This window comes from Lathyrus oleraceus, chromosome 3, assembly GCF_024323335.1.
Source record: "Lathyrus oleraceus cultivar Zhongwan6 chromosome 3, CAAS_Psat_ZW6_1.0, whole genome shotgun sequence".
Taxonomy (NCBI): Eukaryota; Viridiplantae; Streptophyta; class Magnoliopsida; order Fabales; family Fabaceae; genus Lathyrus; species Lathyrus oleraceus.
The window spans coordinates 427780412-427852500 of NC_066581.1; the positions used below are offsets into that span (position 1 = coordinate 427780412).

At 35.6% G+C, this 72089-nt stretch overlaps 1 protein-coding gene and 1 pseudogene across 1 annotated transcript in view; both read left to right on the forward strand.

Moving 5' to 3' along the window:
- The window catches only part of LOC127128036 (peptidyl serine alpha-galactosyltransferase), a 4688-nt gene extending 1841 nt beyond the window's left edge, over window positions 1-2847 (forward strand). Inside the window, exons 2-7 of the mRNA XM_051057295.1 lie at window positions 40-210; window positions 334-577; window positions 751-1427; window positions 1508-1672; window positions 1816-2059; window positions 2137-2847. Of these exons, the coding sequence (XP_050913252.1) occupies window positions 40-210; window positions 334-577; window positions 751-1427; window positions 1508-1672; window positions 1816-2059; window positions 2137-2715 (2080 nt within the window). The 3' untranslated portion in view covers window positions 2716-2847. The remainder of the gene's footprint in view (window positions 1-39; window positions 211-333; window positions 578-750; window positions 1428-1507; window positions 1673-1815; window positions 2060-2136) is intronic.
- Window positions 2848-18438: 15591 nt separating this feature from the next.
- LOC127131553 (ras-related protein RAB1BV-like) lies at window positions 18439-19108 on the forward strand (annotated as a pseudogene).
- Window positions 19109-72089: the final 52981 nt, after the last annotated feature.

Genomic DNA, 72089 nt, shown 5'->3' on the forward strand with positions numbered 1-72089 from the left:
GGTTGGGTGCATAAGATGCAAATTCTGTCCACTATGCAGGTACCCTGCAATAAACAAACCTGCCGGGGTTGTATATTGGCTCAAACATAGTAAAGATGCCGAAAATGTTGATTGGATTCTCATTCTCGATGCAGACATGATAATCCGCGGTCCAATTAGACCTTATGAAATTGGTGCAGAGAAAGGAAGACCTGTTGCCGCATATTATGGGTATTATTCATTAAAACCCAAACTAGAGTAGTTTTGATTTTCGGCTTTGGATCATCATGTCATTAAACTTGCTTGTCTTAACATTTAAACATGTCATAAACATGACAAATATTTCTTCGCTAGGTATTTAAGAGGCTGTGACAATATTTTGGCTCAGCTCCACACAAAACATCCGGAACAATGTGACAAAGTTGGCGGGCTTTTAGCTATGCATATAGATGACCTACGAGCTTTGGCGCCTATGTGGCTTTCGAAAACAGAAGAAGTTCGGCTAGATAAGGCTCACTGGGGAGAAAACATAACTGGTGACATATATGAGAAAGGATGGATCAGTGAGATGTATGGATACTCTTTTGGTGCTGCAGAAGTGAGTTTTCACTCTCGCAACGGTTTTTTATTTCAAGAATTACTGCTATACTTAATGACCATATTCATCAAGCACTACATTTCAAGTTCTTGAACTATTTAACTTTTGCTAATTGTTTTTCTTTTTACCTTCGTTTCAATCGTTTCCTTTGTGTGTTCTTCTGTTGTTCGCAGGTTGGGCTCCGACACAAAATCAATGATAATTTAATGATATACCCTGGTTATGCTCCCCGGGAGGGTGTTGAACCAATTCTTCTTCACTATGGGCTGCGATTTAGTGTTGGGAATTGGTCATTTAGTAAGGCTGATCATGATGAGGACGACGTTATTTATAACTGTGGCCGACTCTTTCCTCAACCTCCTTACCCTAGAGAGGTGAATATGTTGGAAACTGACCCGAATCTAAGACGAGGACTATTTTTGAGTATAGAATGCATAAACATTTTAAATGAAGGTCTTCTGTTACATCATGCATCAAATGGTTGCCCTAAACCACCATGGTCTAAATACTTGAACTATTTAAAAAGCGGAACGTTTGCTAAACTAACTCGTCCGAAATATGCGACTCCTGCTACTTTAGAAATGATGGATGATAAAATTCAAGAACAGGTTGATCATGATTCTTCCAGGCCATATCCTAAAATCCATACTATATTTTCAACTGAATGTAGCTCGTACTTTGACTGGCAGACCGTGGGACTTATGCATAGTTTCCATTTAAGTGGACAGCCCGGAAATATCACTAGACTTCTCAGCTGCTCTGATGAAGACTTAAAGCTATACAAAGGCCATAACTTGGCTCCCACACATTATGTTCCTTCTATGAGTCAACATCCATTAACAGGCGATTGGTAATTATGCGTGTTTCAACTGTATTATTATGTTTACGAAACCTTAGATTTTGTCACATAATTTCTGTGTTTTATTTCAGGTATCCAGCAATTAACAAACCTGCTGCAGTCCTCCACTGGCTTAATCATGCAAATATTGATGCTGAATTCATTGTGATTCTTGATGCTGATATGATAATGAGAGGCCCAATTACACCATGGGAATTCAAAGCTGCAAAGGGCAGGCCTGTTTCAACTCCATACGAGTAAGCCTGACGAACTTGATTTACCTTTATTTTTATATTTTTGGTTTCAAAGAGTCTAGTATCGAAACCCACATACATCTAATTTTTAACTTTGATATTATTATGCTGTATGATGTTTCAATAATTTTTTTTTTACATGCTAGCTATCTTATTGGCTGTGACAACGAGCTTGCGAAATTACATACTAGTCATCCTGAGGCTTGTGACAAGGTTGGTGGCGTAATTATTATGCATATAGATGATCTGCGCAAATTTGCTTTACTATGGCTGCATAAAACTGAGGAGGTTCGAGCTGATAGAGCTCATTATGCCAGAAATATAACAGGAGACGTGTACGAATCTGGCTGGATTAGCGAGATGTATGGTTACTCATTTGGCGCAGCAGAGGTATTTTACTTTTAATTTCATCCTCTTTAAACTATGAATGAATTTCACTAATATAACCTCTAATGTTGTTGATGCAGTTGAAATTAAGGCATACTATAAACAGAGAAATAATGATATACCCGGGATATGCTTTCGAACCTAGCATCAAATATAGAGTTTTCCACTACGGATTGCGGTTCAGTATTGGAAACTGGAGTTTTGACAAGGCCAAATGGCGAGAGACCGATATAGTCAACAAATGTTGGGCCAAGTTTCCAGAACCACCAGATCCATCAACTCTTGACCATGATAATGAAAAAAGTTTACAGCAAAACCTTCTCAGTATCGAATGTGTCAAGACACTGAATGAAGCACTGCATCAGCATCATGAGAGAGTGGGGTGTAATCGAGGTAATTCCTTGTTCGCATCAAAAGGAGACAATACAGATGAAGGTGTAATCTCAAAGCATATGTTAGCAAATGATTCAGAGGAATTGGAAAGTGTTCATAATGATAGAATGGGGATACCTAGTTCTTTTAGGTTTTGGGTGTTATTTTTGTGTGTATTTTCTGGATTAGGTTTCTTGGTAGTGATTTTTTGGGTGCATTCAGGTCAGAAAAGAAGAGGAATGAAAATGAAACACCATAGAGTAAGAAGAAGAAGCTTGTATCCTTGATGCATATTTTGTCCTTGATGTACCTTAGTATTTTTTTTTTCTTGATTGATATTGCATAGTATTTTTTCCAACTCTGAAAATAAATTGTTTTGTTGTTTTAGTTCATAATGAAATTTTATTAAATTTTGGTTATTGAATTTTACAGAAATTGTGTATTGGAAATTGGCAGAGGATGGTCTTTCTTTAGAATAGAAATGTTTTAAAATAGAGAGACCTTGGTGGAGAGAACAATTATTAGAGGAAAAGTAACCTCTCTCTCACTTTAGAGTTTTGATAAGGGGATTGTTTGATACACCTTAAGCATGTGTTTCTATTTTAGTAAAAAATCAAAACTATTCTTAAAATTCTGAAATATATATTCAGATGCACTCTGTTCACCTTCATTTTTGCTAAACTTTCTAAGGCTATGTTAAAAAAAATTACGGAAATGCATTTCCGTATAAGTTACGGATATGCATCTCCGAATCCATTTTTAGTCAAATACACGTCAGTCTCTTCTCTTTCCTCACTTCTCAAATAATCTCAAAATTCTTCAAACTCTCTCAACTCGCAAACTCTCAAACTCATTCAACACATTTTCAAGTTTCTACCATCAACATCTAATCGATCAAAAAGCTCAACATCAAATTCACAAGTTTTTGATTTCTCTATACTTTATTTTTATTTTTATATACATTTGTAGAAATTTAGCATTAGGTTGTGTAATAGGTAGTTAGATAGGTTATTTAACTGAACAATGTGTTTGATAGGTAGTTTAAATGATCAATGCATTTTTTTTTCATGTTTGATTCAAAGGCATTTCTATCATTTTCGTTCATTTGAGTTACAGAAAAATCCAGAAGTGCATCTCCGGTTTTTTTCCAACGTTTTGATTTCCTGAATTCGGAGATGCATTTTTGGATTTTTTTTTATCTGTATTGTTTGGGTTCATTTCATTGTGTTTCATCTGTATAGTGTTTGTGTGGTTTAATTATATGCATTATGACGATAATCAAGATAGATTGAGGCATGACATAGTTGCGCAACATGCATCGATTTGGAGGGAAAGAGCTTGATCATCGCAGACACCAGTCGATTCTAGTTCGGTTGGTGCAGAGACATCAATTTCCGGGGCTCATGCATCTTCATTAGTCTTCTCGTATGAGGCAGTTGTCACCTCATGATGCCCCACTGATACATGTTAAGTCACCTGAGGCACCCGATGCACTCGATACACACAAGGCACCCGATGTGGCACCTAAGGGATTTGGAGGAGACTCGTCAGACTTATCGCCGCTTTCTCTTCAATGGATGACTTGATAAATGTATTTTCATCCATTAATTAATTTATCCAACTAATCTAATACTTTATTCCTTCTTTTTGTTGTTTGATGGAGATGTTCATATAAGTTCTTGACAAAGGGTTCACGGTTTGTGGGCCCACTTACCAATTTTCCATGACACGTAGACGTAATATCATATTTACATTTATTTAAAATTATTGTATATTTTTTCAATTGAAAGATGAAATATGTGTTTTAGGTCTCTATCTTTTTAGCAAAGAGAAGATGAAATTGGAGTCTATATTATACGTAGTAAAAGTAATCTTTACTATTAACCTAAAATCCATTTTTCGACAACTTTTGTCCTCGTCAAAGGTGAGGCAAATGATATTTGAATTTTCTCTCTAAAGAATTTGAGAAGGCGTGTTACACCACAATTGAGACTTTGTTTGATTTTGGACATGCATGAATTAATAAACAATGCAAATAGTAATCTTGAAATGGTTGCAAGATCCCACATTGCACAAAACTTCATGAAAGAGATCAAAGACAAATAAATTTATAAAAAAGTTGTAAATATGAGTAATGGTATTTATTTATCCCTACTACTATAACTTCTGCTTATATGTTTTCACATCATTATTTATGTTCACAATACATGATATACGCTAAATGAGCCTAGATTCTATTACTATTACTACTGCGATAAAATTCATTTCACAAATATTCTTATAAGGTAGGTCAACAATATTCTTATAAAATAATGAAATTTAGGCTTGTTTAGCAATGAAATCTCCAATTCAGCGATGGTTCATATATGGTGGGTCAACAATATTCATTTCACATACCACTAAGTTTGAGTTCATTATTCTATAAGAATATTATTGACCTAACTAACTAACTAACCATTTCAGATAAGCTGTTCAATCACGCATCTTTATCGTTGAATGTGCTACAAACGACACCATTGTTCCATTATAGAGGTAGAATTGTTCATCCAGGTTCTTGATGTGGTGGTGCAAAATACTCTAGTTGTGAAATATTAACACTTCAACGCCCAAGTTAGTCTAGAAATAAAGGGGAAGAGCCAATAATGAATAAAATCACCTCCTTTTGATGTTCACGCTCAACAAACTATTTTGAACGAAAAAATAGAAAATTTTCTCTAAACACACAACTATCCAAATCTCCCATACATAAAAAAGGCTACATTTTGTTGTTATATCGAAAAGTAAAACTAATCATCTCTATTTATATTAATACTCAAATCCTATTCTCTTCATACTATCCGATGTGAGACTTAGATGAATATACTATTTGATTCAAGAGATCCTCCTTTCATCCAAAGTCTCGCATATCATCACTTTATCTTCAACTTTATCTTCAAAGCGATCATTATAATTATAATTATTAGCCACATTTGTAAAATTATTACTCTTCAATCTTTTTGTCTTCTTTCTCTCTTGATCAGAATAGTTGTTACTCTTCCTTCCTCCCTTGATCATAACCTTAACTCTAATACCAATTGTTGAGAAAATAACAAAAAAAAAATGAATTTTTACGCACGCGGAAGCATACCCACAGAAAAGAAAAAGAAACAAAAATTCAAAATAAAAAACTCATAAAATCATAATTCAACTTCAAATATTTACAAAACAAAATTACAAACTCTATAATTTAATTACAATTTTTAAAGAGAAAATTGCAAATCCTCGAAACTGCAATTTTTTAACGGAAAAATTGCAAACCCTCTCTCAAATAGAACTTTTGAACGGAAAAATTGTAATCCCTCTTTCAATTACAATTTTTTGGAGAAAAAATTGCAAACTCTCTCTCTCTCAACTATAAGTTTTAGAAGGAAAAATTACAAAATTTTTCAACAAATTATTTTTGAACGCAAAAATAGAAAATCATCTCAACAAACTAATTTTGAACGGAAAAATGGAAAATCATCTCAACAAACTATTTTGAATGAAAAAATAGAAAATCTTTTCTAAAAACACAACTACGCAAATACCAATATACCCAAAAGACTATATTTTATTGTTATATCGAAAAGTAAAGTTAATTATCTCTATTTATATTAATACTTAAATTTTATTCTTTTCATACTACTGTATCTAGGACTTGAATGAATATATTATTTGATCCAATAGAATCTTAAATTATATTTAATAAAATCATAAAAATGGATAAACTTAGAATAAGATAGAACAAAATTTCAAAATTAGAAGAAAATTACTTTTTCACAATCGTGAAAAGGGGATATATATTGTAGAACGATAATGACACCGGTCAAAGTTACCTTCTCACAAATCATATTGTAGGCATGTTGTATATTTAAATCAATGGATGACTTGGAGTTTTTGAAGAAGTAAATATCTACTTTAACAGTATTAGAACATCTATGATTTTCTCGCATTGCAATCAAGCTCAAGAAACTCGCAAATAATTGATGGTGAAAGGTTATGTTTGATGATATAATTGTGATTCATTGGTTAATCAAAGAAAAAAGTTATACCTTTTATAGCTTGTTGATTAAATAAGCAACCAACCCATCTAACTAACCATTTATTAATTAGTTTAAACCTTCAACATAAACACTAACTATACTAACAATCAAGAAATACAATGTTAAAAGAATCATCAAACAGTCCTCCATAATTTTAAACATACATAAAACTTAGAAGTTCTTGTCAATCATAAGTTTTAATGGCTTTTACACTTCATATTGCAGCTATACTCTACCTCACATAATGATAGCGTCGTGATAAATGTGGAACCTTATTTTACAGGTCATAAAATATGATTTTTATGATGACAACTATTAAAGATGATCATGTATTGGATAATGATAATAACTGAAGTCAAGCATAAAACATATAGTAGTTAAATATACAAACTAGGATATTAGAAATGAATGAAATTGACTATCTGATTATGACAACCAAATGATATATAAATAAAGTCTCATCTCAAAGTAAACTTAAAAAATGAAGCATCTGATAAGTTTTGAAGTATAAGAAAGTCTACATTACCACGTCTGAGTGAATACATTATAAAGAATAAGGGTATTCTCGTAAACGTACATGGCTAAATCGCACACATAAACTCTAGATTTTTTTTCTTTCAAAATTGACTTAAAGTCGTGCCAAATGAGTTGGGAGTTATCAGAATAGCTCTGGGAAAAATTTGGTCTCTATCAATCAATTGACACTCTTCCAATCGATAGGACAACATGTTAATGATGAGTAACAACTAAATATATTTCCTTCTATTTTTAACTTGATAATTAATTAGTTTAGGCTAACCAATCGATTGGAGCATATTATTAATCGATTGACAAGTCAGAAAAATCCTTAAAAACTATTCCTTTTTTGTGTCAACCTCTAGCCTACAGATAGAGGTCCCATCCCACTCTTTTTCACATCCAGAAAATGTGATTTCATTTCTCACTTCTCACACTCTCTCTAAAAAATTATTTTGTTTACTTTCTCTCACTAAGAATTTAGCCGAAGTGCTTTTCGAGAAAGTCATTTGCGAGTGAGGAAGTTGTAATTATGGAAGGGTAGCTTTGTAAGTTCACCAAGGAAGTTTTGTTTATACCTTAGTTGAATATTTTATTCACTTAGTGATTATTTGTTTGAGTTCGAAGCTAGATCCATAAAAAGCTTAGGCTTTGGATTTGTGTGATCGAATCTTTGTTTAGGTTAAAGCTCAGCTTGTGACAAAATCTTTCAAAGGTTTGAGATTATACTGTCGTAAAATTTCATAGGTTCTTGGTTAGCCAGAGATAAAACCAAGTTTATGGTAAAGCTCAGTCTGGTGTTAAAAGTTTGTTTAGCTTCGAGATCAGTCCGTTGGTAAAATTTCATAGGTTATTGGTTTGCCCGCTATAAAAACAAAGTTTAGGTTTGTGACCTCAACCCGGTATTAAAAGCTCCCAAAGTTTGTTTCAAGCTTGAAGACTAACTGCTCTAAGATTCTTGTGGTGAGGAGAATAACCGCTTTGATTCACCCTTTCGAAGGAAGACTCACTATTTCTCTTCGGTATTTGTTGTTTGGTTTAAAGTTATCCACAAATCATTAAATAAATGGGTTCAAGAGTTAAACGCACTAAAAGCTATTAAATTTATTGGATACTCTCAAGATCAAGTCTTGGGGACATGACTAAGTCGTTTTTGACAGAACCTGTATAACTCCTAATGTCTTCTCTCTTCCTTTAAATTTTTTATTTCCGCACTTTATATTTTATAAATATATTTTCCGCTAGTGCTAGTGGGAAATATATTTACAAAATATAAAGTGGGAAATATATGTACCTACACTTGACAATATAGCTGACCCACTGACAAAGCCTCTTGCGCAGCAGAAGCATGATGGCCATACTAGATCAATGGGCATACGGGGTATGCCTGATTGGCTCTAGTGCTAGTGGGAGATTGTTGGTGTAAGCCCTAGAGGCCAATACTTTTGGTACTTGTATCGAATTATTTATTAATAAAAGGCATTTTCTTTATTATGGTTGATTAATAAAGTCCCTGGAATAGATAGTCCGTTTAATGTATTAAGTGTGACTTAATCATGAGAACACATTAAACATAAGGACACTATTCTTAAAGTATCCGTAGTCGAGCTTTAGTGTGAAGTGGGATAACATTAAAGCATTAAGACTATTATGTTTGTAGACTGATGATCACATCTCATGGATCATGGATAAAGAGTTATCAAGTCTTAAACATAGGTATGAATATTAGGAGTAATATTTATACCGGATTGACCCGCTATGAGAATACTATATAGAAAGTTATGCAAAGTGTCATAAGTTATTCTCATGGTGATAATAGTGTATACCACTCTTCGACCTGAAACCACTATGGATCCTAGATGTAGAGTCGAGTGCTTTGTTGCTGATCCAACGTTGTCCGTAACTGGATAACCATAAAGACAATTGATGGGTACTCCACAAAGCATGCTGAGGGACATGAGTGTCCTAGATGGAATTTGCCAATCCTGCGTAACAGGATAAATGTCTATGGGCCCAATATTGAACTGGACAAGGGTGACACGGTCTATACCTTGTGTTCAATATAGACATAAGGGCAAAGGGGTAATTATACACATGATTATTATCACATGAGGTTTTGTCAGATCACATGACATTTTCGTGACTTGGGTAGCAGTGATGTGTTGCTAGATACCGCTCACTGTTTATTATGTTAAATGCGTGATTTAATATAATTGCCAACGCCGCGAAAACCTATAGGGTCACACACAAAGCACGGATTGATGAGAGATAGAGTAACTAAGGAACACCGTAAGGTACGGTGCACTTAAATGGGAGACGAAATATGGTAAGGTACCAAATACTTAAGTGATTTTGGGCATATTATAAAATATGGGCCAAAATACACTTAAGTGGGCTTTTTAGCTTGAAGCCCACACAAGTGGTTCTATAAATAGAACCCCTTGGGTAGAAGCATTGTCACTCCAATCCACTCAGACAGAAATTCAAGTAGAGACTTGGAATTTTGTTTCCCTCTTTCTCTCACTCAAAGCCTTCATTCATAACAGCTAGCACTGCGATTGAAGGAATCCGTTCGTGTGGACTGAGTAGAGACGTTGTCATCGTTCAACGCTCGTGATCGCCCCGTGGATCTATATCAAAGGTTTTGATCATTATCAGAGATCTGCACCAAAGGTTTGAATCGCCACAAGAGGTAACGATTCTATCACTGATCATGCCCATTCGTAAGGATCACTAAATGGAGAATTTTTTTAAATTCCGCTGCGCCTTGGATGACAATTCTCCAACAGTATGTGCGTGAAACATAATGATCCAAACACTTGGAGGTGCTTCACACTTGGATTTCTTCCACTCCAAGATTCTTCTGGAACTTTTATCTTCAACTTCTTGGTGGAGATTTTGTTTAGCATATAAGTGGATTTGTTTACTACTTCACCCAAAAAAATATGAGGCATGTTCTTGTGCTTAAGCATACTTCTGGCGATATCAAGTATGGTCCCGTTTTTTCTTTCTGCTAGACCATTATAATGAGAAGTATATGGTGATGTAACTTCATGTATTATTCCTTCACTGATGTAAAATGAATCAAAATCATTTGAGGTATACTCTCTACCACCACGAGTCCTCAAAACCTTTATTGATTTCCCAATCTCATTCTTAATTAAGGTTTTAAACTTCTTGAACACTTCAAAAGCTTCACTTTTGAATTTGATGGTATACAACCATATCATTCTTGTATGTTCATCAACAAAAATAATGAAATAATTTCTCTAACCTAGTGATAATACTTCAAGGGTCACATATATCATAATGCACAACCTCTAACGCATCATTTGATCTCTTAGACATGTCTGATACAAAACCTTGTCTGCTTGATTGCCTCTCAAATAGGTTTTACATGTCATTGTATATGCATTAAATTTATGAAGGCCATACACTGTATTCTTAGATCTCCATTCACTGAAGCTTCTAATATTTAGATGATCATACCTTATATGCCACAACCACTCAGGTTCATGAATGCATGACATGCACATATCCTTTGTAGTTTGAATATTATATTTTAATGTCATAATCTTTACAAATTTTGACTTCGGTATCATCTTCTTAAGTGGATCAAAATGTTGTAATGAAATAAAGTCCATTTTCTACTAGTTTCCCTATAACCAATAAGTTGCACATCATTCCAAGTACATATAGTACCTTTTCAATAAGTGCATTCTTCCCATCTTTTCTTCTGATTACAATGTCACACATGCATTCTGCTGCAAGGTAACAATATTTGAAGTCTAAAACTTGTTTTCTTGCTTCTATCAAAGTTCCTAAGCCATTCCTTCGTTGATTGGTTTGTACCATATTCTCCTCCTCTCATGGAGGATTCAACTTTGTAATAAAAATTTGATTTTCCAGTTTTTGACCATTTACAATCTTGAAGCTTTTTCCTTTATTCTTGAACTTTTTTCATAATCATATTTTTTCATCACCCGAGCTTGCAAAGCTTGTTGAACTGACCTATCAGTTCCTCTATACATCACCATGAGTTCACGAGCCTCCAATGAACTATGGAATTTCTTAAATTTCATGGTCTTCAAATCTTTGGATTGTTGACTTACCACTATGAAATCTTGAAGTTAGGGATCTCATGACTTTTTCAATTACTTACTGATCAATTATTGCCTCACCACAAATCTTCATTTGATCCACTACTGCAGTCAATTTTGGAAAATAAACACTTATATTTTGTTTTTCTTTCATCTACATTAGCTCATACTTCTTTTTGCAAATAGTCTTAACTATAATATACTTAAGATGGAGAGCGTTCCAAGTTCTGGATCCAATTCTTGCAACTTGTACGTCCCGTGAGGGAGCTTTTGGAATATACCATATGACCCCTCCCAGTTGGGCTATAGTTTTTCTTGACGTACGGGCAAAACCACTTGCTTTAATACCATATCACCTTCTCACATCTCACTTTGTTTGACCTTGGAGTTGTAAATTCCGTCGGCTCTTTGCTTGACGAAGAATTCTCAAACATGGACGACTTCTCTCAATTCATGAATCAAGTCCGTCACACATTTCATTCCTACCATGTTTACCTTTTGATAAAGTTAGGAGTGTCGCCATGAGGGCGTGTCAATCTCTACGGGCAGCATAACTTCTGTTCCATATGCGATGGAAAATGGAATTTCCTTGATAGGAAGTGGGAGATGGTATGATATGACCTAATTGTTTTGTGGAGCAGTTCTATCCATGAACCTTTAGAACTCTACGTAGACAATTTAACAATTAATTAACAATCAAGATCATTCTAAAACATAGCTTGGGAGATAGTCAAGTTGGTGAATTTTAATCCAAAGCCAAGATCATTCTAAAACATAGCTCCGGAGATAGTCAAGTTGCATATGTCCAAACCAAGACACTAAAGATTGAAATTCAATAAAATAAAAAGCATGCTCAGTGTAATTAGTGTAAACACTTTGAATTAAGAAGAGATATATAAATGTAATTCAAACAAAGATTTTAGGTGAGTTATTTGTAGGGTAAGTAACTAGGTAGTTAAGTTAGCTATGTTACTTGTTTTACAAGTATTTAACTAACTACGTTGGCTAAGATGTTTTTAGCCTCATTAATAGCTTGTAAGCCTAACTCATGGCATGTATTAATAATCACTTATGTGATCATAAACCAAATATGAGACACAATCTTCAATCTAATCCTTTATCCTTGTTATTTACGTGTGATCATAGTTTTAACAAACTGATCCTTGAAATTGTAGGATTGTACCAACCTATCTCTCTTTTATCAATATTATAAAACGACCTTTGAAATGATAAGATTTAATCAATTTTTTTATATCTTGCTTCGATATTGAATACATTATTTATATTTTCAATTTGTTTCAAATGCATCTCTTACATTAAAAATTTAGGATCATTAGTTATAAACATAAAAAATATCAAGGGGGACAAATCTAATTATTTTTCAAGTTTATGATAATTTTAGAATATTTCTAATATGGGGTACTATGTTTGTGGTTTGATAATTCCTAAACATTGTATTCCTAGGTTGTTAGTATAGTTAATGCTTTGTTAAAGGTTCAAATTGACTAATAGGGTTAGTTAATTTGTTAGGTTGGTTACCTAAACAAACAAGTTATAAAAGCTTTGACTTTATCTTTGATTAATCAATGAATCCAACGCACAACTACCACATCAAAAAAAATATTTCATCTTTTATTATTTGTGAATTTCTTAAGCTTGCTTCCATTGCAAGAAAATCGTAATTAGTTATGCTAATTATTGGACTGAAAATAATTGACGTTAGATTGAAAATAATCTACAAAAGATTGTGTTAATCTCTACAATTTAATTTAGTAGTGAGAGAGTAACGACGATGAGGTGTGCAAAGCACAATTGATTAGTTGTGTGTTAATAGTAAGTTAGAGAATAGCAACTACAATAGACAAATATAACTAAAAGCGATTAAGTTTTCATTTAGAATCATATACCCTTAGATGTGAGAATTCCCATGACTAATCCTATAACAACTCTACCTCAATAATAACCTTTTATAAAACATAGAATTATGACCTTTGCATCCTTCTAGATACCAGTAGTATTCAATATCTAGGTGAACCACTTCATCAGAAGCAACCCCGATTTTAGGAGACTCTTGAATAGCAACGATGAAGGTTTGATGGCACGTAAAATAAGAATATAGTTTTACAAAACTTAGAATCCCCCCTCCCATATACTAAGAGTCTCTAATCAGAATGAAAAATGTTTTATAGCGCATAAAAATAGACTAATGATCGAGACTATTCATGTCACAACGTGAACTATCATTACAATCTCAAAGTTGTACCAACATATGAATAATTCACCACTAAGTTTTAGTTGCCATTGAAATCAATTATCTCAATTTCATAGACGGAAGAAAACATTAAATACAATATAATCATAAGTAGATATACATCGTAGATGGAGATTTTTTTTTTTTTACATAAATCACACAGTAGAATCATTTATATGAGTGAACTATCCAATCATCCTTAAGAGATTCATGGTTTCAATAATGAGAAAATCAATAATAAAGACTTATAATGATCAAGAACAAGTTCATAATGATAGATTATATTTCCACCTTCCATCGGCACAAAAAATACCTTAGACTATATAAAATCAGACCCATAATGACTAAGCAAGTTTTTATAATTATGGATAAAATTCTTAGATCGTGAAATTGTGATGCGCCATGACTTAGTCACACAATAATTGCTCATTTAAAGTTACTGCGAGTACTGGAAGAAAGTTGGGACATCGATGTTATGCTAATGACCGCGCCTCTTTTGTCTTCTAGGTCTTGATAGTGTCGTCATGTATCGCGAGCGCATCGCGATTGGATCATTTATTTGTTTTTGCAACCGAGGAACATAGTTTATATCGTGTTACTAAGAATTTTGGGCACTATGATTACTTGACAAAGTTGAATATCATCGTTGTTGACTCGGAGCTCGTCGCCATTGCATGCTTTAAGTAGTTTTCTACGATTTTATTCATTCTTCATATTCCATCATGGTTTAGTCTTCTCAAAGAATTTTGAATTCTTCATTAAGACCTACAAAATGAAAATGCATTTATAGTAAAAACTATTTAAAAAAAATTATGTACTAAAACATAATGTAGCATACTATCATCATTAAAATTTGCATCCATATCCTTGTTTCATCCAAGAGAAATTGTTTCAATACTAGGGTGAATTCATTTCTACACTAGAGCACATTATTTCGATATTAGTGAGAGATTTGGTTTTCCACACCAAGGGTGATCGATTTTTGTATGCTAGCTTTATTTCCATATCCGGGGTTTGGTTTTGGTAAAGTGAAAATATTAAATAATTGTGAGGGTTCATATCATTGGGAAACACATAGTGATGAGTGACTTTTCAGTGTCCTTGATCAACAAGAATAAACACAAATGTCGGATTCCCACAAAATATCCAATACTGTAAAATAGATATTTCGTAACACCCATTTTACAATGGTCTTCCTGTTAACCGTGGTAATAATTTTTTATGTGTTTTTTTTGTATTTACTAAATACATTTCACAAGGGTCGTAGGTACCAACTGTGGTGAAAAATGGTGCATGTTCATGAGTTCGAATCCTAACACTTATAGTTTTGTTTTTATTTATTTTGAAGTCACTTTTCGCCATGGTTGGAACTTCCAACCGTCGTGAAGAGTGGTGTATGATCATGAGTTCGAATCCTAGCACCTACAATTTTATTTTTATTTATTTATTAAAAGACATACAATAAAGGTTGTTTAAAGTAAATATTGTGATAGGTTGAGACATACAACAATAGTTGTTTAAAGTTACTGTTGTGATATGTACAATTTTTTATTATTAAAATAAGCGTGTTTATTGAGTTTCTTCACCGTTCTTAAACAAATCTTTTCCGTCCATTTAGTGAGTATCAATGCTTAAGAAACTACCATTAGTGATCCGCGTGAAACCTAAAACTGAGATGAACTTCCAACTTAGACGAATTTCACCTTCTACCTCCAAACACCTTCTTCCATTTACGTCTATCTATTTATCCACTAAATCAAACTCAAAAACATCATTTATTTCATAAAAAAAACTCAAAAACATCATTTCTTTCATTAACAAATTTTAGAAGTACATCACCTTTTCTCCAACTTGAATGAGACAAAGAAAATATGGATTCAAGTTGCCAATGTTAGTTGTTTTATTCTTGTTGTTGTTCTTTTTGTTGTTGTTGTTGTTGTTGTTGTTGTTGTTGTTATTTTTGATGTTCTTGTTCTTGTTTTTCTTGTTGTTCTTGTTGTTACTCTTGTTGTTATTGTTGTTGTTGTTGTTGTTATTGTTGTTATTGTTGTTGTTCTTATTGTTGTACGTGTTGTTGTTTTTATTGTTGTTATTGTTGTTGTTGTTGTTATTGTAGTTGTAGTTGTAGTAGTAGTTATTGTTGTTGTTGTTGTTATTGTTGTTGTTTTTTTGTTGTTGTTCTTTTTCTTGTAGTTCTTATTGTTTTTGTTATTCTTGTTTTTTTTCTTGTTGTTGTTGTTGTTGTTGTTGTTATTGTTCTACGTCTGCATATTTTTATTTATTTATTAAAATACATACAACAATGATTGTTTAAAGTAACTGTTGTGATAGGGTGAGACATACACCAATAGTTGTTTAAAGTAACCGTTGTGGTAGGTAGCATGCTACTTGACTTATAATCACGGTCGCATAACCGTGGTGGAGAACGCCATACATACAATTACACCTTACCCCACAACAGTTTGTCCAGCATGGTGGTATCCCTTTTCTAACTGTTGTGATAGGTGTTTTCCGTAATAGTGATCGTGGTTCTTGATGGAAGTAATTAGAAAAAATGGACTGCTCTTTATTTGAATATCAATAAGTGCTTGATGAATTGGGTAATGGTTATGAGGAACTAGGAGAAATACCCAAAGATGCACAAAGAGACACATTAAGGAGTCAAATAAGAAGGATTGCAAAGATTTTTTCTACATTCACCAAAATGTGGATGCTAAGCATTTTGAAAAGATTTTGAAAGTGTCAAAATTAAATGAGGCATGGGACATTCTTTAAAAATAATATGATAATGGAGATAAGGTGAATCAAGTGAGGCTTCAAATTAGTAATAGGAGACAAAATAACCTTAGTAACAATCTGATAGCCTCAAGACGAGTAATAGGAGAAGAAACTTCAACAAAGTCAACCCCTTTGATTTGAGCATAATCTTGAGCTACAAGTTCTGCCTTCTTTCTAATAACAATATCATTACTTTTCTTGTTTAGGGGAACCTCTATGTAATTCAAGTTATTATTAACATCTTCCTCCACGCCTTCTACTACACGAGCCATCTTTCTTTTTGGTGTAGATTCTCTTTTAGCAACTTTCTTTACTTCAGCTGACTGTAAGTTGTTCACTATGTTATCAGCAATAACTTGCTTAACATTATGACTAGTGACATCAAAATATTCATCTTCATGGGGAGTCACTTAAATTTGAAAGTCATTAACAAAGGCTCTTAAGATCCCTCTTGTCATACCCCGATTTTGGTCCTGATTTTTTTTTATTTTTATTATTTTTATTTGGCATTTGGCCTAAAATTCATTTGCATACATTCATTCCCAAATCCATTTTTTTTATTAACAGACATTGGTCATTATCTAGCTTCTTGATCATGGTGTTTTTTTATTATAAAATGGATTTTAATTATTTGACTTCTTTTTTTTAATTTTCAATTTGATTTTAATTTCGAATTAAGTTTAATTCCAAATTTCAATTTAATCTTAATTGTTTATTTTACTAATGATTCAAACTCTAATTGATTTTAATTTCCAAATGAATGTTAGAGTTGATATCAAAGTAATTTTAACGAATTATAGATTAATTTGATTTTTATTTGGTTTTTGCTGATTTGTTATTATTATTTAAATTGATATTTAGATCAGTCTTGGATTATTCCTAAAAATCCATATCCATTTTTTAACTCTATTTTTAAATCCATATCCAAAATCCATATCCATTTTCATTATCCATTTGGAACCAATTTAAACCATTTCACATCCAAATCCATTCAATCATAACAATTAACCAGTTAACCCAAAGTTCATTAATCCAAAACAATTATTCAACAAAAAAAACAAATCCCAATTCCAAAGAATTCCATAACAACAACCTGCATCCTTGTTAATTTCCCCAATTACAATTCGTAATCATACTCATTACAAATATGGATTTACAAAGTTTCAATAACTATTACAACAATCAAAACTTGGTAATTTTCTTCCGTGATTCTGGTCGAAACCCTTTGCAAGCAGCTTCAGTTGTTGAAGAATTAATCACTAAAGAAAAAGTTGAAGTGATTATCGGCATGGCAAGAAGCAGCTCTTGTTGCTGACCTTGGAGCCAAGTTCCACGTACCAATAATTTCATTTTTCTTCTCCACCGTCAGTCCCATCATCATTAGTGCAACTTCGTTGGCCTTTCTTGATTCAAATGTCACAAAATCTTTCTGCACAGTGAACAACTGCAGTTCAATATTAGAGTGCTCCAAAAAAAAACAAGGGATCGGATACCGTCACAAATGGAAGACAAATTGACTCAACCGGACAATACCACAGTCAATCTTCTTTGAATTTCATTTTACCGGTACAACACATCAAATCGTTTCTCCTCAGGATGTTTACTTGATTGCTTGAAAACATCTTCTGAACGTATCGCACTCGAGGTCGCCAGCCACGTTGAGACTGCATTTCGTGTATGGCGTACAAAATGTGCCCTGGAATGTCGGGAAACGTAAGGCGATGCCCTGTTGCAATGCAGTGGACCAATTAGATCATGAGCCCATACTAACAGTCAACATATGCTATGTGCATTGATTATAAACATAAGGCTGCGGACAGTTGCAGAATGATAGAATTTTTTACCTGCTGCAGACATGTGCTGGACTTCACATCCATAAACACCAAGCAAACATCGAAAGGCCTGATGCAAGATAGCATGTTGGCAAATAGCAAGCCAAGGTGAGCCACAAACCAGGATTCAAGACAAGTGATACCAAGTAAGGTAGGGCAGTCATGAGTTTCTATCAAGAGCATGAACAAGCTTACATACCATGAAGTACTAGAGCATAAGTTGTCGGTTTCGACCAAGTCTAGGTCGTGAAGCGTGATACTTGCTACAAAGAAGCTGCAGTATGCTTGCAATCCTGCAATAACGTATGGAAAAATCAGCCTTCACAATTTTGGTACTACAATAAACTTAACAGTGGGATAATAAACCAGGACATCAAAGAGTAAAAATATAGGATCTTGGATTTTGCCCATAGTGCAAGACATCCCAACTGAGTCACTTTACAAGAACTCTTCATTTTTCAACCGTAACGCCATGGCAGCAGCACCCGTTAGAGCACATGCCGATTACGATTACCTCATCAAGTTTCTTCTTATCGGCGGTAGTGGTGTGGGGAAGAGTTGTTTTTCTTTTGAGATTTTCTGATGGTTCCTTCACAACCAATTTTATCACCACCATGGGTATTGATTTCAAGATAATAACCATTGAACTTGATGGCAAGCGCATTAAGTTGCAAATCTGGGATACAGCTGGCCAGGAGAGATTCAGAACTATTACTACAGCTTATTACCGTGGAGCCATGGGTATCTTGCTGGTTTGTGATGCTACTGATAAAGCATCTTTCAATATTATTAGGAATCGGATTCGTAATATTGAACATCATGCTTCTGACAATATAAACAAGTTACTTGTGGGAAACAAGGTTGATATGGATGAAAGTAAAAGGGCTGTACCTACCTCCAAAGGTCAAGCTCTTGCTGATGAGTATGGTATCAAGTTCTTTAAAACTAGTACAAAAACAAACATGATGAAGAGCTTGGAGAATTGCTTGCTGGTGTTACCATTTCTCGTGGTGGTGTTCTACCTAACATCAACCCAGTGCTTTTACCAGAGAGGACTGAAAAGGCTGGTGCCAGTACTCCTAAGTCCCCATCAAAGGCCAAGAAATTCACTGCGGTTAAAAAACAACACAAACACAAATTAATTACCAAGTTGTTTAAATTCCAAGAAAGTTCCCAATTTGGAATTGAGACAAAAACGTAGAAGAAAGCAAAACCCAGTTTACCTGTTCCAACCCAAGCATCGATTAGGGCGACCGAACCCTCACCACCCAGAAGGGGGTTTTGCAGGATACTCTTTTGAGCTCCATATGCCATCCTGAAAACCCTAATTCGTAGAGGATAAATAGTGAAGGGATTAGTGAGGAGAGGGGGGCGACAATTCGAAAAAAATCGGAGGCGGCATTAAAAGATACCAAACAGAAAAAACCCTAAACCGGAGAATTAAAGATAAACCTGGTTTGAAGAGTTGAAAGAGTTTGAAGCTTCATCATTGCCGTCTTTACCGTCGGAGGTGAGCGCTTTTTTTGCTTCAGCCATTGATTTCTTTTATGATTCGGAAGCGATTAAGAGAAACGCACGTTTGAGAGAGGGTTATGATGTGAGAGACGTGAGTTGGAGAGAACGATTTTGTGAGTAAGGTTGAGAGTGATTGTGAGCCGGAGGCGAGAAGGTTGGGAATGCGCTTGGAAGAGAAGTGTAAGGTTGAGTTTGGGAAAGAGAGATTCGTGAGATGGAGAGGACGAAGAGAAAGGCCTCTGTTACTATCCCATCTTTTTATTTCTTTTCTTTAATTTATTTATTTTAACAGAATAAGTTTTAAAAGTTTAAAATTCCTAGGATATTAGGTAATAATTGTTTTTTTCTATTTCCAACTTATTGCCCATTGATAACCCAACAGCCAAGCGGCTGGGTTTAATTAGGTTAGTCCAAAAGTTTCTTTTTTTCTTAGTTTTGTTTTTATTTTTTAATTCTTTTTTTATTTATCTTGGTTTATATATTTAAGTTAGTATTGAAATAACAACTAGTTGGTAAGTGGCCTGGTGGAGAGGAGTGGTTTCTAGGTCTTTAGTGTAGTGGGTTCGATACCCCTATGTGTAGCATTTTTATTTCTTTTAACATTTTCTTTTATGTTTATGCTTTATTACTCATAGTTTTTTATTATTGTTTGATAATGCAAATTTGATTTCTTTAATTTCATCATTCATTCGAAACCATTTTAAAACTATAAAAATCATTTTTTCTCGATTCAATGTCGAGCCCATTTTCATACCCTTGTAAGTCGATTGCTTTTAAGCATCGCCATCAACCTCACATGGCTTACTCTTGGGCCTTCTTACAATGAGCTCGTAAGCAACGTCAACTAAACTTTCAATAATTTCAAACCTCGGTACTTTAATTGTTTTAATTTAATATTCAAATCGTTTTCCAAATAAAACGTGAAGAAAAAGATTACCTGGATGGAATGTCCAGTCGTAATCCCGAATATTAGGCTCAAGCTGTAAGAGCTTGTAAGCCGTTAATATTCGTCTTCTCTTTAATATTCAAATCGTTTTCCAAATAAAACGTGAAGAAAAAGATTACCTGGATGGAATGTCCAGTCGTAATCCCGAATATTAGGCTCAAGCTGTAAGAGCTTGTAAGCCGTTAATATTCGTCTTCTCTTTAATATTCAAATCGTTTTCCAAATAAAACGTGAAGAAAAAGATTACCTGGATGGAATGTCCAGTCGTAATCCCGAATATTAGGCTCAAGCTGTAAGAGCTTGCAAGCCGTTAATATTCGTCTTCTCTTTCATACTCCAATATTCAAAATCATTTTCTAAATAAAAGTTGGAAGAAAAAGGTTACCTGGATGGAATGTCCAGTCGTAATCCCGAATATTAGGCTCAAGCTGTAAGAGCTTGCAAGCCGTTAATATTCGTCTTCTCTTTAACACTTTAATATTCAAAAATCATCTTCTTAATAAAGTTGGAAGAAAAAGATTACCTGGAGGGAATATCCAGTTGTAATCCCGAATATTAGGCTCAAGCTGTAAGAGTTTGCAAGCCATAAATATTCGTCTTCCCTCCAAAACATTCATAAATATTCAAATCATTTTCTTAGCAATATTGGAAAGAAACAGACTGCCTGGGTGGAATGTCCAGACGTAGTCTCGAGTACTAGAACCAAGCTGTAAGAGCTTGTAAGTCACAAGTACTCGTCTTTCAAACTTCAAAATACCTAATTCCTACCTTAATACTTTTTCAATAAAGATGGAAATGGAACATGGTGTATACCATGCACTCCTGAGGCTAGGATTCGAGATGTATATCTCGTTCATCCAAGTTCTCGCCATCACTCAAAATACACCAAACCAATCAAACTCTTTTCTCGCCGCCGTGCGATTAATCGAAAACCTTTTTTTCATAAACGAAAGATATATTGTCTTAAGTGATACAAAACAATGTTTCGGCCACGATTGTTGAGTAGAGATAAATGACGCTTTTCCGAATGTAGATTTATAAATCCGTTCGATGTGTGGTATGCGTTCACTCCTCATCTGTTTTGGGTAAAACAATGTTTTCGTCGATTAATACAATATAGCTTTCGCTACAATCGACCAACAAACAAACATTTTTCTACCCAGAACTACGTAAGCCTTGATTTCTCTTTTGAGATACGTAGGAGCAGGATTTGTAAATCTTGTCAGGCCCACTAATAAAAAACTTAGGTTTAGTCCTTCGTTAAAAAATCCAAAAACATCTTCTCTTTTCTTTTGATTCTATTTATTCTTTCCCACCTAATAATTTGAAAAGCCTAAATATTTCAACTAACACTAACACACACAATCGACCTAATGGTTCCCGTTGAGTACAACGGACGTGAGGGGTGCTAATACCTTCCCCTTGCGTAATCGACTCCCGAACCCTGATATTGGTTGCGATGACCATATCTTATCCTTTCTTTTGTCTTGGGTTTTATCGATATTTCCCCTTTCCTTTTTAGGAATAAATAAAGTTCGGTGGCGACTCTGTTCAGTCCATCATTGCGAGCGTGCGATCGCGCTTCGCTTTGAAGTCGTATCCCCATTTTTTCGAGGTGCGACACCTCTTTACAAATTTCTTTCTCTTAGCGCTATGTTTATTTTTTCCTTATCACTTTTAGGGATATAACAAGTCTGAGTCTGGCTCTTCTCATAAGGTGACCACATGTAACAATTCTCTAATGATATGGTAACCTTCATTTTTTTAGATGTTTGTTAGTGACAACACATTCAGAACATTTGAAATTTATGCATTGTTCTTGATCACATAGTTGATTATTATTGATGAGAATTGATGTGAGATCTTCAATAAGAACAACATTGTCTAGGATAGAAAGGTATGTATAATTTATTTTCCCTTTTCCAACGATCGTTAATTTATCATCATCGTCAAAAGTAAAATAGCTATTTGAGTAAGGTTTTAACTCTTTCAAATAGTACTTTTCTCCAGTTATATGTCTGGAGCATCCATTGTCAAAATACCAATTTTCTTGAGATGAAACTCATAGAGATATGAGAGATATGTGACTTGTAATTGCTTCTTTGATTTCCCAAACTTGTTGACTACCAATTTTTGAGGCGTTCTTGGAGGAATGGTATCTATAGTTGTAGTAAGGTCTACCATACAATTTGTAGAAAAAATGTCTTGTATAACCTTGTTGGCCACAGTAATGACACGCCCAAGATCTTTTACGGTATGCATGATGTTGACCATGATGTTGTGATATGTTATTTGGGATATTAAACTCAATCTTCTTGACATGAACACCAAACTTGGGTTTCGAATTCAAGGAGCTATAGTCAAAACCAATTTGACGTTTCCAGCACTCTTTCCAACCTCTAAAATTTCATTTAGAGTTTCAGAACCACAATTTAATATACGAACATATTTGGTCATGCCTTCAAGTTTGGATTTTAGGTAGTCAAATTCTTCCTTTAACTTTGTGATAGTTGTAACAAGATTTTCCTTGTCTTGAAGAAAATCATTGATTTGACCTCTTTGTTTCTCCCTGTATATGCATTCTTCTTTCCATCTAAGATACAAATGCCTGAAGGCTTCAACAACATCTTAATCTGAGATATCTTTATCACTAGATTCCCCATCATTGTGCGTTGACTTGGATCTTACACTCGTTGTGAAGCCAACCATATTCTTTATCTTTTCTCCTTTAATATCATCTTCTGTTTGGTCTTTTCAATTTTTGGCTACAACCTTTGGAGGATTCTTAGTACCATTAAGAATCATTGGTCGATTAATTGATCCTCCTTCTTTGGCATACTCTATCTTGAACAGAATATGAACCATGACACACACCTAAATAGAACAGAGTGCCTACTTTGATGCCAATTGAATTTTTGTTCTCCTAATGGAAAGATGTTAGACACAATGTCTAACATATTATGCTTGATAAGATAATTACGTAGCAGACATAATAAAAGAAAAATATAAATAATACATAAATTGGTAACCTAGTTCAGTGCAAAATCACCTACATCTAGAGGAAATTAACCCAATGAAAGGAAATTCAATATTAATAGTTTGAAGTACAAATTTGTCTTAATTAAACCTTCCTGGTCCAATGCCTCTTCTCCTAATACTACCCGTGAATTTCTATTCAGGACTCCATATAGAAAGAACTTTAATCTTAATAGTCAGAAGTACAATTGGTCTTATATGAAATCACTTCGTCCAATGTCACTTTCCTAAAACTACCCGTGAAGATTCGAAAATAATTCCCCCTAAATCTGAGACACCTCTCACTTTTACTCAAACACTCTAGAAAGTGATTGGACAATTACAAAAATATAAGAATGATGAAACAAAATTACAATTCAAAACAAAATATATTCCTTAATATAGGAATGACACTAGCGAATAGAGTTCACAACAAATACAAGACTCAAATAAACCTCTCTTATGTAGTAGATATTTTATCTAAAGTTTTAAGTCTTCACAAAGCATAGTTCCTCCTTATATATAACAAAAGTCCAACTTCAAAGCCCTGTCGAGTTTTGTCATGAATTCGGATGGATCTTCAAAAAGGGTGTGAGATCACTCTTCATTAATGATGATTGACAATCTTGATTGATCACCTTGAATAAATCTAAATCTCTTTAATATAACAACTTCAGTCTTGTTGCATTTGATTACGACCATATCTCCCAAAAACTCACATGATAAATCAAATTTTTATTATGAAGATTGAGATCCTTGATTGATACAAATCTTGAACAAATTAGAACTCCAAAAGAAATCTTTTTAAAATAGATATTTTCCAAACCCAAACACATGCTAACACACTTATATCTCTGATAGAATAGAAAAGGAAGCAAATCTTAAAAGGAAAAGATATACTTCAATTTATCCTACGCTTTAAGCAAATAGTCTGAGACAATATGTCTGAGACATTATGCTTAACATCTTGTTTTCCGTGAAACATTACACTGTTGATTCTGAATCTTCATTAACACAAAACCAATACTATCTTTCCTTTTTATAAAAACGAATTCCAACCTCTTAAGTAAAGAATTCAAAATTCAATTTCTTCTATAGTTGAAACTCTCTATAACCATCTTTAATAGTGATTGGAGATCTTCTCATTAAGTGCAAATACAAATATTATAATTAAAAACAAATACAATTAAATATCTAAATGGATTATTTGTTTCATTGCATCTTGAATCAATATCTTTGCATATCCAATTTCAGCATAATCTTGGACTAGATAAAACTGAACCAAATCATCCTTCAAAGCATATCCAATTAAACCTTCTCTTCAATACAAATCTGATTAAATCAAATCTTCTTCATTTAAATCAAATCCAAATCTTTTAATTAAATCATATCCAAATAAATCTCCTTCAACCATTATGGGTTATCATTTAATAAAATCTTTTTCAAAACTGATTTGATTTATAATTATTTTTTCTAAACATAATCTAGACAGACTTTTGGAAGAATTAAAACTGAAATAAATATTGAATAAAATATGAAGAGAATCATAACTCAATCCATGAAATACATGCACCTAAGATGTCGCACAACATGGTCAATATATCTTGCTCAACAAGTTGCTTACACAACTTTCCAATCAAAAATTTCTTTCAAAGCAACTTCAGCATAATCTTAGACTGAACAAGCCTGAATTAATATTGTAATAACTGCTGGAATCAAACACAGAACCAAACCAACAAATGATGTGCTCAATAATTTTCACGACATCTTGCTTTCTATTTTGCCTATAAAAATAAGTCAATCCAAATGCAATAACAATCTCCCCCTTTGGCTATTTTTTAGGAAATGCACATATTAAACACTTCTTGAAAGAACCCATTATAGATAGTACAAAAACAATAACATCAAGAAGAAGTGTGATATTTCTCCCCCTATTTTCCTCAAAATAGACCAAAGGACAGAGGACCACCATCAAGTAGAGAAACAGGCAAAGCGAGGCAAAACATAAAAAACTTCACTGGAACCAACAAACCATCAACAAATCCTACCCACATGAAAGATGTGCGTCACATTCTTACCACATTCTTCCATATTAGATTATTATAGAGTAGTGAACCCAAAAACCATGTTAGCTAAATCACAACCATAAGTATGAGCTTACAGAATAACAACATACAACTTCTTATGAACACCAAATAGAAGCAACATCCTTTATGTATATCACCATATCATTATTTGCCCCTAATTTCCTCAAAATGGTCAAGGGGTAATATAAATATCCAACCTAGAATGGGCATAATACCTAGAGAACAATAACACAAGAACACATATAACAAAGGAGGACTAAAATTGCAATAACTACAATAACGGGTTGATATGAAGAAGCTCAGACATATTTGGGAGACCACACATACCTTTTTTTGCATATAAGACAATACTATTTCTCTTACAAATAAAATCCTATTAGAATATGACTTCTCACAGGCCCATACAACATTTATCCATCAAAACCTGATCAGTTTCATCAACAAGTGTAATGATGTGTATCACAATGTCAGAACCATCATTCTCAATAATCAACATGTAACTTAATGTCAAAACACTTGGGGTAGCACCAATCTCATCATCACAACTAACAATGTATTTCTTTTGAACACTCAAAATATCACAAATTAATGAATGAATGCCAATATGTGGCTAGATAGCATGATGATAACACTGAAATCTATAGCATTTTCCGACTCAACACGTATGCATTTTTATCCATTTTTACATCCATTTTATGTTTGTATGTAGTGTTATGTTAATGTTTTGATTATGTTGTAGAGATTTCCCATTTGGAATTAGCATGAGATAAAGTGATGCAAAATTGGCCCTAAAGTAAAGAAAAGAGAATGTAAGCATGAAGCATTTTAAGAGGTGGCATTTTCAGCGTGTGGCGTTCGCCACAGGGGCATGGTGCTCGCCATGGCCCTCTCACTTTCCATGTCACCCATATTGAACACATGGCGAACGCCATGGACTTCGTGCCCATATTTTTAGCAGTTGCATGACTGAGTTTCTCTCACTCACCCACCTTTTTCTCAACTGATTTCTACATGAATTCTTCATCACTTCAGCATTTACAACACTATATATATGTTTAGTTTTTAGGTTTTTGACATTCAAGTTTCCTAGTGTTAGGTAGGCAGAAAAATTTAGTTTGTAAAGGTGCTTAATTGTTCATTCCAGACAGTTAAGACACCATAGTTTTTAGAGTTTTGAGCTTATACTTGGATCAATTACTCTTTAAGCATTTCCGTCAATTCAATTACAATAGATTTTTATTCAAGTTTTTCTGCTTTAGTTTTCCTCACTGCATTTATTTCCCGTAAGTGTTTTCTTCTTAAATTTCTTGCACTAATTTACTTCATGTTTTAATATTGTTTTCTATCTTTAATTGTTTAATCCTTTCCAATTGTTACAATTTTTGTCTCTAACTTTCACCTATCATCATCACTTGTTAGTATCACTTGTCAAAAAGTTTTGCGCGAAAGCGAAAACATTCAGGTACATGCAACAGCGTGACAATGTGAGACTAGTCACCCAAAAGTAAAAATTGGATTTAATTTCTAAAAATATCTACAATGCTTTAGTCATTAATTAGGATTTATTATTTTTTAAAAATTGTTTTGAGATTGTAATTTGTGGAGCGACATCATGACTTTTACGGTTTCGAAACATAGCACGGGCTGCACGAAAGTGAGAAGTGTTGTTAAGTTAATAATTTCTTCCAAAAAAATATTTTAAAAACCAAAATAAACGCAAAAGATTTATTGAGTCCTAGAGGAGTGATTGGAAATTACATTCTGGTCTCGTTTTTAATTGTTTTCAGAAACAAACTTTAATTTTATTCCCCTTCTCAAACAAAAATCCATCAGCCTTAAATTTACATAGCGATAGTAGATAGTGATTAAGTTAACTAAAAGTATTTGAGGGTTCGACATCATTTGTATTACTTTGATAGAGTTAGTGAACTTGCGGATAAGCTACCACACGAGCGAGCACATTAAGTTTTTGGCGTTGTTGCCAGGGACTTTTATTAGTCAACATCGTAACTCAATTATTGTTCCATATAGATTAAGGCATTCTATTTTATTTTTTATCGGTTGTATGCCCAACATTCGCTCTAAGGCAGAGGAGTTAGAATAACTGATCCCTGAAGTCGAGCATTATATTCATATCAAACACCGAATACGTGAACTTAAAGCCATATTTAAACCCATGGATGAAGTTGATAACCGTCCACTCAAGGACTATGGAGTTCCGTCTCAATACGAACCACACTGAAGCGTTATTCCACCTGCAATCCAGGCGAACACCTTTGAACTGAAATCGTCTCTGGTGCAAATAGTGCAACAGAACCGGTTCTCTGGAAATCCCACCGAGGACCCCAAATCTTTATTTATCAGTGTTTGTATAGTTTGCAGACTTATTAAAGAGTAGTGGTGCAAATCCAAAAGTCATTAGACTACGTTTATTTCCATTTTCCCTAAGAGATAGAGCCAGCGCATGGCTACAGTCTCCACCCGTGAACTCAATCACCATTTGGAATGAACTTAAGAAGGTATTCTTATCCATATACTTTCCACCAAGAAAAATAGAAGTATTAGGGAATCATATAACTACATTTAAACAAGTCGAGGAGAATCACTTTTTGATGCATGGGAAATATATAAATATATGATAAGACTATGTTATCATCACGGATTAGAACAATGGCTTATCATTCATACTTTCTACAATGGTCTGCTATACAACACCAGAATGACCATAGATGTTATTGTTGACAAAGCCTTAATGAACAAACCCTTTGAGGAAGCCTACCAACTTATCAAAAACATGGCTCAGAATCATTACGAATGAGGAACTAAAAGAGTTCAAGTCGAGAAAACCCAACATTAAGGAGGAATATTCGAAGTCAATGGAATTGACCATGTAAAGGCTAAAGTCGAGGCACTTATGCAAAAGATCAACAATTTAACTATAACCACTCCAGCCATTGTAGCTGTTGTAGCCTCAAAGTGCAAAATTTGTGGAGTCCGAGGACATATGGACACTGATTTCTAAATCTTGACTAGAACTACACCAGACCATGTCAATCGCGCACAAGGAAATCCTTATTCCAATACCTATAATCCTGGATGGAAGAATCATCCTAACTTTTATTACAAGAACAATAACGCATCGTTTGCGCCAAGTCCTCCACCTACAAATCCTCCAAGTTATCAAAAGGGAACTACTCCTGCTCCTCCTGCTCCTAGAAAGTCAAACTTAGAACTTATGATGGAAAATTTCATTGCATCCCAAATCCAACAGAACAAAGAGTTCATGAATTAAAACATTCACACTAACGAGCTGGTAAAATAATTAGCAAATAAGGTTGAAGTCATGTCTACGCATAATAAGATATTGGAGACTCAAATTTCTCATGTTGCCTAGCAACAAGCAGCCACTACTTCTCCAGCTCGTACATTTCCAAAGCAACCTCAACCAAATCCTAAGGGATATGCAAATGCTATCACACTATGAAGTGGGACAGAGTTAGATGGACCAGTAGGCCCAAGAGTTGAAAACTCTATGATGTATATGAGAATAGAGGAAGAACCTAAAGAGTTTACTAATGGGATTCAAGTAAGAAAAACAATAGCTGAACATGAAGAAACTATCACTAATAAGGATGCCATCGAGAAAGAAAAACCTTATGTACCTCCACCTTCGTATAAACCAAAGATACCATACCCTCAAAGACTAGCCAAAACCAAGAATGAGGGTCAACTTAAGAAATTCATCGAGCTCCTAAAACAACTCATGTTACTGTACCTCTCACTAAGTCCATTACTCAAATTCCTTCATATGCTAAGTTCCTAAAAGAGATCTTATCAAATAATAAGAAACTTGAAGATGACGAGACAATTGCACTTACCGTAGAGTGTAATGCCATTATCCAAAACAACATGCCACCTAAATTGAAAGAACCTGGTAATTTTTCTATTCCTTGTGTAATAGGAAAGTTTGTCACCGACAAGGAATTATGTGATCTCGGAGCTAGCGTCAATTTGATGCCTCTTTCTATATGTAAAAAACTAAAGCTAGGAGACTTAAGACCCACTTGAATGTCCCTCCAATTGGCAAATCATTATGTTAAGTACCCTGTTGGTATGCTGGAAAATATTCCAGTTCGGATTGGCCAATTCTATATCATTACTGACTTCATAGTCATGGATATAAAGGAAGATTCTAATATACCCATCATTTTAGGAAGACCTTTCTTTGCCACAACAAGTGCGATAATAGACGTGAAACGAGGGCAGATAACAGTTAAGGTAGGAGAGGAGAAAATCAAATTTATACTTTCTCAATTTCTAAACACCCCTACTAGGGACAAAACTTGTTGTTTTATAGACATCAAATGTCGAATGCATAAAAGAATTAGCATCCGCACCTCCCTAACTAATTCCAGAATTAGTAGAACATTCAGCCGGAGAAATGCTAGAGGAAGACGAGGATGCGTACCATCGACAATATGCTGATTATGGCTTGAGAGAATGCTTAGCACTTACACCTATTCTTATGCCAAACCCTAAGCCACATCAATAGAACTTAAGCTTCTGCCTAAGAATTTAAGATATGAGTTTCTTGACGAACGAATTGATCGTCTGATCCTAGTTAATGCCGATCTCAATGATGAAGAATCCAAGATACTTTTGATGGTATTAAGAAAATATCCTATGACTTTAGGTGATAACATTTCTGATCTAAAAGGGATAATCCCCTTTGTATGCATGCCCATAATTATGCTACAAGAGGACTCTAAATCCTCTAGAGAGCACCAGAGGAGGATCAATCCTATCATGAGCGATGTTGTAAGGAGGGAAGTACTAAAGTTTCTAGAAGTTGGAATAATCTATCCAATCTTAGACAGTTAATGGATTAGCCTAATGCACGTCGTCCCTAAGAAAGGATGTGTGAAATTCTGGTATCAGATATGAGATGTCGAAGGTAATGTCACGACACTAATATCTGAACAATATAAACAAGATAAAATATAAAGAACAATAGTACAAGTGACACAAGCAATTGTTAACCCAGTTCGGTGCAAACTCACCTACGTCTGGGGGCTACCAAGCCAGGAAGGAAATCCACTAAATAGAATTAGTTCAAAGACTCTCAGTAAACAACTTCAAGTTACAGTCTTTTCACCTAATCTCTACCCGTGTGACTTCTATCTAAGAACTCTTAGATAAGAGACCCTACTCACTCCCCCTCAATCACAACAGTGATGTAAAAACAAATATTACAAAGAAAGAAGACACTCTTCAAGAACACATACTTGATCTTGCTTAAAAGCTTCAACCAAGTAAACACACACTCATGCTTCAAAGCTTAGAGTGGACAAATTACAACACAAAAGTCAGTCCAATTCAATCATCAATAGGATGAATGAATAGCTCACAATACACACGCTCACACAAGACTAAAACCCTTATTCTCTCTCACTATTTCGTTCGTTTTTCTTGTGTGTTAAAACCAGGTTTTCCATGCCCTTTATATAGAAGCTTTTGACTGGGCTTGTACATCATAAAACCCTAAAAGTATTTTCCATTCGTATCTTCTTAACAACTGATCATATCTTATTGGAAAATAAATCACCCTGGTTTTAATTACTGCTTGAATGGCGCGTTCAATCTCCTCATCAATCACACACAAATTAGCATGAAAAGCGCAATCATAAAATACATAACATTTAGACTGATTGTTCTGTATACACATGTCTTGACATCGGGTATGATATTTCAGCTAAATCCTGCACAACCATATTTAACACCCTACAGGAACCTGATATCTCATGTCAAGACTACACTTGTGACAACTTGTGAAAACTCTAGGTTTTATCAAAATTGATGCCAACACATAGAACCAACAAACTCCCCCTTTGGCAATTTTTGGCTAAAACATACATTAGATCATTTGTTTCACAAGGGAATAATCACAGTATCAGTTCAGCAGCAGAAGTAATAAAACACACATTACTAGCTAAAATAGCAACTAGTAAACACATATTAAACACACATGCGCTTGTGCTCCACCTCCCCCTCCAGCTAGCACTAGTCTGCTCAATACAGACAGAACACTCTCCCTCTAACAACACCTTCAACATCACCTGTAATAAATAGATTATCTCCAACATACATCTGTAACTTCATTTGTATCATACAGATTATCTCCAACATCATCTGTAACATCATCTGCATATAGTATAACATAGCTACTTTAGCTACTTCTCCCCCTTTTTAGCCAAAAGAGACCAAAGAGATAAAATAAATGTCTATTTAGTCAAACAAACAGAATGTCAAAGCAGAATGTTAAGTGTTACATATCCAGGAACAAACACAACTTTATACAAGCTGAGATAAAATCCAGAAAATCCAAAAAGAACCCAGAAAAAAATACATCAAGGTAGCAGAACATGACTGCCAAAAGAGACACCAGAACATCTATCACAGCACACCATCAGAAGAGTGGGGGACAACATCAACAAAACTAGTCAGAGGAGATTGAGCTTGCATCTTCATCATCTTTAGAACCAGAACTACCACTTGTTTCATCTTTAGTTTCAAACCTCTCACTAGAGGTTTGGGCTTCTGCTTCCTTGGCTTGTCCAATATTCTCTCTTTCAGCTTGCTCCAAGCTTGCAATCAGAGCCTCCAAAGCTTCTTTCCTGGTTGTTGCTACCCTTATCCCTGTATCCAATTCTTTACAAGTTTCTTTCAGTTCAGCAATAAGACCACCTTTTGAGGCTGGCTTTTTCACAGCAGATGTCATGACAATGTCTTCGACATGATTGCCTTCAAACAATTTGTGGTGAACTGATATAGGAGGTTTTCTTCTACTAGGAAGATCATTTGTACTCAGAATTCCAGGGTGTTGGCTTAGGATAATCCCACAAATCATTGAGGGAAAAGCTATGGGCATCTTTACTGCATATGTAGAAGCATGTTTGATAATTTGTTCAAACATAAATCTACCATAATCAAATTTCAGCTTGGTTCCAGCAACAAAGATGAACCTTCCAAGGGAATTTGAAATTATGGAGATGTGGTTGGTAGGCACCCAATTTGCAGACCCTATCTTGTGCAATATAGCATATTTCGCAGTCAGCTTCCCAGCAGGGAGATACTTCTTACTAAGCCACTCCTTCACTTGTCTTGCTGTAATTTCCCTACAGACCTCATTGTCTGTGGCTTCTAGTTCACATGCACCTTCTGTTCCTCTTCCTAGAAACTTGTTAATCACAGTTGGAGAAAATGTGATACACTTCCCTCTTACAAACACTTTACAAAATTCCTTGTTGTTTTTATCAGCAATGTCTTCAGGAATGTTGACCACAAATTCTTTAACCAATCCTTCAGAGCACTGAGATAACCCAGCCACGGTTTTCATTAATCCAACATTTTTAATTAGGTCCATGACCTCTTTGACCTCAACAACATCCTTTCCTAACTCTCTCTCTCCACAGCCACCCTTCTTTGGATGACAAACATCCATTTTGCTGCTCCATCTTTTAGATGGAAAGAAATATTGTCCAATTGTACAACAACAACTTTTACAGGGGACTTCCTAACAGTTGTCCAGGGGAGATGTCAGGGACATCTTCTTCAACATCTTCATCTGACTCAGAAATTTCTCGCACTTTCCTCTTCTTCACATCAACTTTGCTCGAGGATTTTGAGGGGCCTACACTAGTAGTCTTCTTAGCAGTTTTGGCTGACATCATTTCAGCCACAGACCTACCTTTTCTAGTCTTCATCCTCTTAGCCACACTAAGCTTCAAGTGATGAAGCAAGCTATCATCTTGATCATCCAAACTATCATCGTCTAGGTCAATCACCTTCTTTGCTGAATCATGCTTCTTAGACTGTGAAGCATTGGCAATCGGTAATGCCACAGATTTCTTACCAGACACAGTTTGCCCTAAAGAGCACAAACCTTCAGCAGCCATATCCTTTTCAAACCTAGAGGAATCATCATCCTTCTCATTATGAGGTCCAACCTCAGGAGAGGGGTCCCTTCTTGATAGAGGAGTAGAAACTCCCTTTACAGAATGTCCTTTATTGAGTATTCTAGTAACTAGGTTTCTTATGACATGACCAGTGTGATGCATGTCGTCCTTAGAACTAGGGGTATTAGTAGAGCTGGAAGGGATATTAGAACTGTTACCTTGAGTAGGGCATGCAGTGGAAGATGCATCCATGGGATGGTTGGAGTCAGGAGCTTTGCCTAGAATGACAGACAGGGGAATCACGTCTAAAATATCTTCATCAAGAAAGTCCATTGAAGGCGTTCTATCCTTGTGAGTAGACTTAGGAATTTGTGAACCAGATGGTGTTTGATGTTGTGACATCTTGTTGTTTTTGTGGAAAGGTTTCAGTTGCCCTAGCAGAGGAGTTTGAGGAAGACGCGGGAAGTTGGAAATGTTTGAGTAGAGGTTGCGTGTGAAAAGGTAATAGATGGATTTTCCAATACTAGGTGATGATTTACCATAAATGGGGCACTTTATTTTAAGTACACAGACAATAATTTTATTACCTTTTCCACTCCAAATTAATTACTACAAATTCTCATAAATACAAATCCCTAATTTCCCTCTTAGAAATTCAAATTGGTTTGCATCCAAGGCCTTTGTAAAAATATCAGCTAACTGCATTTCAGTAGCAACATGCTCTAGGACTATAATTTTATCTTCCACTAGTTCTCTAATAAAATGATGACGAATATCAATATGTTTTGTCCTGCTGTGATGAATAGGATTCTTAGAAATATTTATAGCACTTAGGTTGTTACAGTACAATGTCATGACATCTTACGTGACATTGTATTCAGTCATCATCTGTTTCACCCAAACCAGTTGAGAACAACTACTTCCAATTGCTATGTATTCAGCTTCAGCAGTGGACAGAGACACACAATTTTGTTTCTTATTAAACCATGATATTAAGTTGTTCCCTAAGAAGAAGCATCCTCCTGATGTGCTTTTCCTATCATCAACACTTCCAGCCCAATCAGCATCACAGTATCCAGTCAGCACAGATCCAGATCCATGAGTGTACAACATCCCATAGTCACTAGTGCCATTGACATATTTCAGGATCCTTTTCACTTGGTTTATGTGACTGACTTTTGGTTCAACTTGATATCTAGCACAAACACCTACAGCAAAAGCAATGTCAGGTCTGCTTGTTGTGAGATATAACAGACTCCCTATCATGCTTCTGTAGAGACTTTGATCTACACTAACACCATTTTCATCTTTAGAGACTTTCAGATGAGTAGGAGCAGGTGTCCTTTTATGACTTGCATTCTCCATGCCAAACTTCTTAACAATATTTTTGGCATATTTGCTTTGAGATAGAAAGATAGAATCTTCCATCTTCTTGAGTTGTAGCCCAATAAAATAGGTCAGCTCTCCAACAAGGCTCATTTCAAATTCAGACTGCATTTGTTTAACAAAATGTTCGACCATCTTATTTGACATCCCACCAAACACAATATCATCCACATATATCTGAGCCACCATGAGTTTTCCTCCTTCATTTTTGACAAATAAGGTCTTATTAATTCCTCCCTTTCTATATCCATTGTCAATGAGAAACACTGTGAGTCTATCATACCAAGCCCCGGGGGCTTGTTTAAGCCCATAGAGGGCTTTCCTCAACTTATACACATGCTTTGGAAGATTTGGGTTTGTAAACCATTTAGGTTGTTCAACATACACTTCCTCATTTAAGTAACCATTCAAGAAGGCACTTTTTACATCCATTTGGAACAGTTTAAACTTCAGAATACATGCCACTCCAAGCAATAGTCTAATGGACTCCAGGCGAGCTACAGGGGCAAATGTTTCATCAAAGTCAACTCCTTCAACTTGAGTGTATCCTTGTGCTACCAATCTTGCTTTATTTTTAGTAACCACCCCTTGTTCATTAGATTTATTCTTGTAAACCCACTTTGTTCCAATAACATTTATTCCTTCAGGTCTTGGAATCAGTTCCCACACTTCATTTCTCTTGAATTGGCCTAACTCTTCCTGCATGGCATTCATCTAGAATTCATCAGTTAATGCTTCTTTGACATTCCTGGGCTCAATCTTGGACACAAAACAGCCATGTAAGATCACTTCCCTTGATCTAGTTGTGACCCCTTTATTTGGGTCTCCTATAATGAGATCTTTAGGATGATCCTTCTGAATTCTGATAGAGGGTCCCTTATTAATTTTGTCAGCTTCAGGTTCAGCTTGAGTGGGTTCACTCTCATTACTTTTGTCTAGGAAATCAGCTAGGGCATCATTTAGAGATGTCTCAACATCGTCTCTGACATCAGTCTGTTGATCATCAACCACAACATTGATAGATTCCATCATTACTTTTGTTCTGGAATTAAAGACCCTAAATGCTCTGCTGTTTGTTGAGTAACCCAAAAATATTCCTTCATCACTCTTGGGATCCATCTTCCTTCTTTGTTCACGATCAGTCAGGATATAACATTTACTACCAAACACATGGAAGTATTTGACAGTAGGTCTTCTTCCTTTCCAGACTTCATATAAAGTAGTTGGAGTCCTTTTCTTCAAGGTTACTCTGTTGTGAACATAGCAGGCTGTGTTCATAGCTTCAACCCAAAAGTGGTAGGGCAATTTCTTAGCATGAATCATAGCTCTGGCAGATTCTTGGAGAGTTTTATTTTTCCTTTCTACCATACCATTTTGTTGAGGGGTAATGGGAGATGAGAACTCATGACTAATTCCTTCAGATGAACAGAATCCAACAAATTTACTGTTCTCAAATTCTTTCCCATGATCACTTCTGATTCTGATAACCTGACTTTCTTTTTCTCTTTGAAGTCTTAGGCAAAGATCTTTGAATACCTCAAATACATCAGATTTTTCCCTTATAAAATTTACCCAGGTGTATCTGGAGAAGTCATCCACCACCACATAAGCATACTTTTTCCCACCAAGACTTTCCGCCTGCATAGGTCCCATCAAGTCCATGTGGAGAAGTTCCAACACTTTGGAAGTGGTGTCATGTTTGATCTTCTGATGTGACATCTTTATCTGTTTTCCAATCTGACACTCCCCACAAACTCTTCCTTCATCAATCTTTAAGTTGGGGATTCCTCTGACAACTTCAATAGATATAATCCTCTTCATTCCTTTAAGATGCAAATGGCTCAATTTTTGATGTCATAGCTTCACTTCTTCTTCTTTGGCTAGAGTACACATTGATGAATAACCAGTTTCTTCAGAACTCCACATATAGCAATTGTCCTTAGACCTGACTCCTTTCATGATCACTTCATTTTCTTTATTAGTAATCAGACATTCAATTTTTGTGAAGTTTACATTTCGACCTTGGTCACACAGTTGACTGATGCTGATTAGTGTCGCATCTCGAAAAATACGATTCCTCGTGATGGTCGCGGAAAAGATTACGTTCGAACAGAGTCACCATCGAACTTTATTTATCCCAATGAAGGAATAGGAAAATATCGATAAAACCTTTAGGAAATGGAATAATGGTCGTCGCAACCATATTTAGGTTCGGGAGTGGATTACGTAAGGGGAAGGTATTAGCACCCCTTACGTCCGTTGTACTCAACGGGAACCTTCTAGTTCTAATGTGCGTTTCGTGTGTTAATTTAGTTTTGTTTGTTATCTTTGGGTTACAAAATTATTAAAAATATAAATGGATGAGAACCTCAGAAAGGGAAAGGGGAGGTTTTTTATTAGTGTGCTCGCGAAGATATAGCAATCTCCTGCCTACGTATCGTTATGGTATAATAAGGAAATCAGAGCATTTGTAGTTCAGGGAACTACGGTTTGTCGGTGTCTTTTAATGAACGACTGTTTAGATTGCGTTCTAAAGGCTAAACGTTGGCTTGTCTACTCTCGACGGAGGCTTAAGCACTAGTTTGTTGTGCGCATTAGAAATGATTAAACAATGTTCTTTTTAAAGAGAGTTTTGGTCACACGAGGGTGACAAGTTGGATTAATATGTTGGATGTTTTGATTGGTTGAGATGTTTTTGGTTGGATGACGATTACTCAGATAGTTGAGTAGGACAACTCGTATCCTAACAGTCGGGAAAGGGAATAGAAGACTCTAGACCACTTTCTTTTTCATCCTTAATTATAGGAAGGATTTGGTAATAATTAAGGTGTTTTGAATGGATGACGAATACTCGGATAGCCGAGTAAGACAACTCGTATCCTAATAATCGGGAAAGGGAATAGAAGACTCTAGACCACTTTCTCTTTCATCTGAGTGGTTATGAAAATAAGTTTACGTATGGTTGATGTATTTTTAGAATAGACGACAAGTACTTGAATGGCTGAGTAAGACAACTCATATCCAAGCATTTGAGGAGAGGAATCGAAGGCTCAAGATCATCTCCCTTTTCGTATAGTTTGTTATGAAAATGATTTGATTAAGTTGTATGTTTGTGAAAAAATGACAATTGCTCGACTGACCGAGTAAGAGAACTCGTATTCAAGTAATTGAGGAGAAAAGTTGAAAACTCAAAGTCATCTCCCTTTTCATTTAGCTTAATGTGAAAATAATTTGATTTAGTCGAGTTTGGAAGTTTGTAGAGGAACGACAATTATTTGACTAACCAAGTAAGAGAACTTGTATTCAAATAATCGAGGAGAAAAATTGAAGACTCAAAGTCATCTCCCTTTTCGTTTCTTATTATAAAAGAATTTGATTTATTTGTTCTAAAGTGGGTGGAAGTGACGACTATTTGACTAACCGAATAAGAGAACTCGTATTCAAATAATCGAGGAGAGGAATTGAAAACTCAAAGCCATCCCCCTTTTCATTTCCAAATGAAATGCTGTTTGATTGTGATTGGATATGTTCTTTTAATTTTTAATGAAAATACTCGACATCGAATCGAGGTTTTAATTTTATGTTTATGAATGAAATGAATTTTATTTTAGTGTATTGTTCTTCTACTCGATTAATTAATAACCGAATAGGTCTCATTGTAAGAAAGTCCAAGAGTAAGCTATGTGAGGTTGATGGCGATGCTTAAAAGCGATCGACTTACAAGGGTATGAAAATGGGCTTGACTTGGAATCAAGAACTGTGTTTTAAATGGTTTAATGATTTGATGATGAAATTGAAATGGTTTTGGAAATGATTATGAAATAATAGTGGAACAAATCGATCCATTTTTAATTAACAAAATCAATTGATTAAAATTCAGTTAAGTTGACTAATTAAGATTAATTAAGATTAATTATCAAAATTATTTAATTAAATCAAATAATCAAGTTAATTATAATTAATTAATCCAAATTAACTAATTAAACCAAACTTAATTAATTAATTAATTTAGTTAGAATGAAAATGGAATAAGTAACAATGTCGATTCAAAACGATAATGTGCTCAAAAACCGGTTTGTACGTAATAACCATATGAGTAACGTCATACGCAAAATCATAACGCGGCGTAAATATTCTATTAATTTATTGACATTTTGGCGACGTATCGACCTAAAATTGCAGAATAGCGATTTAGAATCCAATTTTAATTGTAATGGAACTAAACGACAATAATATAGTATTACCTTTGTAATGACCTTACCACATTAATACAAAAAAAGGGAGGTGAAAATACTTAATGGACCTAATGCACATGAGAAGATCCTAATACTTATATACAAACTCCTTTTCTATAATATAATGAATCAGATGATAACAAATAAGTATGTTAAATAAAGGAAAACGAGATATGAAGCATATTATTACTCTGTCCCCAATATTTCATTACCTTTAACTTTTGAAAATGCCCAGAGGAAACATTTATGAAGGCAAAGCAAGCAATGCCGAAGAAATACAACAAACTGACCTTATCCGATAAATGATTCTAGACTACTGCAAATTGAAAACACACACACACACACAAACATGCAAGGGAGATTATGAAAAACAATGTAATTTTCAAATATTGCCGCTTCAAAAAAAGCTATAATATTATTTTAAAACCAAACGATAAATCCCTTTTCTCATCAACCCTTTTTTTTAAAGAAAAGTAAAATCATATACATACATAATTTATCAAATATGCCAATCTCAAGATGTAGCAAAATGCACACAGGAACGAACACATTGTAACAGAGGAAGAGAAAAAACAACCGAAATGGGGCTTTAATCGGACCGGAATATATATCAACACTAGGAAAAGAAATCGAGTTTTTTTAATCTATGCTTCCACAAAATATAAACTATTTCTAGTAAATATATACAAACATATAATGACTCAATTCTAATAGTTAATATTGGAACAATTAAAAAAAACTACTATTAAAACAAACCAAATTATATTACAATGCTCTATTAACAGTAGTAATTAAAACTAAAAAATAAACCAATTATATTATAACAGTAGGCAATATGATGACAATAGACAATGCTACAGTAACATTATATGAGAATGAAATGAAAGATATGAAACGGACATTGTAGATCCAAGTTTACATGGTGATGATAGTTTCAACTCTCTTGAAGTCACACGTCCAGCCAACGGCATCACGACGTGAATCTCATTCGTAGAGCTTGTGTTGTGTTACGGAAATCATGTAATTAACACAAAACAACAACAACAGCATAGAGACAACATTCAAAAAATCTTTTACAATTTTCACCAATATTTCTAGTCATGAAACACATAAACCATCTACACCTAAAACAAATCCAAACCACCGCCTAATTGAGACCAAAATGGCAAGTGTATTTTCTCAATGTTCAAAACTTGATATTTAATCACAACATAGCCAAACAACCAGCAGCAACACAGCAACGAATCGAATAAAAAAAAACTGTATATAACAAAAATGCTTCAGAAAATTTAACTTAAATAATTACCGTATCATTGAACTATCCTTGCTTGAGATATGAGTATGCCAAAATTAAGCCGAAAAGAAAGAAATGGAGATGAGTGATGTTTGGCTTGTGGCTTAGTCGTTGTGTTGTCGAAACGAGAATATTATCGTGACGACATTGTTGCGGATCCCGTGGTGAAATCCTCGTTGAGTTGGAGCAGTCGGTTCCGCAAGCGAAACGTGACACACATTCGGAATCTAAACAGTGAGTTGCTGTGGTGTGTCACAACGCGAAAAACAACCGGCGGGAAAAAACAAAACAAACAGAGCCGCCACCGTGCATTTTTTATCCCAAAGGAGGGAAAGAAAATGCTCGAAGTAAACCTGGAAAGGAAATGGTCTTACGACCGGAGATTGCTAGATACGGGAGTCGGTTACGCAAGGGGAAGGTATTAGCACCCCTCACGTCCGTCGTACTCGATGGGATCCACGCTCAAGAGAATAGAATAAGGTTGCTAAATAACTTCTCAAAGAATGCACACAAAAAAAAGAAAAAGGGTGCCCGGAGAGATCTCGCACGATCTCCTGCCTACGTACCTCATCTGGTATGAGGATTAGGGCGACGTAGTTCGGGGAAATGGGGAACGGCTTGCTAGGATATCGCATCCTATGCCTACGTATCTCATCTGGAATGAGAATCAGAGCTGTCGTAGTTCGGCTAACGCACGCCGAAACAAAACACAACACAAAGACGCCGAGACGTCAAAATAAACACACAAAGGAAACAGACTGCCAATGGCTGGTCTTACGTCCGACTCCGTACAAAAGAAACACAAACAGCACAAGGAAACTGAATGCCAATCAATGGGCTTACATCAGACTCCACAAATAAACAACAACAGACGGGAAACCAAATGCCAATCGCTGGGCTTACATCAGACTCCACAAATAAACAACAACAGACGGGAAACCAAATGCCAATCGCTGGGCTTACATCAGACTCCACAAACAGACAACAACAGCAGGAAACGGAATGCCAATCGCTGGGCTTACATCCATCTCCTAACACACACAACACAAAAGGGTTGAAAAAAGAAAAAGGGCGCCCGGAGAGATCTCGCACGATCTCCTGCCTACTTACCTCATCTGGTATGAGGATCAGGGCGACGTAGTTCCCCTTAACAGGGGAGAAACTTCCTCCTAACTAGAGACCGAGGGAATAACGAACTAAAAGGGAGACTGACTCGAGCCTAATAGTTGTCATACAATCCACAATAGCCCTAGGTTGAGGTATCTAACCAAGAGTTTGACTCACACAAGAAGTGAGTCAACTCAAGTCCTAATTCTACATACGTTCAACTTCCTCAAAAGTTAAACGTACGATTCCTACAAAAAAGGAGGTGAGAAGTAAAAGCAGATAAACATCAAAAGCAATCACCACACGCTATATGCAAACAAGCGGCTCATACAAGGCTGGGCTTTAGTCAAGGGGTCATATCAACCTCGACAAACAAGCCAACACTGGAAGGGGTGTCTGATGCTCTTAACCACTGACATTGACCGTCAGGGTGAGCAGATGAAAGGTAATGAGGGTTGTAGCTCTTAACCCTGGCCTGGGTGAGCTTAAGACAAAGAAGGTGTGGGGGTCCAGAATGAGGGACCCTATTCCACCTGACTGACTCTATATACAAGATTTTGGGTGTTTATTCAAAATGCGTCAGCACTTAGTGCAAGCAAAGTGAAAGACTCAACTGAATAGCAGGGGATGGATTGCACATCCCTTCTATCTGCCAATTGCCTCTTCACTTAGGAGGACTTGAAGTACATGGCACAAATATAAACAATCACAGACATTGCCTCTTAAGGAGGACTTCAGCCAAATGCCTGCCAAACATAAACGACAGGGCTTCCAGACTACATGGAGTTAGAGAGATTACCTAAGTGGTATGCCAACCACAAGCAAAGCAAAGCAACTCAAGTAATGAGTTAAAGCTACTAAAGTACCTGTAAGAAAATCAAACAAGTCATTATTCACATTCAGACAACCCAAACAATTAACAACAGTCAGACATTCCCAATATGTACAACATGTAAGCCATAAGAGGCAAACACTCAAGTGAGTTAGCCACCAAAGGACCTACAACATAACCAAAGGTTAGCAAACAAAGCAAAATCATCTCAAGCAAGGAGATCACATCATCCATTAGAACTAATTGCTTGAACCTGAAAGGCAAAGCTCAAATTGTGAGTACAAACCCCTAGGGCAAAGCCTAGGGTCAAAGGCAAAGTAAAAAGTCAAAACAACAACCAATATTCAACATAAAGCTCATTTAAACAAGTAAGAACATGTCCTAAAAAGGACCAAACTCAAATCCTAAAGCAAATCCATCTAATGGTCATGTTATGGCAAAGGCAATTGCAAAGCACACAATTGGACATTAAGAGTAGAAATTCCATATTAAAACAGAAATGAATCAAACAATCATGAAATTTTTTATGTGCACACAACATGTTAAATACAATCATCATGCCAAAAATTAGAATCAGGAGAGCTTAATTGACCTAGAAATGAAAATGAACAAGTATGACATCAAATTGTGTGACACACATTGTCACACCATGCATTCATGTGCCTAAAACAGAGATGGAAAATGATAAAAATGCACAACCAAGCCTAAAAAATCATGCAACATGTTGGGAATCAGCATACCAAATTTCAAGTTAATTGGCCAATGTATGAGCATTTCTCAAAGGAATTGGCACAACATGTCACAATGTACATCATGTTCACATAACAGTCCACAACTAAAAATCCAGACATGATAAAAATTAGAAAATCACATCATAAAATAATAGATACTTCAAGGAATATGTAGGAAAAAATTGGGAATTATTTGGACTTGTTTTCTATTTGTTATGATTTTTTGAAGTACATGAGTAAAAATGAAATAAAAATTGAAAACATGAAATAATATGAAAATTGAAATGAGAAAATTGGAAACGCATCATGCCAGAATCGAACCAGGTATCACTAAAACGCGGTCGTTTTGGCAAAGGCTTAAAAATGGAAAATATGAAACGCGCTCGCTGGGAATCGAAGCGAGGAGTGAAGTGCTGGACAAAACGACGTCGTTTTGGTCCTCAAACCCTAAGTTTCCACAGGCGGCGGTTCTACTGTTCCAGGCGGTGGTTTCCACCATCTTCTTCATGAAGACGGTGGTTCTACTGTTCATCGTATATTTTTGTGTGTGCAGAATTTAACATATTATACATGAATGGAAAGGTCTTGACGCGTACATTCCAAATATCATGCTAACTAAGCCTAAATCTTCATGGATTGGACGAATCGAACGAAATAAGTTTCTAGATCTAAACTTTAATTCAACATAACTTCTTCATTTTTCATCCAAATTTCATGAAATTTATATCAGAATAACCACCATGCAAAGATCTACCATAACATGTCCATAAAATTAAGAATTAAGAGCTTCGAATTTTCACCAACCTGGAATGGCAGTAATGAAAACAGCGTGTTCAAAGCCTCAAAAGTGTGTAGATCTTCTCCTTTGCTCTTGTTATGAAGCTTGATGTAGAAATGGATGCTTGCCACGACCTAGATCTTGCTTAATTTGGAACTTCCATCTTCATGTTCTTGAGCTTGATGCATATGAATCTTCACCAATTTCTTCAAACCAAAGACCAAATCCTACTCAATGATGCATGCTGAACCAGAATATGCAGAGAAATTCATGCCTTGTGTGAAGAAATTTTGAATTTCAATGAGAGAGAATTTTGGAGGGAAGAGAAAATTCTAGATCTAGAAAATGTGTAAACTGAAAATTCTGTTATGATTTACTATTTATATGCCATGTTAATCACTCTGAAAAATTAATTAAGCAATGGTTAATTGTAATTAGTGAGAATAAGGTGCATGACCAAAAATGGAAAATGTGAGGTGCATGGCAAATCTACACGTGAACAGTAACAGGTGGGGGTGTAAACTCACTCAAAATCTTCCAATGAACACAATGGCAATGGTACTTTGTTCATATGATGCACCAAATTCAAATTTTCCATTTTCCCTCCAAAATGAGCATGCATGGGCAAATGATCATATGATGAAATTTCATGCAATGGAATGATGGATTTGGAAAATATATGTCATGAGAAGAAATTTTCAAAAAGAGTGGCTTCATTTGGAGTTTTGAGTCAAAAGTTATGGCACTTTGAAGTTTCATGCACACTTGGTGATCATTTGCTCATAACTTCTCAACCATTCATCATAAATTCACGATCTTGGACTTTTTGGAAATGGGAGAGAAAGATCTCCAACTTTCATGTTGGACAAAAGTTCATTTGAAGCTTATTTGATGTTGGAAAGTCAAGTTGAAGATGGTCCAAAAACTTGCTATTTTTGGAAACTTTCAATTACATGTCACTTTCCATTTGGGGAAACTTTTGATCTGACTGCAAATTCTTCAAGGTATGTGTTTGAAATGATGAATAAGCCTCTTTTGAACATGAATGAAGTGTTGAAACTCAATTCTCCACCTCTAAACCCTCAGTTGACTTTCAGTTGACTTTTATGGGCCCCAGATGACTTGAACATGCACTGTGGACTTTCAGCCTCTACCACCTAAGGAAATGGCTCAGAAATGAACCCCTAGCTCCAATAAGCTCTCCACATAACCATGTGATCTCCATCTCAATAGAATACTTCACCTCCTTGAGAATCCCTGGTTGGAATAGAAGTCAGTGATTAGGGTTGACCAGAGGTCAAAACCTTAATCTAGAGGAAATTGATCATGAATCATGAAGCCCTTGGATGATGACATAACCATGATCATGGTGACATATCCTTGCAAACAAGATAATGCTCAACCTCCTTGAAGAACCAAGAAAACCCTAATTGAAGCACAAACCCTCAGATGGTTGGTGATTAATTCAATAAGACCCTCAGGCTTGAACCATACAACTTCTCCATCTCTGACAAGACCTTAGAGGATGACTTGTTTATTTCCACATGATATGCAATATGCAAATGCCTAATGTCCTAAAACATGAAATGCAATATGCTAAACTAGTCCCAAGAGAGGAGGGCAAATTTTAAGGTGTTACATGGTGTTACCGTAATGATATTTTCCCTAGCACTTGGTGACTCCAATCTTCTTTGCATCGACAAAGCTACACTATCGTAATTTTTTGAGATGTCGAGACGTTGTTGCGGTGTCGCAGGATTCTTATGTGAGGTGTGTTGAAGGTTTGGTTCCTGGACGTGGATCTGCAAATTGATGATAGGTTTGATGTTGAAGAGGATAGGTGGTGGTTCAGTGATGAACGGTTTGTGTTAAAGATGGAAGTGCGGCGGTGGAGAAAAAACGAAATCTGGTTTTGGCGGTGGGGTAAGAAGAAAGAGGAACAGTGGTGGCTTGTGTGGAGGTTCACGGTGAAACGGAGATGGGTGGTGGTGGTAGGTTGGGTTTGCTGGCGGTTGTAGCGGCGATGGAGTTGTTGAGGAAAGGGAGTGGGGATTCTTTTTATTGTCCTCTCATTTTAGTTTTCTTTTTCTTCTTTTTGAGAGAGAGAGAGCAGTGACTATTTTTATTTTCATTTGCTTTCTTTTGTAGCAGAGAGACAATGAGGGTAACATGTGAGAGAGAGGAAACGTGAGGGAGATAGGAAACGTGAGGGAGAGTGATGAGAGAGATAGGAAACATAAAAAAAAAGATAGGAATCCAATGTTGATATTTATTTATTTTTCAAACAATTATTATTTATTTAAGGAAATATATAAAATTTCTAATCAATATTTGATTTTAAAAAAAATTCTAATTACTTTAATTAAATAACTAAACCAAAAAATAATGAAAGATTATAAATAGGGACCGAATATAAATTTGCTCGAAAAATTAAATCGGGCACACTAAAATGATCAGCACAAAATATACTCATTGAAAAAATACAGCGTTTCGTTAAATTTTGAAATAGATTTGCACCGGTTAAAAAACTCAGGCAGGTCAAGATGCAACCGAAACAGTCGTTGAAAAATATAACAGGCACACTAGTTTAAACTATATGAACCGTAGGTTAATAATACTGGCGTCTGCAATTTTAAATTTGAAACTTTTTATCTGCTGATTTTGTCTGTACTTGAGGAAAGATTCAACCGATTTTTCTGTATTTTTAATAAATTTATCCTGACTGATATTTCAGGTATTATTAATGATAAAATGCATGTTATGCTGTACATATGATGTAAACTGAAAATTGAATCGAATTTATGAAAATTTAAAATGCCCCGACAATATTGGGGTATGACAGCTGCCCCTATTTCATTATCTTGAACTAGAAGGTAAGAATGACAACAGTCTTCATACATTCGTAGTGGAAGGTAATTAAATACGAAAAGACCCAAATTTTGTCCTTTGAAAAGCAAGAAAGAAATGCAGACACAAAATGCAGTGAGAAATACAGTAAGGAAAGGTTATCGGAAGGTAAAATGAAATAGTTAAGACTCTCTGGGAATCGTCAAAACAGTATCTTGGATATCACGGCTGAGATTTTTCAACAATGGAATGATACCTCAACTGCACCTAAGACTTTTCGAGCATTAGCAGAACAACGTCTTGATTTGAACACATGAGATTCTCTGGGTATCAATGAAGCAGTATCCCATATGATATAATCGAGATATTCCGACAAGGGAATGATACCTCAATCGTATCTAAGACTCTTCAAGGATACTAAAGCAGTATCTCTAAAAATGAATGAGACTCTTCATATTGATGAAGCAACATCTCGAACAGCAAAATGAGATTATCTGTATCGAATCAAAGCAGCATCTTATATGATAGAATTAAGCTATTCCGAACAAGGGAATGACACCTTAATTGAATCTAAGATTCTTCAAGTATACTAGAGCAGTATCTCTAAAAAATCTGAAATGAGACTCTTCATATTGATGAAGCAGCATCTTAAACAGTAAAAGTGAGATTCTCTGTATCGAGTCGAAACAACATCTTATATGATAGAATTAAGATATTCCAGTAAGGGAAATATACCTTAATTGAATCTAAGACTCTCTGAGGATACTTAGAGCAGTATCTCTAAAAAATCTGAAATGAGACTCTTCATATTGATGAAGCAGTCTCTCAAACAGTAAAAATGAGACTCTCTGTATCGAGTCGAAGCAACATCTTATATGACAGAATTAAGATATTCCAGTAAGGGAAATATACCTTAATTGAATCTAAGACTCTCCGAGGATACTTAGAGCAGTATCTCTAAAAAATTTGAAATGAGACTCTTCATATTGATGAAGCAGTATCTCAAACGGTAAAAATGAGACTCTCTGTATCGAGTCGAAGCAACATCTTATATGACATAATTAAGATATTCCAAACAAGGGAATGATGCCTTAATTGAATCTAAGACTCTCCGAGGATACTTAGAGCAGTATCTCTAAAAAATCTGAAATGAGACTCTTCATATTGATGAAGCAGTACCTCAAACAGTAAAAATGAGACTCTTTGTATCGAGTCGAAGCAGCATCTTATATGACAGAATTAAGATATTCCAAACAAGGGAATGGTACCTTAATTGAATCTAAGACTCTCCAAGGATACTTAGAGCAGTACCTCTAAAAAAATATGAAATGAGACTCTTCATATTGATGAAGCAGTATCTCAAACAGTAAAAATGAGACTCTCTGTATCAAGTCGAAGTAGCATCTTATATGATAGAATTAAGATATTCCGAACAAGGGAATGATACCTTAATTGAATCTAAGACTCTCCGAGGATACTTAGAGCAGTATCTCTAGAAAACAAATGAGATTCTTCAAATTGATGAAGTAGTATCTCAAACAGAGAGATGAGATTCTTCAGATAAATGAAGCAGTATCTCGAATATTCGTCTGTTGGGGGGAATTTTTAAAGAAGACTCCTTTCGGAAGACTTACTAGGAATGCTCTGCAGGGGAAAAAGCTCATAAGAGACTTTTTAGGGTAACCTTTGCTTGGGGAGCAATGACTGTAAAGAAAAAATGATGGGAATATCATTATTAATCATAAATTTTGAAAAAATGATTTGCTGAGAAATAATCCTACGAGCCTATGTAGGGTAATAACTTCATTTGGAAATGAGGAATGTCCAAGACATATATGAATGACCTTGGATCCTGATACTTTATATTTGATTTTTTTATATGATGTCCCACTTTAGGCGGGAATTCCATGCATGGGATGATGCATGGGATGCCTGCAAGTACGCAATTTTGCTGGGGATATCTGGCTGTGCATGTAGGAATGCGAACGATTTTTTTATTTTTTTGTTGAAATTCCCAATTTGTGTGAGTGTTATGCATGAGTATGCTGATGATTGATATGAGTGTGTTTTTTTTAGTTTTCTGTTTGGTAGGAAAACCATGTATGGATGATTCGTGTGATGCATGTGGGAATGCAACTGGATAATTGGATGTTTTTATAGGGTTTTATTCTTGACTACCAATGAGGTTGGACTTTAAATGGGAACTGCCAGATAAGAACTGGTGAAGAAGATTGAACTGCCAAATGAGGATAAAACTTGAAGGATATGTTACCAGACGAGAACTGGGGAAAATAATTTGTTTGTCAGACAAGAACTGCTTTTTAAAGTAGGCTACCAGACGAGAACTGGTGAAAATAATTGACCACCAGACGAGAACTGGTATCGAAATAGGTGACCTACCAGACGAGAACTAGTATTAAGAGATAATTTACCAGAGGGGAACTGGTATTTGGAAAATGATTTGTCGTACAAGAACTGATTTTTGATATAGTTTGCCAGACGCGAACTGGACTTTGAAATAAATTGCCAGACGGGAACTGGGCTTTGAAATAAATTGCCAGACGGGAACTGGTTTTTTGAAAAAGCTTTGCCAGACGGGAACTGGACTTTTGAAATAAGTTGCCAGACGGGAACTGGGCTTTTGAAATAAGTTGCCAGACGGGAACTGGACTTTGAAATAAATTGCCAGACGAGAACTGGACTTTGAAATGGCCAAGCGATGTTGGGCTTTGGTGTCAGATTTTGGGTTTCAAGGCTTTTTGATGTCAGGTTCATGTTTTGGGGGGTTATGCCTGATAAATGATATGATATGCATGGCTTTATGCTAGAGCAAAGCGACATGACTAATGCATGATGATGATTTATGTAATGATTGGAAGGTTTCCAAAATGCCTCTGCGCGGGTATTGGAAGAGAATGACTTTTTTGCAGAAAGGTTTTTGTCTGTCAAAAGGTTATTTTATGGGGTGATAGTGTGATTCCCCGACACTCATCTTGAACTCTGCAGTTGATGACGTGTGAAAAAGCTTTCGCTTGAACAACTCAAAGTCAGGGAGATGACTTGCTCCTGTATGGCTCATCTTGCCCCAATGTGATGGGTCTATGCAAAATGTTTACCTTGAAAGGATTTTGAAAGCAATTCTACCATAATTTGGAGATGGATTGCCCCAGAATTTTGATCCATGAAAGGATTTATCCTTGGTTAACCGACTCTTGGAGCGGTTGACTTTTCTGTGCTCTTGAGGTAGCTTGCCCCGGTATGAGCGTTGAAGCGACTTAACTCACCCTAACTGAACATTGAAGGGGTCTGCCCCTAGCCAACAGAACCTCTAGGTGATTTGCTGTTCGAGATGTTGCTTCATCAATATGAAGAGTCTCATTCATTTTTAGAGATACTGCTTTAGTATCCTTGAAGAGTCTTAGATACGATTGAGGTATCATTCCCTTGTTGGAATATCTCGATTATATCATATAGGATACTGCTTCATTGATACCCAGAGAATCTCATGTGTTCAAATCAAGACGTTGTTCTGCTAATGCTCGGAAAGTCTTAGGTACAGTTGAGGTATCATTCCATTGTTGAAAAATCTCAGCCGTGATATCCAAGATACTGTTCTGACGATTCCCAAAGAGTCTTAACTATTTCATTTTACCTTCCGATAACCTTTTCTTACTGTATTTCTCACTGCATTTTGTGTCTGCATTTCTTTCTTGCTTTTCAAAGGACAAAATTTGGGTCTTTTCGTATTTAATTTTCGTTTCTACAGAAAGTTGTGTTACAGAAGTGAAGAAGTGTGTCAACAAGTGGAAAATCAGAAGAAATTGATAACACAACTGGAGGATGAGAAGACAGAACACTTGGAAACCATCTCTAAGTTGAAGATTGAAGCAATGTTCTTGAACTCCAAACTGGATGAGATGACAAAGTGTGTCAGAATGCTAAACAGTGGATCTGACACCTTAGACAAAATCCTCCAGACTGGAAAAATGGCAGGAGACAAGTCTGGCGTTGGGTTCAATGAATCCAAACCTGAGTGTAGTCATACTGGTAGCAAACCAAAGATGTTACATCATGTGTCACAACATCATAAGGAAAACATCAAAGATGGAGATGTCATTACTGTGGAAAATTTGGCCACATAAAACCATACTGCTTTAAGTTGTATGGCTATCCTAGTCCTTCTCATCATCAACCTAGACCCAAACACCACATCCCTGTCAATAGAAAACAGTGGATTCCTGTAGCGGTGTATTCGTCACTTTATGATTTATTGACTAAATCAAAAGCAAAGCATACAAAGATAGAGTCGCCACCGCACTTCTATTTATCCAAAGGAATGGCTAGAAAGCGAATAAAAGCCTAAGAAGTTTTACACATAGAAAACTAATGAAAGGCCAGAGATCTGGGTAAGGGGGTAATTATTCAAAGGGAAGGTGTTAGACACCCAATGCATCCTAGGTACTCCTAGGGAACCTCTTTTCACAACTTGTTGTATCATTATTTGTTTATGAAATATTTTTGTGCAAACATTGATTGTAGAGATGAGAGAAGAATATACAATTTATATATTTTTTGTGTTTGGATGGAAAGATCCATTGCCTACGTACCTTTACAGGATCAAAACCTCGTAGTTCGGCTAAAAGATTTCCAAAAAGTAAGTGGATTGATTTTAAACAAAAGCTCTAAGGTCTTTCATTATCCACGGGAGAAAACTCAACCTATACAACCACAAGTCCACCATGTGAGAACAGCTTCAACTTGCTAGTGAGGGACCATGCCCTATAATAAGCAAGGAAGTCTTACAATTCAATCACTAAGGACAAAAGGTGAGATTCACATCAACCACTAAGATAATTGAGATCTATGGCTAATGTATGAAAACTTATCAAGAATGGACAAAGCCACAAAACAATCGAATGAGTGAAATTAATCAATTAGAATTATTCACAAAATGAAGTCAAAGTTGACATTAGATTCAATTCAGGAGAAGTATTATGAAAATGAAGTTTGAAAATCAAAGGCTTAAGGCCTAGGTTTCTAGTTTTGAAAACAAGTGAGAATGTTTGCACAAAGTTTTCTGGTTTGGGTTAACATGCAAATGGAGGTTGTAAAGAAACAAAAGGTGGGGATGAGGAATAAAACTTCTTAAGAGTTCACCTCTTGAGATCATATGTAGATGATCCAAGTGGTTCCTTTGGAATAGGCAACAAGCACAAAGCAAAGTAAATGAGCAAGGTTCGAAAGAGAAAGCAAAAGCTGGAAATGGATTGCCAATAAATGGTCTTAGATCCAACTCCGAAAATAAGAAAACAAAATAGGAAACCAGTTGCCAATCAATGGTCTTATACCAGACTCCACAAAATGATCACAGGAAACAGATAGCCAATCAATGGTCTTACATCTGACTCTTCACAAGACAAAAATAGATACCAGATGCCAATCTATGGACTTACACTAGTCTCACAAAAGAAAGATGGATACCAGATGCCAATCTATGGACTTACACTAGTCTCACAAAACAAAGAAAACAAATGCAATAAGCAAGAGGAAACAAGTTGCCAATAAATGGTCTTACACTCGACTCCTAGGAAATGGAATGCCAATCAATGGTCTTAGTTCCAACTCCTACCAGATCATAGGAAACAACTGCCAATAGCTGGACTTACAATTGACTCCTCAATGGACAAAACAAAATGTCACAAAGTATGAACAATGATCATGAAATGATGTACAATTAATGTTCAAAGATGGAAACAATGCACAGAGGTACACACCAACAATTATGCACATATGGACAAACAAGCAATCAAGCAATCAGTTATCACACACTATACACAATCAATGGGCTCAAGCAAGGTTGGGCTTTAGTCAAGGGGTCATATCGACCTTGACAAACAAGCCAAATACTGGAATGGGTAGTCAGGCTCTTAACCTCTAACATTGAGAGTTAGGGTGAGCAGATGAAATGGAGATGAGGGTTATGCCTCACAGCTCTTAACCCGGGCCTGGGTGAGCTTGAATCAATAGAAGATGTGGGAGTTCAGAATGAAGGAACTCTTCTCCACAATGACTGACTCTATGGACAAGATTTTTGGTTTTTACCCGAAATGCATCAACACATGGTGTGAGCAAGATGAGAGACACAACTGAATAGCAGGGGATGGATTACACATCCCTTTTATCTGCCAATTGCCTCTTAAGAGGACTTAACCTGCTTGGCATAAAGATAAACAAACAAAGACATGGCCTCTTAAGGAGGGCTTCAGACAGGTGCCTGCCAATAACAGCAGGTCTTCCAGACTACATGAAGAATAGGGATTATACCTAAGTGGTATGCCAACCACAAGCAAATCAAAGTTCAAATGAACTTAAAGCAACTTAGGTACCTGTGTAAACAACTAAACAAATCAGTACAATATTCAGACAAACAGACAATAGTCAACAACAAACAGACAATCCCAATGTACAACATATAAGCCATAAGGCAAACTCAAGTGAATTATCATCAACCTACAAAACAACCAAATGTGAGCAATCAATAGCAAATATCAACATTCAAATGATGAAGCCACATCAACCATGGAAATTGAGTGCTTGGTCCTGAAATTCAAAGCTCACATGTAAGTCCAAACCACTAGGTCAAAGCCTAGGGTCAAAGGTGAAGAAAAAATTCAAAACAGGGGCTAAAATTCAACACAATGCAACTTCAAACACATATTAACATGTCCTAAAAAGGACCAAAGCAAAATCATCAAACAAAGGCATTTCATGTACAAGGGAAGTCAAAGACAATTTCAAAGCTCATATGTGGACATTGAGAATGAAAATTCCAAATCAAAACAGAAATGATTCAAATCATTCTGGAAAATTTCATGAGCATTTAACACATCCAATACAATCATCATACGAAAAATCAGAATCAACAGAGATCATTTGGTATGGAAATGAAATTGCACAAGTTGATCAACCAAATGTGTGACACAAATTGTCACACCATGCAAACACATGTATAAAACAGAAATGGTAAATGAGAAAAATACCAAACCAAGCCTAAAACATCCATCAACATGTCAAGAATCATCATGCAAAGTTTCATGGCAATTGGATTAAAATCAAGCATTTCACAATGGAAAGAATGGAGCAAGGTCACAAATGTACACATGATCACAAAGTCTAACACAATCCAAAATCCAGCCATGCACAACTTCAGAATTTAACATCATCAAATAGAGGACATCTCAATGAACAAGTAGCAAAAAACCAGGCATTTTTTGGAGCATTTTTCAATTTGTTATGGATTTTTGAAGTTGGAAAAATAAATTGAAATCAAAACGAACACATGGCATGAAATATGGAGGGAAAGCATAAAATGCTGAAGCAATTTGAAAAATGGAAGGCGCCAGGGATCGAACCGTGTTGATTTTGAACGTGAGTGCGCCACTTACATGAAACGCACCGTTTCATTAAAACAGGTGGCGGTCAGCGCTTATTTGGCAAGGTCAGAACAAATGTGTACCAATGGAAACGCTAGCGAGGCAATTACATGGACGGATGGGATGAAGCCCTAGGCTACATCGTCTTCTCCATGAAGACTATGATGAACAGTGCATGAAGCTCAAACAAATTTTCCAGAAATTCAAAACAAGTACATCATTTCAAAGATCTTTCCATGGTGATTACAGATCAACTCATATCTAAGCCTAATTCCACAAGATCAAAGAGAATCGAGCAAAATAAAATTTGAGCACAAAACTTGAATCACACATATCTCATTCAATAACGCATCATTTCACATGAAATTTAGCTCAGAATCATCAGCAAGAATAGATCTACAAGAATATGGCAATGAATTGCAAAATTATGAGATTCGAAACTTGACCTCTTGAAGAGCAGATCCTTGAAGATGCACGATCCAAAGCCTTGAATGATCCAAATCCACTCTATAACACTTGTAATGATGTTTGATGAAGAAATTGAAGCTTGGCAGGTGCTGGATCTAGCTCAAAACAGAATTTCCATATTCACCTTCATGAGCTTGCTACACTTGATTCTTGCACGAATTCACCAATCTAAAGCTTGATCTGCACAAAATCAAAGCCAGGGAACAATAATATGGAAAGAAAAAGCAATGTTATGTGGAGAAAACTTGAATTATGCTTGAGAGAAAATTTTGGAGGGAGAGAGAATTTGGATCTAGAAATGGTGAAAAATGATTCCTCTGAAATTCTGTTGTGGTTATGAATATATATGAAGTCTTAATCACATACTAATCAAAATTAGGCATGGTTTAGTTGTGATTAATCAAGATAAGGTGTTATGACCAAAATTTGCAAATTGGAGGTGCATGGCTAACGCATGCGTGAACAGTGCCATATGGGAGCTCAATTTCACTCAAAATCTTTCCATGCACATGTTGGCAATGGCATTTGGTCCATACAATGCACCAATTTCAAATTTTGTAATTTCCCTCCAAAATTGACTTGAAAAAGAAAATGATCAAATGATGAAAATTCATGCAATGTGATGGATGTTTTGGAAACTTCATGTCATGAGAAGAAAAATGCAAGAAGAGCCACTCATTTTGGAGTTATGAATCAAAAGTTATGGTCATTTGAAGTTCCATGTACACTTGGCAATGATTGGATCATATCTCCTCAACCACACATCAGATGCTCATGATCCGAGACATTTTGGAAATGGGAGAGAAAGATCTACAACTTTCATGTTCAACACAATTTCATTTGAAGCTTTTTTGATGATGTAAAATTGAGTTGAAGTTGAACCAAAACCCTTCCATTTTTGGAAACTTGAAATTATAGGTCACTTTCCTTTTTTAGAAACTTTTGACTTGACCTCAATTTCTTCAATGTCAGTGTTTGAAATGTCAAATGAGACTTGTTTGAACATGAATGAAGTATTTCTAATCACTTCCCACCTCCAAATCCACAGTTGACTTTGCAGTTGACTTTCTGGGTCTTCAGATGACCTGAAAATGTTCTGATGAATTTGGGGCCTCAACCACTTGGGAATTTGCTCCAAAATGAACCTCTAGCTCATATAAGCTCCATGTAATGATCACATGATCCATATACCAAGAAAATACCATCTTCTCTTTGTACCATGAATTCACCTGATGCCTTGACCTGTTGAGTGCTTAAGCTGTAAGTAACAAAGTTAATGACATATTTTTGTACATTTTTGATTAGTGATTAAAAGAAAAGCAATGATATACAGATGCAAACAATTCTTGGTGATCAAGAACCACTCTCAAAAGGATCCCACCCACAGAGAAGGAAGCAAGGTGTCCAATGATCCTTGAGGCAATGCAATGTTATGATATGATGCCATGAGGGATCTTAGGGACAAAATTGGGGTCTTACAGTTCCTAGGACTGGTGCTACTAATCTGATAGCTCACACCTCCTTCAGAGTCATCTCCCTTTTTGTTTCTTATTATAAAATAATTTGATTTTGAGTCTTCAATTTTTCTCCTCGATTATTTGAATACAAGTTCTCTTACTTGGTTAGACATTACATCCATTTTTTTTCAGGAGTTTGTTGAACTGTCTCCCCAGTAATGCTACATCATTTGCCAGATCTTCATCAGTATCTTGACCACTTTCTTCCTCTTTCTCTTCAGTGTTTGACATGAAGTCTATGCTTTTGACTTTCTTTTCAGATCCATCACTCATTCCCAACTCAAATGTTTGGAGGGATCCAATTAGCTCATCCACTCTCATATTGCAGATGTCTTGAGATTCTTCTGTGGTTGTCACTTTCATGGCAAATCTCTTGGGAAGTGACCTGAGAATTTTCCTCACTAGTTTTTCATCTGACATCTTCTAACCCAGAGCTCCTGAGGCATTAGCAATTTCAAGGATATTCATATGAAAGTCATGAATATTTTCATCTTCTTTCATCCTCAAATTTTCAAACTTGGTAGTAAGCATCTGCAATCTAGACATTTTTACTCTAGAGGTACCTTCATGAGTGGTTTTGAGAATATTCCAAGCATCTTTAGCCACCTCACAATTGTTCACCAGTTTGGAGATGTTCTTATCAACCCCATTGAATATAGAATTCAATGCTTTAGAGTTTCCAAGGGCTAGTTCATCCTCCTCCTTGGTCCATTGTTCCTCAGCCTTCTTATCAGTTGTAACTTCTCCTTCCTTAGTAATAACTGGATGTTCCCAGCCTGTTAGAACAACCTTCCAAGCCTTATTATCCAAAGATTTCAGAAAGGCTACCATTTGGGGTTTCCAGTAGTCATAGTTAGATCCATCCAGAATGGGTGGTCTGTGAACAGATCCTCCATCTCTATCCAAAGTACCAGAAAGTAACGTCCCAAGATCTCACCCAGAACCAGAGCAGGATGCCTTCTCTGATACGAATTGAAATTCTGGTATCAGATATGAGATGTCGAAGGTAATGTCATGACACTAATATCTAAACAATATAAACAGGATAAAAGATAAAGAACAATTGTACAAGTGACACAAGCAATTGTTAACCCAGTTCGGTGCAAACTCACCTACGTCTGGGGGCTACCAAGCCAGGAAGGAAATCCACTAAACAAAATTAGTTCAAAGACTCTCAGTAAACAACTTCAAGTTACAGTCTTTTCACCCAATCTCTACCCGTGTGACTTCTATCTAAGAACTCTTAGATAAAAGACCCTACTCACTCCTTCCCAATCACAGTAGTGATGTAAAAACAAATATTACAAAGAAAGAAGACACTCTTCAAGAACACATACTTGATCTTGCTTAAAAGCTTCAACCAAGTAAACACACACTCATGCTTCAAAGCTTAGAGTGGACAAATTACAACACAAAAGTCAGTCCAATTCAATCATCAATAGGATGAACGAATGACTCACAATACATACGCTCACACAAGACTAAAAGCCTTATTCTCTCTCACTATTTCGTTCATTTTTCTTGTGTGTTAAAACCAGGTTTTCCATACCCTTTATATAGAAGATTTTGACTGGGCTTGGACATCATAAAACCCTAAAACTATTTTCCATTCGTATCTTCTTAACATGCGATCATATCTTATTGGAAAATAAATCACTCTGGTTTTAATTACTGCTTGAATGGCGCGTTCAATCTCCTCATCAATCACACACAAATTAGCATGAAAAGCGCAATCACAAAATACATAACATTCAGACTGAATGTTCTGTATACACATGTCTTGACATCGGGTCTGACATCTTAGCTAAATCCTACACAACCATATTTAAACACCCTGCAGGAACCTGATATCTCATGTCAAGACTACACTTGTGAAAACTCTAGGTTTTACCAAAATTGATGCCAACACATAGAACCAACAATGTGTTACAGTTGTAAAAAACGACAAGGGTGAGTCTATAGCTAAAGGCAAAGAAATTGGATGGCTATGCGTATAGACTATAGGAAGCTAAACAAAATAACTCAGAAGGACCATTTTTCCATTCCGTTTATGGATCAAATGCTTGAACGTTTAGCTAGACATTCGTAATTTTGTTATTTAGACGGATACTCTGGATTTTTCAAAATTCTGATTCATCCAGATGACCAAGAGAAAACAACTTTTACATGTCCTTATGGAAATTTTGCCTACAGTCGGATGCCATTCGGAATATGCAATTCCCTTGCAACCTTTTAGAGATGCATGATGGCAATATTCGCAGACTTCCTAGATGACATCTTGGAAATTTTTATGGATGATTTTTCCATATACGGATCTACTTTCGAAGGAAGCCTTACTAACTTAGAAAAAGTTCTGGAAAGGTGCGTGAAGGTCAACCTAGTACTAAATTGGCAGAAATTCCACTTCATGGTAAAGGAAGACATAGTACTAGGACACATAGTGTATGAAAGAGGAATTGAGGTTGATAAAGCTAAGATAGAAGTCATAGAAAACCTCCAACATCTAAAACGGTTAGAGAGGTCAGAAGCTTTCTTGGACACGCCAATTTTTATCGACGCTTTATAAAAGACTTCTCTAAGATTACTAAACCTTTAACTGGTCTTCTGATGAAAGTTTTGAATTCATATTCGATGAAAAATGCCTCAAATCTTTTAATCTCCTTAAATGTGCATTAATCTCTGCCCCTATTATGCAACCTCCTGATTGGAGTCAACTGTTTGAAATTATATGCGATGCCAATGATTATGCAGTAGGCGTTGTCTTAGGACAATGTAAAGATAAGAAATTACATGTCATATATTATGCAAGCAGAACCTTAGACACTGCTCAAATGAATTATGAAACAACTGAAAAAGAATTTTTAGTCGTAGTTTTTGCGATCCATAAGTTCCGTTCTTACTTAGTAGGAGAAAAAGTTATCATCGACAAGGACCATGCCGCTATAAGATATCTACTAAGGAAAAAAGGCGCAAAACCAAGACTACATTGGTGGATCTTGTTATTATAGGAATTCCATTTGGAAATCTTAGACAAGAAAGGAACCAAAAACATGGTAACTGACCACCTCTCAAGGTTAGAGAATTTAAAACCAGACCATGTACCCATAAATGATTATTTTACTTATGATAAATTGGTCACGTCAATTAACATTGTAGTGATGAGTTATGATCGCTACCATGAATATCTTAAAGCTCAATACTCAAACGTTGAGACCGTGATAGAAGATGAAGTCGCCTTAGTACACAAGACTGTACCTTGGTACGTTGACTATGTAAACTACCTAACAGATAAAGTTCTACATCCTGATATGACCTACCAACATAAGAAAAGATTATTCTATGACCTAATTTTTTTTATTTGGACGAACCACTCCTTTTCAAAAGAAGAGTCGATGGCCTTTTCCACCGTTGCTTTCCTGAGGAGGAAATAGAAAGCATTATAAACCACTGTCATTCCTCTTCTTATGGAGGACACGTAAGCACGTTTAGGACATATGCTAAAATTATTCAAGTTGGACTCTATTGCCCCACCATATGGCGCGATGTCCATTATATGGTCGTAAATTGTGATCGTTGCCAATGCACCAGAAACATTTCCAGACGTGAGGAAATGTCTTTAAACAACATATTAAAGGTTGACATTTTTTATGTGTGTGGTATAGATTTTATGGGTCCGCTCCCATCTTCAATGAGAAATAAATATATACCCGTAACTGTTGATTATGTAGCCAAATGGAGAGAGGCCATAACCTCTCCAACAAACAATGCATGAGTAGTTCTCAAAATGTTTAAAAACAACATTTTCCCTAGATTTAGAGCACATAGGTTAGTAATAAGTGATGGAGCATCACATTTTATATCTAATATATTTGAGAAACTGTTGCACAAGTATGGGGTAAGACATTGAGTAGACCTTACCACCCATAAACAAGTGGGAAATAAGAGATTTCTAACAGAGAGATCAAACAAATTCTAGAAAAGACTATTGCTACCTCTAGAAAGGATTGGTAGAATAAACTAAATGAAGCATTGTGGGCATATAGAACAACCTACAAGACGCCTATAAAAACTACACCCTTTAAGCTTGTGTATGGAAAATCATGTCACCTACCGGTCAAGCTTGAACATAAAGCCTATTGGGGGCGTAAAGACCATAAACATGGATTGTCAAGCCGTCGGTAAAAAGGGGATACTAGATCTTCATGAACTAGAAGAACTGGGATTAGACGCCTATGAAAGTGCCTAAATATATATAGAGAGAACTAAAAGATGGCATAATAAGCGCATCACTAGGAGATATTTCTCAATAGGAGAGATAATGCTCCTATTCAAATCCAGATTAAGGTTATTTCTAGGAAAATTATGTTTTCAATGGTCAGGACTGTTCGAGGTAGTAAAAGTTATGCAATATGGAGTAGTCGAAATATGGAGTAAGTCAACAAGACCATTTATAGTAAACGGGAAAGGGCTCAAATATTGTCATACCGATGAAGGAATAAATCAATATGCCAGTTGGAAACTGAATGAGCCATATTCTAGTTCACCCGAATAGTAAGCTTATAAGAACGTCGAGATAACGACGTAAAACAAAACAATGCATGAGAGGCAAGCCACATATTTTGTTTCAATCCTTCTGCACCCAAAATAAATGAACGACACCTTGTTGATTATTTACTAACTTTGTTTATGTTTCTTACTTTTCAGGTCGCCTACATTCTCCTTAGATCACATATTTTCACTAACAAAATTATTTGAGAATGCAACACATGGACAATATGAGGATCGATTTCTAGAATGATGCCTAGAGGTCACCAACCCACTATCCAGACTTCCTATGCCTAGTAACTTTAGGACTCAGAGACAATGTGAGGTATATGTTTAGTCAGATCCACTAGAATAGATTCTCAGTTGCAAAGCACCCAACCTACCAGAACCTTACATTAGAGTTCCTAAGTTCTTTTCATTACCAACCTCACTTAGGAATAGGACAAAGTAGAGGCCTAGTTACCTTTAGGCTTCTTGGACAAGATTACTGACTTAACCATCGAGAGTTAGCTATACTTTTAGATTTCTAGCATGGACCTCATGTTTATATTGAGGTATCTGATGATATACAACCTGAGCTAGATTTCTTCTGGGGGAGGATCATAGAGGACTTTCCACCTGATCATGAGAAAATGAACCTTCCCCTTATCCATAACCCATCCATTGGTACTTCCAGATGGTTGTAGCCCAAACATTATTTGGTAAGGCAGAAAACATTGGGTTAGTTAGTAAATATGAAGTGTACTTCATGTTCAGTGTTTTTCAATCTCTTCCCATTAATTCTGCAACTTTCTTGCTCGCAAGCTTAGATCAAGTTGCTAATCAATGATAAGAAACATTTATGTAGGAGGAACTATCACTCATATTTCTTTAGCCTTCGGCCTATGCAATCAAGTAGTTCACCTAACTCCTATATGTAGATATAACCTGCTAGATTTAGACCACTGTCTAAATAGAGGCTTAGTGATGCGAGAGGGACCTAATGAGTTTAAGATACTAATTCTGAGTGAATTTGTACACCATTTCACCCTTCCAAACTCTAAAAGGACAAGCATTCATAACAGTGAAAACTGGCGATATCATTTAGAAAATCAGGATGAGTCACCATCACCACCTAAGACTCCTCCCACGCCTGAATATCACCCAACTCCTCCTTCAGATGTTTCTTCTTCATCTTCTTCCGCAGGTACTCCAGATTGGCGGAATGTTGAATATAATCTCAACACCCCTAGAAGAGAAGTAATATCTCTTCGCCATGCGATTCAAGATCAAACCAATAGAGCGGTCGAGCAGATGGACCACTTGTTCCAAGAGGTTCACTCCCTAAGGAGAGCATTGGGCCAACAAGACAAACATCGTGAGACATGAACTATTCACATGTTTACTTTTTCCTTCATCCCGCTTACACGAAACATTAAAGTCAATGTTGAGTTTAAGTGTGGGGGAGGAAACACATTCCCGTTCTGATTATATGTTGTTATGTTTTGCTTATTCTTCTTCTATTTTCGTCAAATTTTAAAATTTCCCTGATGATATGTTGTTATGTTTTGCTTATTTTTCTTCTAGTTTTACCGAGCTATCAACGTTAAATAAAGTGTTGCGTGAGAGGCAACTCACATATTTTTTTGTGCATTTCAGTTATTTTTAATGTCCATTATTATTTATTTTCAAAGAAAATTTTGCACCACTAACAATGATGTAGGTTACAAATAATTTAGAAGCCTGAAAGAGGCCCCAAAACACTATAAAGGCCCATGGCGTTTGCCATAGACCTTATGGCGCTCACCATGTAGTGAAAATTGAGAAAAAACCAAATTCCAAACGCATGGCGTTCTCCATGCACACCATGGCGTCTGCCACGACCCTCGGGGACATAAAAATGGAGTCTTGCTCACCTTTTTCCTTTCCTAATTCTAATAATCCACATTTATTGTCTAATTTTTTAAAAAACTCTCCACATTCCTGTAAGACCCCTATTTAGACCCTAAGATCCCTCATGCTATCTCATCATGTACATTAGCTTTGGGATCACACCTTGGCATCCTCCTTACCCCTCATTCATTGGGTTTGCATTGGGAGAGATCACCAAGCACATTTGATTGTATCATACTTTATTTTTCTTTGTTTACTAACCAAAATACCAAAGATATGTCAATGTATAGTTTAAATCTTTTGTAGGTAGTGTGTGTGCTCACCAATGCCTCACCAAGCTCATATTTAGGGTTTAAGACCCTCAGTGCAAGGATACCAATCAAGAGATGGTTCACAGTGACTCTAGACATCATATATGTATCCCTATGGTCTTCACATATCATTTTGATCAAGAATTCATCAAGAGTTTGAAGCTTGCTTGCCTTAGAAACCCTAATTCATCTGGGTATCTTGTGTGATTTCCTCAGCAAGTTTCTTCATCAATTGATCAAATATTTAAAAGTATACTTCATAGTACATCATATTACACATATATGATCCTACATTAGTCCCAAAAATCAAGATAATATCAAGCTAGCAAGTTGGTTCATGGTGAAAATGATTCCAAGAGAAACGTTACTCAAAATGACATTCCAAACAAATTTATGTTGGAGTATAGATCTAGTTTTTCTTGGAAATTCATTTTTTATGGTGAAAGATTATAGGTCATTTTGTCAGAACCCTAGTTAGGAGGTCAACTTCCCAAGACCATAACTTCATCAATTTTTATGAGATAAAAGCCATTCAAATTCCATGATCACATTCAAGATGTCTAATTCAACTTTTATGTTTGTAATAAGTTCAAATTCAACTTGCAAATGCACGTTTCAAGAGGAAACATTATAGGTCATTTTGGGCCATTACCATTGAACAAGTGATTTTCCTCAACTTCTAAAATGAATAACCCCTTCATGCCAAATCCAAATGAGGTCAAATTTGTGACCAAATTTAATAGGTTTTAAATATATACAACTTTGATGAAGGAATGTTTTCCATTTGAAGTCCATAGCAAAAGTTATTCAAGGTGGAAGAAGTGAACATTTGACTTGGTACTTAGAAAATTTTCAAACATGTTTGATTTCCCGAACTTCCACCTCAAAATTTATCATGATCCAAGCTTCAAATGGAAAAGTGTTAAACATTAAAGTTGTTCCCCTTGATCTCACCTTTCAAAAAAGTCCAAGATCACCTCATGTTGCCAAAGAATGAAGGACTTGCGACTGGGTTCTTTTCAATGGACCAATTAGATGATTTTAACCTTCACATTTCAAACTCAAATGCATGGCTATATGACATGATTTCAGCATGATTCTCAAGCATTTTTGGACCTGATAACATCACTTGATGTGCCTATCACACGGCCATGCAAGCATACAATGAAAATTGCTAAAAATGGCAAAATTTGGAAATGTGTGGAAATGAATCTCATAGCCTATAAATACAACCCTTCATGCTAAGAATTGAGGACCTCATGCCCAAGCTTTGAACCTGCAATCCAAACCCTCACCATTATAGGATAATCTTAAAGGTTTTAATTTGAAAATAGAGCTTCAAATCTCATTCTATTTTGAGATTGAAACTCCAAGATTCCAAGCCATTTTCTGATCTTAATCACTTCCTACAAGCTTTTGAAACAAAGCCAAGCACACTTGGGATTAAGATCAAGCAAGTTGAAGCTCCCTCGAAGGTAATTATTTAGAATTTTCATCTCTTCGATTCTTCCTTAATTCTTCACTATTCTTTGTGATTTTTGGTTGACTGAAGTCCTACCAATGTAGGCAAGAAGATTGAGTTGCTTTGAGGTTAAATCGAAGCAACTCAGTTCATGGTCCTCAAAATTCAAATCCCTGTATCTTTTTATATACTTGGAATTGGAGAAAATTGAGGCCAGGTTCGTGCTCCTGAGCATTTTTCTTTGAATCCAGGTACTTGTTTTTCATTTTTGTGATGGTTGGTGGTGGACCAGTCTGGTGAGGTCCACCAGAGAAGAAGAACGGAGCCCTAGCTTCGGTGGTGTATTGCCACGTCTCATAACCATAAGATCTTGTTTAAATGTTCTAATCATGGTCGCTCCTTGTGATTACCATCCTTATGACGTGTTGACTGAGGTGTATGGTGTGAAGCGCGCGCTTGGCCATCAGATCTGCCACCTTAATTAATGAGGGAGATTTGATGGCTCTTGTTTTTTTTAATTTCTTTTATTTTTTGATTTTTCATTTAATTCATTTATTTTGTTTAATTCATATTAATTTCATTTTTAATCCAAAAAATATGGGACTTTAACCAAAAATCTTTAAATATTGTCCTCTTTCATTTTTTGAATTAAAATTATTTTTTGGATTAATTTTGATATTTTTCATGAATTAAATGTTTTTTGTACATATTTTAATTGTTTAAAAATACTTTTGACTTTAAAAATCATGAATTTTTTTGTCTAAGGTCCTTTGACCTTGTTTGATCTAGGATAAATCTCTTGGTCATTTATTTGGTGTTTTGAAGAGATTTTAGGTTTTGACCAAATTAAATTGAATTTTAATGCATTTTTTAATTTGATTTTTAATTGATTAATTATGTAAAAATTATGTTGAGCCATTTTTATGGTCTTGTGATGTTTGACTATTTGTTTGGGCCTTGGTCAAGGTTGATTTGACTTTTGTTGGGTTAAAATAATTGGATTTAGGGGATTGATGAAATGTACATTTCATCTCCCAAAATGAATGAATGATTTTAATTTGATAAAATTCCTCCAATGACCAATTTATGTTTCTCTCATCTCCCTTCCCTCTTCATCTCCATTCCTATTCTTTCCCATCCCTTTCATTGACCAATGAAATCTCAAGATCCTAAGGCTAATTGGTTCATCAATGACCTTGTGTCACATGAACCAATACAAGTATGGATGACATAGGTCCATCCATTTTGATTTTTTTCTTTTAGTGTGTGGTATATTTTAGGAGTTTGGTTTATTATACCAAATCTCTAACATGCATTAGCACCTAAATTTTCATTTCCCGGCCTCAGATAGTTGTAACTTCTACATAAGTCCAATTATGATGCTTAACATAGAGCTAAATTTGACCCTCAAGGCATATCATTCTAATAAGTGGGATTGTAAGTCTCTCATCTTTCATGTTATTGTGTGTAAACTTGGCCTTTTTTCCTTCCTTTTAAAGATGTCTTGGTTCAATGATTCATGCTTCTGAATAGATGGTTGAGTGTTCTCCAAAGAATGACTTAATCAATTGAAAAGCAAAACACCAATAACATTTAATTAACTTTGACGAACATTTGACTAACTCTTATTAACTTTGCTTTACTTTCAAGTCATTTACTTTATGCAATTTAATTTCTAGTCATTTACCATTCATTGTCATTTACATATCATTTAACTTGTTTATGTTTATGCCATTTTCACTTTGCTCATTTTGAGCCATATTTTATGATTGTATATATTTATCTGCGTACCTTGATTGTGTTTGTGGTCTTAGGACCTTAAAATACCTAATAAATAACAAAAACCCTAAAAAATGTTTGGTGGACTGTTGGGCTTGATCTGAACTTTTGGACTTAGGATTAGGCAACATTCCATATGCAAGAGGACTTGGCCAATGCCAACATTTTAAGACCAAGTTATTGTGATTTGAGCTTTCATCTGATGTAAGTATTGGGATCCACTTGAACTTATCTGCTACATGGTCTTGATGCAACTGTTATTTTAACCTCATGTCTAATGCCTTATTCTGAGTTAATCAAGGAATATTTCATCTGATACATGAGAGGACAAAGAAGACTGCTATCTATGGGATTTTCTTGTTTGGATGTGGCCATCTTTATTTGATGCCTTGATCTTCATGATGTATGATATTGCTAATTGATTGTTGATAATTGCTTGATTCAAAGTCCAAAGGGAAAGTGGGTTTTCTATATGACATTGTTGTCTGTTGGATTGCATCCCATTGGTCAGATCTTTTCAACTCTTAACTTTTAATTTTATGCATAGGATTATTCTCTTCATCTTATCCCACTTCTTAAATTTCAAAATCTCTCCCTCCCTCCATTTCAAAAACTTCTTTGCTTGTGATTTCAAATTAGAAACTTTGGCCTTATGCCGTGGAATTTTCAAACTCTTTTTCTTAAATCAAACTTGTAAATAAATCTAATCATATTGACTTAAAATCTCAAAAGACAAAAAGAACTAACACTCATTTAAACTTTTGGGCCTTTTGTGCCTCTTTTCACTTAACTTTTGATTAAAAGCAATTCACTCACTTTGAAATTGATACCATGAACTACGAGGTTTTGATCCCTCATTTTTATGTTGGTACGTAGGCACAAGTTCGAAGGTCTTGTCAAACACAAAAATATAATCAATGAATTATTTTCTCATCCCCACACTCTATTTTTATCACATACACACATACAAAAGGGCTCCCTAGGAGTACCTAGGACACTTTGGGTGCTATCACCTTCCCTCTGTGTAACCAACCCCCTTACGTGTAATCTCTGGCATTTTATTAGTTTTGATTTGAAAACTTCTTATCTTTGGGTTTTGTTCGTACTTTTCCCTTTTACTTTTGAAACAATAAAAGCGCGGTGGCGACTCTGGTTTTATTGACGTTAAGTTTATCCATAGCTTAATGGTCATGCATTTATCGCTACAATTCCTTCACTCTTCCAACTTCTACTCTCTCACCCTTATATAAACCACACTTCACCACTTTTATTCCCACCATATTCACATTCTTACAAACCTTCATTCCACACCAACTCTTCAACTTTCTCTTTAAATTCTCATTAATGGCACAAGGTAATGTTAACTTTAATGGTATTGTGTTCTTGGAAGGTAAAGATGGGGGTGACGGTGGAAGAGATATGAACCTCTTATGAACCGGGAAATTATTCTGACACGGTATGTGTAGTGGTGCATTCGTGATCGTCGAGCTATGGATAAACCCGACGTCGTTTGAATAATCAGAGTCGCCACCGCGCCTTATTTGTTACCAAAGGAAAAAGGGAAAAGTACGAATAAAAACCCAAAGATAAGAAGTTTTCAAATCAAAACTAATAAAATGCCAGAGATTACAAGTAAGGAGGTTGGTTACACATAGGGAAGGTATTAGCACCCAAAGTGTCATAGGTACCCCTAGGGAGCCCTTTTTTGTATGTAAGTATATTTAAAAAAAAATGTTTGATAAAAATATAAAGGGGGGATGAGAAAAAAATTCATTTATTATATTTTTGTGTTTGACAAGCGGTGTTATGCCTACGTACCAACATATAAATGAGGGATCAAAACCCCGTAGTTCGTGGTAAAAATTTCAAAGAAGTTGATGAATTGATTTTAACAAAAGTTTAAAAGAAAAAGGCACAAAAGGCCAAAGACTTGAATGAGGTTGTTAGTTCTTTTTGTCTTTATGAAATTTGAAGTCAATATGGTTAAGTTCATTCACAAGTTTGATTTAAGAAAAAGTTTTAAAAATCAGTGGCATAAGACCAAAGTTTCTACTCATTAAAACATGTTTAAATTGAAAAAGACAAAAAAGAAGAATTTTTTTAAAACGAGGGAGAGATTTTGAAATTAAAGAAGTGGGAAGAGATGGAGGGACTACCCTAGATAAAGTTTAAATGTTCAGAGTTGAAAATATCTGACCAATGAGAAGCAATCCACAAGACAAGAATGTCAGATAGAAACCTATTTCCTTTGGACTATTGAGCAAGCAACATCCAAGTAATTAATAATGAAGACCAAGCCATCAAATTAATATAGCCATAATATCCAAGCAAGCATTCCAATAGCAAGCAGTCTTCAATGTCTTCAAATGTATCAGATGGAATATTTCCTTGGCAAACTCACATAAACAATCATCAGACATCAACAATAATAACATTATAACAATTTGAGCATAAAGACAAAGTAACAGATAAACCCAAGTGGTAATTGAGGCTTGCATCAGATGAAAGGCACTGCCAAGGGTGGTTCAGTCTCAAAATATTGGCATTGGCCAAGTCCTTCAAAGCATAGGGAATATTGCCTACTACTAAGTCCAAGGGTTCAGATCAAATCCAAGGTAAAGGTCCAATAGTCGACCTATATTTTTTTAGGGTTTTTGTTGTTTATTAAGTATTTTAAGGTCCTAAGACCATAAATAGAACACAATCAAAAGCACACAGTATACACAAGCACAAATGATATGGCTCAAGTGAGCAAAATGAAAATGACTGAAACATAAACATCTTGCATGAAATTTAAATAGCAATGAATGATAAAGGTACTTGAATTTAAATTGCATTAAGTAAATGAATTGAAAGTAGAGCAATATTAATGAAATGTTAGTCAAATGTTAGTGGATATTTTCAATTGTTTAAGTCATTCTTTGGAGAGCACTCAACCATCCATTCACAAGTATGAAGACATGAACCAAGACATCCTCTATGAGAAGGGCTCCTACTTGGATAAATCAACAAGTATGCCACTAGCTCTCATAAATAGGAAAAAGGTTAAGTCTTCACACAATGCCATGAAGAATGGGAGACTTACAATCTCACTTACAATAATGCTTTGCCTTGTGGGACAAATTAAGCTCTATGTTAAGCAATCGTAATTGGACTTATGTAGAAGTCACACCTATCTGAGGTCGGGCAATAAAATATTAGTGTTAATGCATGTTAGAGATATGGTACAAAGAACCATACTCCTAAAACATACCACACACAAAAACAAAATGGGATGGGCTTATCTCAGTCCAGCTCATGTTGATTCATCTGACACAAGGTCATTGATGACTCAACTAGCATTTGGACATTAGAGAAATCATTGATCAATGATGAATTGGGGAAGAATTGGGATGAAGATGAGGAAGGAAGGGGAAATAGAAACCCAAATTGATCATAGGAGGAATTTCATCTGCTCAATACTATCCATTCATTTTGGGGGATGAAATGTACATTTCATCAACCCCCTAAATCCAATGGTATTGATCAAACAAAAGTTTAAATCAACCATGATCAGGGCCAAACAGAAAGTAAAACATCACAAAGCCAATCCAATGGCTCAACAATATTTTTAAATTATTAAACAATTAAAAATCAATTTTAAAATGAATTAAAATGCATTTTTAAATGGACAAAACCTCAAATCCCTTCAAATCACCAAATAAATGGTCAAAGGATTTATCCTAGGTCAAACAAGGCCAAAGGACCTTAGACAAAAAATTTGAGAATTTTTAGAAAGTCAGAAGTATTTTAAAATATTTAAAAACAAGTCAAAAATCATTTAATTCATGAAAAATATAAAAAATAATCCAAAAAATAATTTGAATTCAAAATATGGAAGAGGAAAATATTTGAAGATTTTTGGTGAAAGTCCCATATTTTTTGGATTAAAAATGAATTTAATATGAATTAAACAAAATAAATGGATTTAAAATAAAATCGGAATTTAAAATAAAAAGAGAAAAAATAAGGGCCATCAGATCTTCCTCATTAATTGAGGTGGCAGATCTGATGGCCAACACGCGCACTCCATCATGTACCACAATCAATGAGTGTACACGCTTGGTAATCAAAAGCAAGGGCTAAGATTAAAACATTTGAACGTGATCAAGTGGTTGGGAAGATGCCGACACACCACGGAAGCCCGAACTCCAGTCTTCTTCTCCGGTGGACGTCACTGGACTGGTCCACCACCAGCCACCATGAAAATAAAAAGTGAGCATACTAATTTAAAGGGAAAATGCTCAGGAGCTCGAATATGGCCTCAATTTCTTCCAATTCCAAATATATTAAAAGATACATGGATTTGAAATTTGAGGTGCATGATATGAGTTACTTCGATTTGACCTCAAAGAAACTCAATCTTGTTGCCTACATTGGTAGGACTTCAGCCAACCAAGAATCAATCAAAATAGTTGAGAATTGAGGGAGAATCGAAGAGAGAAAAAATCACAAAAATCACCTTCGGTTTGCTTCACTTAAGCTTGATCTGGATCTCAAATGACTTGGGCTTGCTTCTGAAGTTTGAGAAAAACAAGAAAGGGGGTTTGAATTGTTTTGGAAATAAAAACTTTTTCAGAAACCAGACACACAGAATAAAAAGGGAAATGACACATAATTTTATACTGGTTCGCTTGAAATTCAAAGTTACTCCAGTCAACCCGGCCAAGGTGATTTCGCCTTCAAAAAGGACTTAATCCACTAATCTTGGAAGATTGCACAACCAATCATCTAAGAGAATAATCCCTCATCCCTCTCAAGTATTCAGACTACACAGAGTCACTTGAGGAAGTATTTTAAGCAAAAGTATAAATTGTAATGTAACGTGCTTCTAACAAACAAGCAAGAATTACAGACTTGTAAGAACAATAGCTTTTCACGTAAAGCAGCAACTCGTGAAAGATAAGAAGGAATGATTTAAGAGTTTTCGTATTCTTATGTGTCTCAGGTGTGTTTTCTTGTGAAGTATTCCATCCTATATATAGTCGTTGTGAAGGACCGTTGGAGTGATAACAGGATCTTGGTCATTGAAGAATGTTTAATGTCATTACTTTCCTTGTTTCTTTCTAAAACAGTTTTGCACGCCTCATTATTTCCTTCTCGAAATAATTTTTTTCCAAATTAAGATTTCTTTTCGGTTACGCGTTCTGAACTGGTGAGTCTGCATCAAAGTCTTGATATATCAAAGTTTATCTTCAGAGGTTGATTATGTCTGACCACATCAGAGTTTCTAACTTCTTTATGTTGTGCTGGTATATGCGTTGATCAGAATCAGAGCCTTTTGGACACGTTCTTTCTGAGTAGTATCTGATAGTTGAATATTTTGTATCTGATTTAATTGACTATCTGATGTTTGATCAGAGTCCTGCACACTAAGAAAAAATCTTGTTAGAGTACCATTTTTGTTTCATCCTTTGTTATCATCAAAATCTTAGAGAGATATTGTAGAACCAACTTTGTTCTTACAATCTCTCCCTTTTTGATGATGACAAAACAATACAGAGTAAAGGTGAAACATTAAAGAAAATCTAAGATCAGATAGGAAAGTGGGCTCCCCCTGAGTTAGATCCTTGGATAACTCAGAAGTTCTTACCGGACCTTCATTGGTTTAGTGCTTTAGCTACTTTCCTGCATATCTTTAGTCATTGATTTAGTAATAATTTATTAATAATGTTTGCAATGCTTGAGAGGATTTAGTTATGTTTCCATCAGAGCTGTTTTAGTTCTCCCCCTTTTTGTCAGAATCAAAAAGACGTGCAAAAAGAAAAGTTGATATTGAGAAAAGGCATTTACAGATAAGTAGCACACATGGCAAAAAGCAGAAAGCAAAAAGAAGATATCAAAACATAGAAAGCAATAAGCCTAAGTGCCTAAGGGTTTGGAGGCGGAGGCATGCGTTGGAGCAGCTGGGACAACATATTCTGAATGTTGAGGTTGACATAGTCCTGTTGATCCAGCCTGGCCCGAAC